Consider the following 72,089-nt stretch of genomic DNA (forward strand, 5'->3'; position numbering starts at 1 on the left):
CACAGGAGAAGACACACATACAATCACGTCAGAACACAAAACACTGGGTCTGTGCTTTGTAGGGGGTGAGAACACATTCCTACAATAACACCCTTGGAAATAAAAAAAAAAGAAAAATCCACAGGGGTTGAGAGTTGAAGACACAGACAGCAAAACACACAGGGTGAGAGACAGAGAGAGTGCAAAATGTGTGTGTGTTTCAAGGCTTTTAACACTAGAAATAAGTATATATAGGAAAGCAGATGATATCCAAAGTGTGTTGTTCTCATTTCTGTGATGACTTCTTCCCTTTGTAGCCATCAGTGGCCCAGATCTGCAAAAAAAAAACAGCCATGACCCCAGAGGAAGCTTTCTGTCTTATAACCTCAAAGCCAAAGCTTTTAGGTGTGTCTTTATGTTTAAATAGGTCACGTTTTTTGATTGAGGGAAACATCTCTTGAAAACCAGTTGAAAGAACTAAACAAAAGACAGAAACTGCTAGAGGTGGGATTACTCTGAGCATAGAGGCTGAGGACTGCCTGTGAGTGTGTGCGCGCATGTGTCTGCGCACACGCACGTGTGAATGAGCATGCGTGCTTCAGTAAAGATCAAGTTCTCTCCGAAAGGAATGTGTCAACTTTCTACTGGAGCTACGTGCACAACAGTTTGAGCAGGCCACCCCTTTTGTCATTATGATCAGCTCATAAATTGAATTAACAGCAAAGTGGTGAAGGATGACTGTGCCTAATTGGATTACGGTTGTTAATACCTTTTTGCCTTTCATGTCACATAAGGAGACAGAATGAGACAGAAAAGTAGAGGAGAAAAAGAGAAAGAATGTGAAAATCCACAGCCACGATGTAGGATAGAGCTGGGATTGTTCAGTTAAAACACACCTGCTCCACAGCTTTGAAGACAAGATGAAAGCATCTGCTCTAATAACAGCACTTTGAAACAACACAAATGTCAATGCCTTGCTCCTCTGGCCTTCGAGGTGTGTGGAGTAACAAAAAAAAAGAAAATCCGCTCTCACACAACCCCACCCCTCTTTTGTTTGTCATATCTCACATTACTGCCACACTTGTGCAGAAGTGAGCCTCAAATGTGTGTATGTTTTTTTCTGCTGTGCGATGAAGCACGTACTGTATCTCCAATTTGCTCCTGCGTGCAGTTAGATGGCAAAATGCATTTCAGGTTTGCCTAACAGGCAGGGACAGGAGAGGAGAGGGCCAGTGAGAAATCCCAAGCAGGCCCCTTCTTCTCATTTAACACAGAGACTCTGGATGCTTTGTTTAGCTTTAAATGCATTTTTAACAATTAAATGGATTCATAAATCATGTGCAGCCATGTTTAATGAAATGCCAGTCTGATAGAATTAATTAGATGGCTGCATATTAAGAATACCGTGAATATCTGTCGCTCTCACAATAAAAAAAGGCTCTCAATCAGGTCCCTGCTTATTGTCAATCTGTGCTGAAATGATGCATGTATAAGGACCTAAATGATTCAGTCCCTGCAACACTGCTCTCTAGAAATCCCCAGTCCCCAAACTCGTGCCATTTACCACCAACACAATGAAGCAATGCATAAGAATTTCATCTTTTATTCACCAGGGTACTCATAATAAATTACACAGACATTATCTAAGAGCCTGTATAGCTGTGGGTTAGATAACATGTAAATTTCTATCTGAGATGATTTGTTGTAGCTTAAACTGTGCTGATCTGTCTTTTAAATGCCAAGAATAAGTCTATTAATATGAGAGTAGGGTTGAACAGCAACAGTTGGGAAGCTGCTACATCTTGTGGATTTATGACAGAACTGCAAGACCTTCTCATTAGGAACAAGGCTTATGTCCTGATGTTGGTGATACCTCTTTGAAGTCTCATTTTGAGGCAGACCAGGTCATTAGGTTCACATTTTTTCACTTCTAATGTCCATAGAGATTAACAGACATGTTGGTTGTCACTCTTGTCTTATTTGGCTCTAAATGGAAAGTAAGAAATAGGGAATTAAATCCACTGTCCTCTACTCTAGCATTTTTTCACAGGACAACAACTGTGTATTTTGAGTGAGAAGGAGTTATTGCAACCAAATGCTAACCCTATGTTTCAGTGGTATTAGTCCTTAACACTTCTGTTGGCTCTTCTGGATGAGGAGAGTACAAAGCTTGCATGAGACTGTCTGAGAAACTCAGTTTAAGACACTTCTCCAAGTACATGTCCATAAAAATGATGTTGTTTTTTTTTGTCAAATATGCACATCAATTTTGTGTGATTTTGGTTAATTGTACGCATATTCATATTTATGTATTTAATCACTGTAAGAACCAACCTATCTTTGTACCTAACAGGGGTCAGCTGTTCTACTTTTGGCTGTGATCATTTCCTCTACTAAGGTTTCACAATGAAAATATCTGAAACTGGAGGCTGGGACTATGGGGCAATCAAAGCTATTAAATACCTCACTATCAGCCTAATGCTGGGTTTAATTTCAAAATGGAGGGAAGCAAATGGACTGTGAAATATGTGCTAATGGTAACAAGCTTTCTCTAAGTTTACAGAAGGAGACAGAAAGAGAGGAAGAGAGAGACCGTATAATGCCCCATTCTGTTATCTCTGAGTCTACACATATAATTTCAGTGTTGTGGACCCAGAATTCAGTGACAAGCACAATTAAACCGCTGACTGCAAAGGGACAGGCTGGTGTAATGCTGTGTTACAAAGTTCACAGAGAAACCAAGTTCACTGAAAGTATACAGTTTAAAAATACAGCCCACACCAGGCAAACAAATCTCAGTGCTATCAAAGAACTATATGAAATCACCTTTTCACTTCAGATTATGTTAAATGTGCTATTTAGAGAAAACATCCATTTTAACATAATTTTCTTTAGAGGAAATTTGGCTTGATAAACATTAAACAATAGTGCAGCACCTCTTCACTCGGGCCACCCACCCATCTCGGTATACATGCAGTGGTGCCTGACTTATATGTGAGGTGTACACAGTTTATACCATGTTACCAGTCTCTTGTGTAAAGCTCTAAAGCAGATTAGTAAGCTAAATAGCTCAGTGGTTGGACTTATATGTTTTGGTACGCCATGCACAACTTCATTACTTCAAAGCTTCTTTGATTAATGAAGAGAGAAACTGCACGTAAAGTTTCAAAAGGAAACCAACTTCAACGCCCAGATGAGAAATGGAGCCATGATGTGTGAGTCGTTTTCCTCAAAGCAAATGATGTGTTATTGTTTTATAAAGACAAAGCCGCCAGGGAACAGTTGAAAGCACAATCACAGAGCAACCCCATGTTAAGCATTTAAGATAGCTACACTGTTGTTAGGCCCAAATGGTTTCCTGTTGTAGTGTGGCCAACTAATCAGCTTACATAATTTAAAATACAATTTTTTTTCATAAATTAGTATGACTCAGCTAAAGCTCTAATCTCAAAAATTGAAAGTTTTGCATACCTCATTGGGCAATAAATCTAAACGAGGGCAGGAGGGTCAGAAAAATTGCTGTTCTGAGATGGATCTGGACCATTTTAAGACAAGAGCTAGAAAAACAGTTTTCTGTGTCGGTCTTTTTTAGATGGCATTCTAACATGTAACTGCAGGGAAACGAACAAAAGCATAATCAATAAATTTAATGTTACTCTGCCAGGGCTAACTAGGGCTAAGTGTTATTTGTGACATCTGTGCTGTTTCAACTATGACACATTGAAATGTTAAAAGGACCCAGTGAACAGAAAGATCATGGGAAATCATGCTTTATGTTGCATTTCCAATGGGGATCCATAACACTAAATGTCAACATAAACTATCCTGGTTGAGTTCACAGCACAGTGAACTACTTACAGAAGACCGCAGAGACAAGAGAGCTCAAATATGCCTGTTTGTCACGTTCGTTTGGTGAAGCGGTTTTCTGGGAACTTTAGTGCGTGATGGCGTTAACCATCCTGAGCATTTCAGGAAAATTACGCAGAACGAGGTGAGAACGGTAGGGAGTTGCTCTTGTCTCTTATGTGTGTATCTCACAAACAAGCAGAGACAACAAAATAGAGGGTTGAATAAAAGCTTTGTTTTAATGTCAAAACACAGAGAATATACAACTTTTTAAAATGTACTGTATGCATCATGAAGCATATTAATCCAAGGCCTATCATAAATAAATAGGAGTCACTTGAGAATAATCTGGCTTTCATGCAAGCAAGTGCTTCATCTGACCATAATACCATTGTCCAACTCCAGCCTTTCACCTTTCTCAAAGGAGGATAAAATATCCCTGTATATTCAAGGCTAACAAGCGGAAAATAACCACCCAGGAAATATTAAAAAAAAAGACAAATCAAAATGCTACACTATATGCAATGTGGTATTCAGAATAATAATCACACGGTCTAATCAATATTCCATTCATTATCAGTGCTGAGACAGCATTAACGAGCGGAGCATCAAAGCAGGATCACTGGATGCTGTATCCTTGCCCCTCCATATATGTTTCAGAATGTCAAAGGACATTTACAAATTCTCCTTGATCGAGAAGCTCCTGCCCGAGCTCAGATCCTTTGTAGTCAAGTCTCTCGTAAGGTGCAGAACTTAATGACATGCTTTTGTCATTGCTTTTTACACCCACACAGTTCTTTGTATAATGCTACTTCCTCTCAGGAGAGCTGGAACAGGCCATAGCCGACCTGTGAGGCGTACATGGCCAGATGTGCAGCAGGGAGGACGGGGCTGCGGCTGTATGAGCAGCAGAGTGCTGCCGAGCCAGCCTGCAGGTTAACACTGAGGGGGAAATTCAAGGACGAGAAGCCTGGGTGCAATACAGTCTTGTGTCCTACAACAGCTGCTATTTTGAGTTTCTCCACCTCGGCCTCTTGAAGCCTCTTGGCCTTAGCTCGTCGGTTTTGGAACCAGATCTTGACCTGAGTCTCGGACAGTGACAGGGAGGAAGAGAACTCGGCCCGCTCAGCGATGGACAGGTACTGCTTCTGACGAAACTTCCTCTCCAGGGCCAGGAGCTGCGTGGTGGTGAAGGGAGTGCGAGGTTTGCGGTTGGTTTTGTGTTTCCTCAAGGAGCAGACTGCTGGGCTGAGCTGCCCTGGAGGACATGAGGAAGATGAGGCAGAGTTGGATGTACAGTTAAATAGTAATGTATCTAAAAGGGGGTAATATTTAGAAAACTAAATAAAAGCAGAATTAACTGACAACAATAAGCAATTAGTCTATCAATAAAATGCCTAACACTCCCTCTTTGCTGCTTCTCAAATTGCTTGCTGCTGTTTTGTAGTTCATATCAACTAAACCTGGTTGGTTTATGATTAATTATAACAATATTGTTTAAAGTATTACTTTTTATCTCAAGAAAAAAAATCCTAGCAAAAACTTCCTAAAACGTTGAACTTCAATAAGCCTACTTTAAATAGTTTATTGTTGGCCTGTTATATATTTATGTTACTGGAATCATAATTGAATATGTACATTGATTAATAGGCAACGTTTATTAGAATCCTGTTTATTTCCTGAAATTTCACAGCTGTAAACCTAGAACCAGATGTGAACAGAGAATTTGCTCCAGCTTTTCACATCCAAACCGTGACAGATTAGATCCAGTGTGATAGCCTATAAGGCCCCAAAGGTATACAACGATTATATAAACCAGTATTTAAATTTGCTCTGATAAATTATTTAAGAAAAACCCCGGGGGCACTTACGGGGTGGTGTGGACATCGGCATGGGTCGGGATATCCAAGACGCACTGTCCCCTTGCTCCGATGGTTCTGATTTGACAGATACAAACTTTTGAGAAAGGTCGTCCGGTCTTTTCGCCTCGTTATTAATCAAAGCGTCGTCTCCCTTTTCTCTGTCCATCGCAGTCAGCGGTCTCCTGTCCGACATGAGCGCCTCCACGCTGAAGGACAGGGAGGACACCTGCGCCGCGCGCTTCTTCGGCCGCGGTGGTTGTACATCCTCATCTGTAGAAAACTCATCTCTCCAGTCTCCGGGGGAATCCATGCTTTCTTTTTTTTTTTTTTGTCGGAATCGATATCTAATTCCAGTCCAGGAGGCACATCACTTTCTGTCTCGAAGTACAAACATACGGAGTCCGCACGGAGCGAAACTGGCTGTAACTTGTCCCAAGTTGTTGTAAAGTCGACAAAGTTGGGAGCTGCGGAAAAACTTTGGGAGGCAGTCGGGACTTTGAGCCAATGATGTGTCCCGATGCCCGGGGTTGGGGGAGGACTTGTGATTGGACGGTGTGTTTGGGGCGCTCTGGAGGGGATTCCTGTGGTGCCACACCCCCCAACCAGACGGCAGATCAGCTACACATCAGCCTCATTTAGCAGTAATTACACAGGGGGACGATTGTTTCTTGAAAATAGCTCACTATGTTTTATCACAATTACTGACAGTGACAAAGTGTATTTTATATTCTCTGCACAACGCAAACCCAACGTTTGACACTAAAATCACAGGAAAATAGGTTTGATGCCCTGGATGAAACCAAGGCCAGGTATTTTATGGGGGGAAACGTCTACTGTGTTCAAATCAAGCTGTTTTAGTCTGGTGGACGGGCTTGGCTGTGTGTCAGAGCAGCAGCAGCAGCAGCAGTGAAAAGCATCAGTGTGACATCAGAGGAGCTGTGTTTGCTCTTAACAAAAGGCTGACAGCGCTCCTAACTCAAGCCCTGACTCGCAGCAGCAATTGTGGTAGTAATCACAATGGTAATCAATAAGCATCATGGTGCTTTTTAACTCTCAGACATCACTGTATGGCAAGCACACACTTAAATGTGCCAGTCAGTTGAGAGATGGATTAGGGTTTTCGGGCAGGCCTTAAAATGACTGTCATTACATTGTTATTATTAACACCTTGTAATTAGGTCTGTGGAATCCGGTTCTTTTAACCAGGATTTAACGGTAATGACAGAAGATTGCTACCTTCCTGAGGTGTGTGGCGCCCGCTGCGATTAGTCCCAGTCTCTGCTCTGTCGGTGGAGACAGGGGCGTCTCGTGCCTGTTTGAAGCTCATACCTGTAGGGCTCTGCAGTATTAGGAAACATCAAGTGGAGCAGGGAGCAGCTCTACCCAAACACTGCCTCTAACGACTCACTGATGGGAGTCATCACCGGGAGCAGTGCGGCGCTGTGAACGCCAGACAAAAAGTGCATGGATGTTACGTGAATAGTAGAAGGTTTTAATGTCATTCTGAGTGAGATTTGGTGTTCACTCAGCCAAAGAGAGACATGCACTGATGCAAAATGAATGTGCTCATTGCATGTGATGTCCTAAACTCCCCTGTCTGTCTCCCTGTTTCTATGTTTCTCTCATGTACTGATGCCCACACGCACAAAGGCCACCTGTGAAGCGACTGGAGAGTGCTGTCCAGAGCTCTGTGATCAGCCCTCAGAGAGACTGTGCACTCTCTGTAATCAGCAGGATTACAGTGGCAACAGGGGCTCCACTCCCCAGCCCTCCACATCATTAGTCTCCATATGAACCAAAGTGTTCGCACACCATGAGCTCACTTTCATGTAAACACATGCAAATCAATTAAGGGGCCTCTCTGTCATTTCACCGTGCTCCCTACAGATAGCTTTATGGAGAGCAATGGACACATGCAGCGCTGCAACCTGAGCGTGTATATGTTTGACATTTAAAAGTTAGTTCACGAGATCAAGGCTCACTGGCAACATTTACGTAGCTGTGAGCTGGACAACTGCAGCAACAGAGCATTTCTGAATAATCTAGTTTGCTGGAAAATCTCTGAGTTTATACATAAATGGGTGGAAATGGATGAAATTGTAAATAATTGTGGTTTTTTTTTTCAGATTTCCATAGCCTTAATTATGATATATGGCCATATCATCACAGTGTACAACATCGTCTCTATTTTTTGGTCTGTTTAACTTTATGATTTTGTATTTGTTCACTAATAAAAAAGAAAAAAATGCATTGATTTCTTATTCTGAAGTATAGAGCATACTGTATCATTGCATGTTACCACTAAATGGTGAGACAGGCTGTCGAGAAATATGACCAAAAAAAATAATTGGAAAATTAATGTTTTGCTTAAATGAATACATGTAATTCAGAGCCATTCATGCAATGGGCTCTTTGCAGCTCCACTACTTCCTGAACTTAATGCTGCTCCTTTGTTTCCTGTCTTACATTATTGGACAAACTGATTAATCCAGGTGTGTCTGAGTAGTCACAATGGTCAGACACACCTGGATTAATCAGTTTGTCCAATAATGTAAGACAGGAAATAAAGGAGCAGCATTAAGTTCAGAAAGTAGTGGAGCTGTGCAAAGAGCCCATAAGAGAATTGACATGTTTGTATATTAAAGGACAATTCCAGGCAAATTCAACTCAGGGGTGTATTTTCCTAATATTTTAGGTCTAAAAGAAGGAATCTGAAGATTTTCAGTTTAATCGCTCCTGTTTTGCGGTGGCTGTGTCTGTCCCCGCATCGCCACGGCAGCAATGAATGGGAGCAGATTGAAGTTCCGCTGTTTAGGCTGTTTACAGCCCTCAAAGCCGCATTTTTTTTCCACAGACAGCGTCAGATGGCTACTCAAACATGCACAGAGAAGTTCATTTACTGCAAGCAAGCCGACATGTTTGTAAAACTAGATCTAATTCAAAGTCTCCCGGAGTCTCGTGCGAGACCCAGTTGCCGTGCTCGGTGTGTTCATGTGCAGTCGGAGCTACCGTTTGTGTCATAAACACAGGAATATCAACTCTTGACTTGCTTGCAGCTTTGAGGGATGTAAACAGCCTAAGCAGCTGAACTTACATCCACTCCCATTCACTGCTGCCGTGGCGATGCGGGGACAGACAGAACTATCGCAAAACAGAAGCAATTAAACTGAAAATCTTCAGATTCCTTCTTTTAGACCTAAAATGATAGGAAGAGTTGAATTTGCCCGGAATTGTCCTTTAACTATCATTGTTGCAAATAACCGGAGCTGGCCTCAATTTTAAATTATGAGAGGGCAGAGCCAACAGTGCATAACAAGCTCTCTATACTCTGTTGGTGCTGCCGGGTCAACCTGACCAGCCAACCAAAGGTACCTAAGTCAGTGTGTCCAGATGGGGCAGAGCAGCAGAGGACCTGAGCTAATGTCCTCAGCTCCAAACACTAATTAGCTCTGCTTTTTCTTTCAGCTTGACTTCACCTGCATTAGTTCTGCTGTAACAGTGGAGTTGTATAATACACATTCATAAATGTGCTTAAAATGTTGCTACCGTCCAAGTCAAAACAAAGTCCATAAATACTTCATGGTCTAACTCCGGGAGAAGACTTGTTTTAAATCATTCAATCAAGATCCATCACGTGTCATGGTTCTTAAATAGGGAGTGGTCGCATGAGCATGAGCATGAGCATGAGGCAAAAACAATGAATTTTAAAACGGGAAGCTTGCTTCCACTTCAGCCATGCCATTGTCTCCAGGACATGCAGCATCATGATGACAACCCAACGAGGCACACAACTACACACAACAACCCACAGACTTTTTCACTGTAGCCATCACAGGCCAATCAAGAGCGAATCAATATTTCATCTGGAGACAGTGAAAATAAACTACCAATAAAAAAAAAGACAGGCACAACCGCGGACAACTTCAAAATAACTGATGTTTAATGTCGTTGTAAGTATAGGGTAGGGTGGATTACAGTGAAAAGTAAAATGAGCTCTTAAGATGTTTTTCCCAAATCTAAGGAGAGGAGTTTATTTGGGGTGCATTTTGGCTTGCATGCCTTCAAATGAGTCCTGTGTTATAAAGCTGACACCCACCACTCCCAGAACTGTTTGTTTACTGAAGCACAGTGGTTACAGAGCACTCTCTTAAAGTGCAGTCCTGCTCTACATATTAACACATGTGACCGTACTTTGCATCAAACCTCACGACAGTATAAACCATCATTAAATCAACTACAGATGACACTGTTGATATGACTTTAGGTTTAATTAATATTACAATTTGTAATCTGTTGGTGATTTATGACAGGAACTAATTAGGCTTTTCTAAAAATAATTTTGCCATAACAAGAAATGAAAATTGAAAGACGGCGCTGTGGCACTATCACCGTGAAACAGAGGTAATATATGCACAGTTTGACAAAGTCTAATTGTGCTATTTGTTTGGAATTTGACGCAATTCAGCATAACATGGTTATTAAATGCAAGTATAATGGATGCATACATCTTGCCATTAGTGAGGATAAAGGGGAACCTGCTTCAATCTAAAAGGGTAATTATATTCTGGGATGCTGGAGGTAGTCAGATGTGTTTTCTCATTATTGCTACTTCAAGCCGTTCAGTCAGTGCAATCATTGCTTGATGGGTAGTTGAATCTTTGAGCAGGTGCATTGTTTTTTCCACACAGCAAGTCGTAGCAAGTCTCTTCATTATATTAAAAAACATAACAACAAATAAGACTAAACCCCTGACTCATGAAAGCATTGGAGGTTCATTAGACCCCATCTCACCACAGCAAATTAGTTATGCTAATGTACAATGTAGCCTACATGTGATACAGTGGTAGACTGTTTGGTATAAGCTGGTAGTTCAACTTTGACTCACAATTACAGCAAATGGAAACCACGAAAACACTTCTCTGCAAAATTTTCCCTGAAAAGCAGCTGAAAAGTCACACCTCAGTCACACTTCAGAAAACAGGGTCTGCAGTTTCAGGAACAAAGTTATTCATGACCCTCCGACTAACTTGCATTTAGGAGAATCGTGTATTACTCAACACAACAGTCCTGCAACTGCAGCAACATAACGCTGCCCAATCTTACTAAATTACAGTGGTGTAGAAATCTGTATTAAATCACAACTGCCCAACCTCAGTATTTGGGTGGAACAAACGTTTAAGATCGATTTTTACAAATCTTAAAATTAGCCTTAAGTGAGTTATCTATGTTTAGAAACAGTAGCTGAGGATGGGAGCAGGCATTTATTTATCTATTTGTTTATTTTGGGCATGTCAGTTAGATCAATCATCATCACACATCATCTTAGTTTAAATACACATGGCCGAGAGGGAAAGTGGGAGAAGCAAAAGCTTATCTAGTCCCGGCATACTGGTTCATAAGAGGCACAGTATTTTATTTTTATTTTATCGTTGTTGTTGTTCGTTTTGTTTGTTTGTTTGTTTGTTTGAGTGTGTGCGTGGACAATGGAGTGGGGTGGGATTGAACCACGAAGGTGTCTGTGGGGAAATAATAATAAAAAAGAATTTAAACACATAAAAGACACAGTATTATTAATTATTAACATATAATTACAACCAACAATGGGTTAGCTATGTTCATCAAGTATATGTGGTCTCCTCTGTCTGTCCACGCAGTTCCTAAAATTGTTAAAAATATAAGCTGAGCACTTAGTGCATCTCTTTACATGTTTCTAAAGAATGAACTGCAATATAGCCGAAACTTATCACATATCGCCCACACCAACCGAGACTGAGACATTTGAGGCAGAGCAGTGGACTGACTGACTGAACGTCACTGTACACCCACAACCCTCTGGTAGCATGACTAAAGATAGTTTAAAGAAAATCACTAAAGAGTTAGCTATATTACCATGTATTACATTTTCAAGTCTATAGGTCAGTCCAATTGGTGAACATATCATATTCTTTGCAGATGCCGCCAGTACTAAAGAGACACATTAGTCTAAGATCTCAGAGTAAGTTTGCTCTTGGCTTGCAAAGGGATGGTGCCTGTTTACGCAATTAAGGCTGATGAAACTCTGTGACAGCGTTTGTTTTCCTGCAGATTTTAACACCCAGAACTCTTCCTGGCTGTGAATATAATTCAGTACTTCTGGGGAGTCTGTATCTACCGTATATAAAATATATGAGGTATCAAAATCACATCGTGGTTTAACTAATGTCATGGTGCCAATTAAAAAGAAAGGGAAAGAATGAAAGTATGGTGTTAAATGCTCTCAAGCGTGATACTTAATATGTGGTTGCTTCACCTCACAAACACTTACATCAGAGTAGGGGAAGTGAGCAAATTACAAAATCTTATGTTAAACGTTTACAAAGAAGGGTTTATATGTAAGGCATCTCCATTAACCATGCCAACCTAACAGCTAAAGGGGTTTTGAGTGGATGGATTTCAGTGTTTTAAGTCATGCTGCGTGCTAGCAATGATTGGACTGTCAATGAGTCAACTATTTTGGTCAAGATTGAAACATCTCACCTATTTACATTGTCACAACATATTGCGCAAACACTTCCAGAGAATTTTTTTTTTTTTCAAAGGAGGTTAAATCGAAAGCAACTGGACTTAGTTATTTGTCTAGGAAGACGTTGACGTTGGACCAGTCCCAACCTGGTCAGATGCGTACATGAACTGATGAAGCCTCTTGGATGAGAGGTGAAACGTCTTCCTAGACAAATAACTAAGTCCAGTTGCTTTCGATTTAACCTCCTTTGAAATACTATGACCTGGGCAAATGAGAATATGCATCGGCTCACTTCCAGAGAATGAATCCTAATGATGTTGAGCATGTTATCATCCTGTTATTAGTCTGGCTACTAAATACTGTTAGCATGTAGCTCAATGCACCAGCATATTAATGTATATAGTCTGAAGTAGGGATATACATGATTTACTGTTTAACCGTTAACTGATAACAAGAACTTTGACCAATTAATGTAACAACGGCGCTGCAAAAATAAAAAAAGGGGTAGCGCTGCGCTCTGCAGCCGGTTCACCTGCAGCTCTCCTGCAGCTCCACAGACGAGCTGTCAGAGCAGTGCTCTTCTGTTCCTCTCTCTTCAGCCTGGTGTTTGGCTGCACTTTGTAGCCATAAAAACAGTTCAACATTGGACAATCTAGCCGCCATCTGAGCACGACCGGCTGAGCAAGAGCCCAGTGGACGTGGGGCTGCACAGCTGTTGCAGCACATGTGTGTGTGTTTTATAAGGGCAAAGAAACAAAAATCATTGTCGATAGCCCGAGCACAAGCCTAGTCACAGACACCCAATAGAGTTAACGGTTATTCGGTTAATAATCGGTTAGTTAGTTAGTTAGTTAGTTAGTTTCATTTATTGTCCACGGTGTGGAAATTTGTTTTTGGTCTCATAAAAACAACAACAACACTTACACACAGACATCTTCAGGGCAAAAAGCAGAACAGCAGTGGCAGTTACATTACAACACATCAACGAGGCATGGTGTTCAGTGCCCCAATTGCATTAGGTATAAAGGAATTTTTAAAAATATTACGATTTGCCCTTGGCACTTTGTAACGTCTACCAGAGGGAAGAAGTTCAAGCTCCCTATTGAGTGGATGAGAGGGATCGTTTGCTATTTTGACAGCTTTTTTCCTAAGCACTTCCTCGTACATACAACTTAATTGTTTCTGTCTTGTCCCTATGATTTTTGAGGCAAGGTTTACTACTCTCTGCAGCTTGCTTCTTCCTTTAATGTTTAGATTACCATACCACATTGCCATGTTAAAAGTTAGAATGCCCTCTATCAGGTTCTTATAAACTGTTTCCATAATGAGCGTCGGTTATCGGTCAGAAGGAGTGGCTAGCGAGGCTATAGCCAAAAGATGATAGTCAAAGTGTGTAATGTGCTAGCAGCAGCAAACTGAGTTTTTCATCCTGGTACTCTTTTTACTTAGCTTTCTGGAGCATTTTGGTGTCTTTTGATTTATAGTTTTGGTGTTATTATCACCAGCTTTACAGTTTTTGACTGTTATCACTGTGAAAACATGCGCTACGGTCCAGCACTAAGGCTAGCCAATAAACATAATGGAGCATTTAGAAGCAGAAAATTCACTCAGGAATTTGTAAAAACCAAAGCAGTGCATAAATGTGAGTGAAAACTGGACTTTTGTTATTCCATAACAACTTTACAAGGAGATACCAGTAATACATGAGTGTTGTTGAAACACTCCATAGTAGCCAAAAAATACAAGACCATTTTCCTGTTAACTATAACTATAGCTGAGCTTCAGAGTAGCAATACAGCTTTCAACTGTGCTGACATTACCAAGTTCTGTTTCACACTGATCCTCATCAGTCAGGATGTGGTCGAGTACTGTAGGTGTTAATACATAATGTGAGAAGCACCATCTGGGTTGCCAAAATGTAAATAAACCCAACATACAATCTACAGTAAGCTCAGAAAGCTGCTTAGAGTCCAAACAGAGGCTTTGCATTTTAGAGTTGCAACAACAAAGATGACTTTATGTAAACACAAACTGACAGCTAAGCCCGTACCACACACAACATATTTATTGCTTTACATAACGTTTCACAGCTCAGTGCCTTTTATCAATCTCTCTCCGACACAACTCCAGTTTCTGCTCACTACCTTATTTTCCAAACAGATCCTGAACAACAAAACCAGCTGGTTTCAAACTGCACAACATCCTGGGGCCTCTGTCCATGTAAACAATGCAGCAAACCGCCGGTCGACAGGCCCAGCAGAGGTACAGTTGCTACAGTCTGCCAGTCTCCTTGCAGACCGCAGCTCTGATTAAAAGGCCTGTTTAACTGCTAATCACCACCCCAACAGTCATTTATCCTCAATGCTGCAGAGACACTTGCAATGAACTGCCTGTTTACATGTTCAAAACCACCAGCTCAGCTCGCTGCAGAACAAATCAGCCTGTGAAACTTGAAGACGTTTTTCTGCGCTCACAAAAGATGAATGTAGCATGATATAATTGCATTCCTCCATGCATCCAAACTGCATTTCGCTAAGGCAACTGATAGCATTACAATTCTAATGCACCTGCAAAGTTTTTGCAACAGTATACAGCAAGCAAGTATGAGTGCAAAAGATAAGCTGCTCTTTTAGATGAAAAATGTTTGATTACATCTAGTGTCATGGTTTGAGATTAAGATTAAGTTTAGCAGACCGCAAATAGACCAGGATAACACTTAATCATCTGATAAATACATATACAGTACATATACATAGAAATTCAAAAGCTACAACAAATATATTCTAAAACGCTAAAATACTTGCAGCTGTAGTAAATATCGGTGGTACACCATCTAATGACATCAAGCGCTCTACGTTATAGCACATATTGTACCTACAGAGGCAACACTTCTGTGAACTTTAGTGAGAACTCTGATAAGGCTGCCATGTTGTGTTCAGGGTAGAAAAGGGTAAAACAACTGGCCTCTAAACACAGAGGCAATGAGGCTCATCAATCAAAACATTAAGAAACTGCAGAACAATTTAAAGTAAATTGTCCATGGTTTAACAACAATTATTTTACAGTTAAAATAATCACAGCCATATGCTGCCCGCTGGTTGATTTTCTAATATAAATCCCGATAAAAAGAGGAAACTTGAAACCTCTGGTGGCAGATTCATCACTGAAACCTCTGGTGAACAAGTTAGGGTCAGTGCTATTATTTATATATATATATATATATATATATATATATATATATATATATATATATATATATATATATATATATATAATTTGTTATTTACCACTTTTAATTTTTTTATTTTATCAATGAAACATTTTGTAATATACTGAATGATGACAACAAACAACGGTCCCGTTGAGACACAATGACCTCTTTTTAAAGGGAAGCATTTAAAAATGTCTTTGTCCAGGTGATTGTACAATGACAATAAAGCTCTTGAATCGTAACTGTTTATCAATGACGTTTGATGATTGTAATGATTGTTTACACTGCCCAAATAGTGACTGCAGCTTGACACCTTCAAAATTATCATCACTTTGGTAAAAGAAGCTCACACAGTGGCAGCTGTGTGTTTTTAACACACATTGCACTCAACTTCCTGATCTTAGGGAAATATTCTCCCATTCCGTGGTAACACGATGCTTCATTAATACCACAGACAGACATTTATTCATTGTATACTGTTATCATAAATTGGCCTCTGATATTTCAGTGAGAGGGAGACACTGATACCAGAGTAGGTGGTGCCCTCTGGTGGATAATCACAGGACCTTTCTCTGTGTCAATCTATTGGTAATTCCTGTGCCTTGGTGTACTTGGGAAGGCCTTAGTATATTCACAGATAAACCATTTAATCTCATGCCACACAAGTTTACAACTTTTGAGGAAGTTGTAATGTTATTATATGGTTAATGTGTGCACACTAATGTGTTTTTCCATTGTTGTTGTGAGATGAATGAAAAACATTACACACATTACCGTAGTGTGTAAGGGTTACTGGTCCCACTGGACTCCCTCTCACCAGTTTAATACCTCAAAATTTCAAATAAATTAGTGCAAAGATTTGAGTATGGACTGTTTTAATACAATAACATTGTAAATTGAACCTTGTGTAAAATACTATTCTTCCAGTTGTTTACAGTCTCTGAACATTGCCACTAAGAACAAACACAGATAAACCATCAAACTGTGTCTTACTGTAACATTGGTTTATCAACACTGCATGCTTAAAGAACTTAATGTCCACTAATCCAAACACTGATAAAATATTTGGGATTGAATACTGCTAACTGACCAGCTATTCCGGGTAGTGCAGCATCATTGGGCCTGGCTGAGAGCGATGAGCCTCTGTCTGATAAAATGGTTCTCCTCCAGCATCTTGGCGATGGTCCTAAGAACTGTCAGCTTCACCTGTCCACAAAAGGTGTTACAACCCCCGGGAAAAAATGAGAGGGAGGAATAAAAAAGCTTTTTCGTCTAGTTTATGACTTGATAGCAGTTTGCACACTGTGTGTCTGTGTGGTGGATGAGGAGGTGCAGATTTAGTGGTTTTATCAATAGGCCTCATTCAAAGCCAACAATTTGACATGTCATAATAGTAGGAGGAGCACAGGTGTTACTGATAATATTAACAGTGGCTCTGCTCTATTCAAATATCCCAGTAAGTCAAGGCAGTGTGCTCAGCCATTAAGACTTATTATTCACACCTGTGTTCTTCCCACTGTGACTTGTCTTTGATAAAAAAAATAATCAATATTTCCAGACTTTTCATTTGACAGAACACACGTTCATTTTGACTTGTACTGGGCAGTATTAAAGTATCAGTATTCACCGTTTCTAAACAAGATGAATATTTGCATAATGAAATGTTATCCAAACAAGTATGTTAAAATAAACAACTAAATATAACACAAATACCATCCAGAAAAAAACAAGTGTACTCAGTTTTTGACTGAGACTGGTATGTAAACCTCAAGGCAGCTGTGGCACTAATGGTTAACGTGTATCCAAGATGCTGTAAGATGGTGCAATATGCAGTACAGATTAAGAAGAAGAGTGTGACTAACAGCCAACCCTTTGGCTTTTTGTCATCCAAACACTTCAAAATAATCTCCATTGGCATTACGAACGCATGCACATAGTGATGAGTTGTTATTTCTGGGGGGTTTGATGTGCAGCGGGTTGAAAGGAACGGACATGTTGTTACCATGTTGGATTTTCTTCTTTTATTTTCCAAACCCAAAATGAACAATCAACAAAATATTTTCAGGTATATAGCTCAATTGTTTAGTATTTTCTCGTGTTGCTCAATATGCTACACTTCAGTATAACATGAACAGGGCCTACCTTTTTCTTCTGGTCTGCTGCTTTGCTAGTGGGTGTCTGGGACAAAAAGAAAGCATCGATGTCTGTGCCAGCACCTGAGGACAGGAAATATTAATGTAAATTTTAGTGTAATCTACGATAGAGGTTGGTTTTGGCCAAGTAAAGTAATTCAGTGCAAAGCTGTGCACAGCAGGAAAACAGGGGAGCGTACCTATGTTGTTTTTGAAAAAGGGTCCCCTGTTCTTCCCAAAAAAGGGTCCTATGTTACCCGGTCACAATCACAATACATACAGTACTGTTGTCGGTCAATGGACTCAATCTACTTATCTGGACTCTCTCTATCTATCGGGCCTGTCTAGCCTCTAAAAACTGGTCTTTTTACTAAACTTAACCATCTTCTTTCTTCATTGCCTAAACCCAACCAGGGACAATTCCACTTCTCACTCAAAGTCACAACTTAACATTTCACTCAAAAATAGGCAAAAATCTGCTCACAACTCCACTTCCAGGTATGGGACCAAAAATTGCATGTTCCCAGGGTCCTTTTGGGGAAATGAAAAAAGGTCACATACAAAACGGGGAACATAGGGATGACCCCGAAAAGGGTGAGGACTCAGGACAGTGTTTTTCCTCAGTAGACTGTATTTTTTTTTTTTTTTTAAATCTTTGTGAGTTTTTGGTGACTAGAGGTAAAATTTGATGGTTGTTCACATGTAAACAACAACAAAAACATTATTCAACCACTGGTAGTCGGATTATATAGCCAAAATAACACTGGACGTTTTTGAAGGGTTCAATCATCTGGCATCACCTGGTTTCTGGCGCACTAGCTTCTAGGCTAACTCTGGTTAGCCGCTACAGCTAATTACCCTGGGAGTCTCCTCCTGCCCCGGCCACAGGGGCCACAGGTGTCCTGGGTTTAGGCCGACTTGCTGCGGGCTCCAACATCCGTCCTCCCGGTGTTTTGCCGTCGCCTTTCGTCGCTTTCTTTTTAGACAGTTTGTGACCGCTGAATTGTGGTAGTTTGACTTTTAAAGGGGACTGGAGGTTTTCGCCTCTTGGCCGCTTGTTGGCGCGCTTTTCTTTCTTCCGGCTGCACCGAGAGGCGGACTCGTCCCGGTCCACGGTCTGGCTCGGACTCGGTTGTGGTTCATCTCTTTGACTGGAGCCAAACCGAGGAACATACGCGGTCTTGACTGGAGACATCCCCCCTCTCAAACTACGCACCACTATATATTCCTAAATCAAAATAGCCAAATTTAGCTAACTGTAGTTTTCTCTCCGGGAGTTTGGCTGTAGCGCTTTCAGCCAGCAGGTGGCAGTGTTACCCGGATGTCACCCGCTACATCTGTAAATTAAATTATTATTTACTTACCGGTAGCCTATGTAAATATAACCCAGTAATGTGTTGAGATAAGCTTCAGGTTGGTGTATGGCCCGTCAACCTACAACACAAATTCTAGGACCCATAGAGCCTTTAAATTGAGTAAAAGTAGGCTATATTACTGCACAGCTTTTCAAAGTCTAATATACAGAAAATTATCCAATGAGTGCTATAATAGGCTATTAGATTATTGCACTGTGGATTTCTGTAATAGAGGGGGAGCTAATTGTAATAATCTGGTGTACAGTATAAGAAAAATGCATGCATCACATTTTTGAGGATCATTATACACTATGAATGTAATATCTTAATTTGTAATGTACCTTGTAGTTCAGGCAAATATAGTGGACTGAAAACATCTTAGTAGGCCTATTGATTATTACCAATAAAATGAAATGAAAATGCTTAAGTACAGCTTTCTTGGGGTAAACCATTACCTCTAAAACCAACTTATCTTTTGGAAGGCCTATACTAGTGTCATATATTTTTCTTTGCATCAGGGCTGTAAAATCTGACAATATATAATACAACCTAATGACATTTTGTTGCGTTCGTGTATTGTTTTCACAGATAAAATACAGGGCTTTAGTAGACCAGAAGGTTTGCCGAGACAAAAGACAGGAGGTTTGGGTGAACTAAAATAGCACCCAGTAAGGCCTGAAATAAGCCTCAGTCTATAAATACCTCTGACCTGATTCAACCTAACCAACCAGATGTGCCTAAAAAAAACGCCATCTCACAACAATGGCATCAGGTATAAAGAGGCAGGTCAATTAACACAAGCCTCACAGGAAATACTTAAATAAAGAGTAAATGAAGAGCCTTCATTGTTTGTGAATCAACATTAAGGGGCATATTTCTTCCTCACAGCTGTTTTATTCGTTCAACATCTCACATTACAAATACTTCAAATGTATGCATACAGTTACAAACAGTTGGCAGCAAATGAATATATGACATTAGATCTTTGCTTTACTTCAATACTACAAACCAACTATAAAAACTGACGTCTTGTATTGTAGCGTAAATTAATCAGGAAGAAAATATAAAAATTGGAACTTACGTATAAATGTCAAATGACTTAATAAAAATCAAAATATCAGGTAAAAAAAAAAAAGTTAATAAATATAACCTTCCCAGCATACAATTAAAAACTATTGAAATTTTTGCAATCAAGTAATACTAACAGACATAATATTCTTTTCATCTGAAAATGTGGAGCACAATACAGCAATTAGAAAAACTAGACACATCAACGAGTTTAACACATCACCCAAAAAATATAACAAAAATCTGATCAAAATGATAGTTATACATTTCAATTGAAAATATAGCAAATGCTAAATACATTATCGACCTAGTATATACAATGTTTTCAATCACAGTAGCATGGTAGTAGCAAAATAAGTAAATAAGCAAAAAACTAAAGTTTAAAAATAAATTCAGGTATAAATTATTTTTTTTCTTGCAGACATCAGTATGAACAATAGGAAACAAATAATGTGTAAATGACTGCATGATTTATATGGATTAAATGACTTACACTGCGGAGATTTGTTTCTGGAAAGAATAAGTATTGCACATAATGGCTCAAAGTTAACTTGCAACATTAAATCACATTCAGGTTATGTCCCAAAGCATGCCACATCACAAAGGGGGGTCAAGTGATCAAGTCTCCTCATCTATGTCCTACTGAGTGTCCTCTACATTACAAAACGCATCCAAAGTGTTGTCACTGTGTAGATTGCATAAACATCATGTCTGTGTAAGGAAGGCAGACTCCATCATGTTAAAGAGAGGCTACAAGAGAGGTGATCTCAAAGAGATAAGGAAAAGAAAGTTGAAAAGGAAAAAGGAGATCTAGTGCATCACATTAGGTCCTGCATTAACACTAGCCATTTTATTTCTGTATTATATTATGCATGCCAAGAATAAGTAGAACTTACAGGCAGTCCCAGAAAGATGATCTAAATATTCAAACAGCTGATATCCACTCCGGTGTTAGAAGGGAACATTTCACATTGACCAAAGCCAAAACATTTACCCTAATCATAATCTTATTGACTACACCTAGGAGTGAAATATCAGAATATATTTTCAAGACTATCAAAATCAGTTTAGAAAGGTCTTGTCATGCCTGTAATTATGTTTATTAGGACAGAGGAGAATCCATATATGACTGGCTAATGATAGCCTTATTATTATTATTATTTTTTTTTATCTACAGAATCACACCAATGCACCAGACAATTTTCAGATTTACCAGCACTTAAATATATAAAAGCTAATTGAAAATTATATTAATATCATTCATTTTCTTTTTAAATTAAGTTTACCATAAATGCAGATCTCTTAGTAACAAAGGTACAAAATTATTTTTCACCAAGTGAAAAAAATGAGGTATTGCAAAAGGAGTTCTCCCATCTGTGAAAAATGTGCCTAAAATGACTATTGAAAAAAATATTTAGAAAAGTAGTGCATAATAAATGTATATATGTTCATGACAAAATAATCAGCTATAAAACACTGTACAAAAATCAGCAGGCCATGTATAAAATAATATCTTTATCTCTGTGACAGCAAATTCTAGCTACTACCATATCCAACCACAACACTTGTGATAGAAGCTCCAGTCATGGTAGAGCGTGCAGTGGTACACCATGAGGACAGCTCAGGGAGACTGGACTGTGCATTCCCATTAGTTTGTACTACATTAGCATGTTAGCTTCCAGTGCTAATATCCCTGACAATATAAAGTGAGCAAATACTACTGCCAATACCTGAGCCCTGAGGGCTGTGTCTTTATTAGCTGAAACCCACAAACTGAAACTCCAAACAACTCCAGCCTTTCATCTGTCATATGACAAGAGGACACAACATTATCCTGAAAACCCTCAGATCAATGTCTGCTTTTGATGATGCGTTTTAGGCCAATCTTTGGTTTGCCCTTTCTGGTTACAAAGTATCCACTTTTAAACCAAGACCTAAACACTCATGCCAGCAATCCTAACACATGTGCCAGACTGAGGGGAGATTTTGTTTTTTGACATGGCCAGATGCTTCACACTGAGCTGCTTGTAAAACTCAGTCGTCCACCCATCTGAGACTGTGTTCCTCCTCTTTCCAACCCAACCATTTGTACTCAACCTTTGGTAAATGGTACAGTTGTTCTCTAATCCTGCAAGCAAAAAGTAAGAAAATGCACCCTTCTTAAACTCATCTTCCATAGTTAGTATACTGATTTAGGTATGATGAACCTCACTTAAATTTTATGTTAATCTTGACAACAAATGTAAGCAGCTTTGCCAGCTAACACGAAAAGAAAGTACAGTCAAGTCAGAAAACGTCTAAATCCAAATCTAATGCATCCATATGCTCATGCACACTCAAAGTCAAAACATAAATGGGATTTCACTCTCTTCTTAGCATTTACTTCTTTTAGAAGGCCCAATTAAAAAATAAAATAAAAAATAAATTATGTTTTTTTAACTTAAAAGAAAAGTGCATTTATTTTTCATATCATAGCCCGTACCCCTTCCCTAACTACCCCTTTCTCAGTCTCCCTCCCTTGCCCTCTCGCCTCAGTTCCAGCGGAAGGAGATGTGTCGTGGTCGGTCCCCTCCCTCTTTCACCAGCGGCTTGTGGAACTCACGACCGGCCCGGGAGTGGATGGCTGCCCAGCAGTACTCGCAGTAGTACTGCAGACAGGTCACATTGGCGCAGAAGAAAGGAGCGAACTTCCCCCCACAGCGAGTGCCCTGACACTCATCACACAGCTGGTCATCCAAGACATATGGCTTCACTTCCACCTGAGATGGAGAGGATGGACGACAGGAAAACTGTTAAAATGGAGGTCGAGAAATATATGGATGCATGCACAGCGGCACGCTGGCTAGGTGGAAATGAATATTTAACAACGTCCATCCTTCATTTTTAGGACCTGAACAGGAAGCTGCTCACCCGTTTATCAATCTCCCCATGCTGCAGCTGAACAAATCGGGCACTAATGGCTGCAATGTAGCTCTGCTGATTGGAGAAGGCCACTCGTCCCGCCCCTTTTGGATACTTGAGTTCAGGGTCTGTGTCAATCCCTGCGTAACACACTCCCCCATACAGACGATCCATGATCATAGCGAGCTCCACTGGAACGGCAATAAAGAGTATAAGTTGGTGGAATCTCGACAATTCCAGTCATAGTAGTGTAGATCTGCTAGAGGTCACCGCACACAAAACATACGCACCTGCACGTAGGGGACGAGGGACACCTCCTACAAAGATAGTCTTCCTTGGGTCCAATGGTTGAGAGCCATCCATTACAAAGTCACTGTCATTTAGGTTCCAGGGTCGAATCTGGACCTAAAAATAAACAAACAAAAACTGTTATATTCTCAAACTCAAGCTACTCTACCACAATGATCATTGGTGGGTTGTTGCTACAGAGCCAGATTATTTGTTAACAAAACAAACTGTACTGAACTTGGACAGAAAGATCAGACACTGGTGCCAGTCAATAATATTCACATTCAGTGAATTCAGTCAGTTTTGCACTTGTGCAGCAAGATGGATAACAAGCAGCATGACAGAATATCACACTCACTGGCTTGTCTTTGATGGTGGGGCTGGAGACACACAGGTAAAGCTTGCCATCCTCCTGAATGCAGGCGTCAATCAGAGCCTGAACAGAGCTCTCGTCTTGAAACAGCAGGAATGCATATCCTGAAAAGGTTCGACAAGCAGAACAATGAGTACACGCAACAAGGAAATAGCATATCACAATGTCAAGACGCTTGCACAGTGTTAAACTTGTTTGACTCACCTTTTGGTGGAAAGTAGGACTTGCTCTCTGCCTTGTGAGGCCAGTCAACAAACAAATGACCAAATCGACGGAAACTGGCAGTGATTTCATCTGAAAAGGATGTTGTTAGCCAATCATTCAATAAAAAAAAAAATCAGTCAGTAAAAAGTGCGTGCGAGTGTCATCATCAAAACAACTATTGCTACAACAGGAGTCAATGATGTTGATTGATAAGCTATTACTTCTCAACATTTTTTTGGCTAAAAAAAAAGTTTAACAATGTTTGTTTGTTAAAGCTTGTGATCTACAGTGATGTAGATGAGAAAACAATGAGCTTAGTGAAGCATCCACTGTACCACTTATAGGACTTTACCTTCATCTATGTCTGGGGGCAGCCCTCCAACAAACACCTTGCGGGAATAACGTTCTACACGTTCACCATTGAGGTGTGGGAAACAGTGGGCTGATCCCAGGCCAGGAAGTCCCTGGTCGCCTGACTCGTCCTCTCCAAAAGAGCGCTCGTCCTCCATGGGGAACAGAGAGGAATGGCCTAGTGGAGAGAATGATCTGGATTACGCATACTGGCTCACCACTAATGACCTTTTAACTGTTTTGAAAGTGTTTTAATAAAATGAGCAGGGAATCTGATTGGATGTGAATAAATACCCACAATGTTAGGAAACACACATACAAAAGCAGCCATGATTACCATTTTGTTGACACATTAAAAGCATCAGTATATCACTACTAGATTTTTATAGGCAACCTTTGAAGGCTTTACAGGAAACAGGCTCAAAACCTGACAAGAGTCAAGGCAGAAATAAACGACAATGACAAAGATCAAGCAGACAAACACAGAAGCAAAACAACAAAGAGGACATCATTTCAGGGGTCATAACTGGCTTCTATACAACAAGGAGCAAATTAAGACACATTCAGAAACTTTACCTCGTCTTCTGCCATAACTTCTCGCTGCGTGTAAAACAACACAAAACACTTTTGAAATGGCTTTTTGGAAAAAGGCACATCATAATAAAAGTGAAAAACACTGCAAGGGGTGGAAATGAATTTGTTGGATTATCAGACAAAATGGCCGCCGCCTTATTAAAGTAACAGCCATTCTGAATTTCTACAAGCCAAAATGGTTGTCATCAAAATTTCATATTGAAACCTTAATCTTGAGTGGGTATAATAGAGTAGTTTAGAGGGCACAACTAACAAAAAAAAGCATAACTAGAAATATAAACTGTCCCTGAACTTCCCTGACCACATTATATATATATATATTTTTAATTTAACTTCCTTCATTGAGACTTGCTGGTTGCACACATTCAGTAGCAAGGCAGTTTAGAAAGCTATAAAACAAGAAATGTGACTTTAGCCATTTTATGTTTTTATCACTTGTTATACAATGCATCATAGTGCAGTTATATGATATCCAGAGGTTTGACTTATTTATCTCACGTCAGCTCACAAGCTAGTTCCTGTCAACTACTTTTAATTAACAATGAAGTACTGAGTTGCATTTAAAAGGCTGGAATTACTTCTTATCTGCATTTGGCACACATAAATTTCAAGCCCTGACCTCTGCTACAGCACTGCATATTTGTATGCATGTTATTTACATACCATTCATAGGTAGCGGCCCGTCTCCACCCTGGTGAGAGAAGGTGTAACGTCCTGTGTGACAAAAACAGGAGAGGCTTCAGAACATGTCATGAATGTGGATTATATGAATTCCCTTCCCTTACATATGCATAACCTTAAAACCAAATGACATGATGCTGCAGTGGCGTGGGTTAATGTATTCTCTTCCGTGTCTGTCAGAAAAAGGATTGGCACACATTTGAGGAAAGTCATTTAGTAGATAAGTCAAACTGTACTGCACATGTAGTTTGGGTTATTCTTCCATGTAAACAAATGGTTGTCCATGTTAATGTCATACGCAAGACAAACACTGCAATAGGTAAAAGAATATGGCCTTAAACTATGCTAATTATTACTAGATCTATTCTTTTTTTGTTGTTGGTGCCATTAGTATCAAATTATTTTATCTTGCAAGTTAACAAGTTTTAAAGTAGACATAACACTTAGTTGTGTATGATCATAAGTTTAACATCCATCAAGATGTATTGAAAGGCAAAACCATGTACTTGTTTAACATGAACTTTCATGAAATTGGCATTTGAAACTTTATTTTTCAGTCCATTAACCCTAGATGTACTGTACGGGTTTGTAATTCTTGGGACCCAATAAGTCTAGCTGTCGGCACCGGCATCAATTGCAAGCACAATGAAATGGTACCCAATTCTCCTTGCTGTCAAATATTTGAAAAAAATGGCTTATCTACAGCCAGCTGTGAGGAAAATCTACCCCTTCCTAATCATTGTTAGTGTGGGAACAAACCTTTCAAGGAATCCTGCTCAGCCCTCATAATGTCAATCAGTGAGTTCTCCAGAGAGTGCATGCTGAAACCATCAAAGGACCGTGTTCTCTCCTGCTGAAAGAGAGGAAGACAACAATTAGCCTCCTCACTTCTCACTTCCCACATCACATCTAAAGAAGCACAAGCTGGAAGAGCCCCGATTCAGTTTGCTATGATGCTAATTGCTATTTTTTTATATTTTTAATGCAGAGAATATCCCCACAGAGACTTTCAGAGGAAAGCACTGTAAACAGAAAATAGATCCCTGAGTGTGTTACACAAAAGTCACCTGCATATCTCTGCAATCAAATCACACCTCTCTCGTTTCTGGTAGTTTCTGAAAGCATGAGATGGAAATATGTGCTGCTTGAGGAGCTGGAAAAAAATTGATTCTTACTCTTGGCCAATTATTTTTAATTTATTTGCTAAAGGTGAAAATATAATATTCTAAACCATTCCAAAAACATAGAAATGCCAGGAGAGAAATACATAACACGAAAGGGTGCTTCACTTTGTATCTAACTGGGCTGAGAACATGCAAGGCTGCAGTGGAGCACAAGACTTCTCAAATCGGGACAAGAGGAAGGCCATGTGATCAGAGCAGATGATAAGAGTGCTCTCCTTCATCCAAATGATCTAGATAAGATCTCAGACATAGGCACACACAGTAAGTTTCAATTCATGCGCTTAGTTGGCTTAGCTGTCACGTATCCTATTTTTCTCAATAGTTTATTTGTTTAATTTAAAACAGAGGGTCATGTTTAACAGGATTAACATCATTGGTCCCCAGAGGGGAGACAGACATATTTACATTTCAGCCCATTGCTGTTTTCAAGACAATTACAACTGAGCTGAGCTTCTCCTTTGTGGCCAACACGCCTTGCAATTCCCTAAACATTAGGCTGAGAATTACCTATGTGATGTGCTCACCTGGAAAGGATAGATGCTGTCATTGCGGCTCATGCTGTCCTCCACCCATCCTTTGTGATTGAAGCCAGAGCTATTTCTGGGGAACTTCTGAGAGGGAATCTGGGGAACACATATTTGAGTTTCATACAAGTCTCCTGATGAAATATATTCAAATATATATGTGATCAATTCATGCAAAAAATCTACCTGATTGTTGGGGAAAGACTTCTTGAGTGGAGAGATGGAGTTAAGGCCTGTCATGCCTCCTCCTACACCCCGCCGGTACTCTCGAACCCCCTGAGTGCCTCCCCAGCCACCATACCCACCGGGGCTCCAGGATGTGGAGGTTGGAGTGGAGGGACTCTGGTAGCTTCCCCAGGGTGACGGGGGTTTGTTCTGAGCAGGAGTAAGGTGTGGCAGCTGGGTGAACGGTCCAGTGCGATGGGGATGCGGAGGAAAGGAAGGTTGGGGTGGATGAGGGCTAGCTGGGGAGCGCCGATGCTGCTGTGGGACCCCCTGACCATGGGGGTGGTAGTGCTGGGGATGAGGTGTGGGTGCATGGTGCTGGGAGACTGGTCCAATCTGGGGGGAGAAACTGCCTCCCGCCCCAAAGCCTGGGCCGGCGTGGTGGGAGAAGTTCTGGAACAGCAGAGGAGGTCCGTTGGCGCTGGAGCCAGCTGGGCCGAAGAACCCGCCAACGTCTTCCCCGACCACAGGAGACTGGGTGGATGGGACAGCAGGGGACCAGTTGTTGAAGCTGGTCAGCGAAGATGAGGAGGAGGTGGACTGTGCACAGCTCGTACCCATGCCCAGGCTGTCCTGGTAGTCAAACCCACTCAGCACTGGTGACTCCATCCTCAGTTTCTCCTTTCCGCCACTGCTTTCCAAAGAGCCCTTCTCCAGTGACCCATCTTCAGGAATAGTGCCCTCCAGCTCTCCTAGGCCTCCCCCAGCCTCCTGCTGGCCCGGAGACAGGGCCTGAGGCTGGGCCTGGACCTGAGACTTCTCCTGCATGTCCTGTAGGTCCAAGGCCTTGGACTTGTCTGAATCCAGAATCTCATCTTGCATGTTAGTGTGTTGAGCTACAGCAGGGAACAGCCAAGCACTGCCCCCATTGGTGGAGCAGGTGTTGTTTACGAAGGAAGGGGGGCTGGGGGGGGTTGACGGGTGGTGAGGGTGCTGGGGTTGGAGGTGAGGAGGGATCCTTACAGGGAAAGCAGATTTGTTACCACTGCTGTTCTTCACCAGAACTCCAAACCCGTAGTCCCCCATTTAGGACGCACAGTAAATCTTCAATTGACTTTTGGCTTTCACCGTCTTCTTTATCCTACGATGTGGGTTATGGGGAGGGGGGGGGGGGGGTGACAAAAAATAAATTTAAAAAAAATGCATGAGAATGTTGCACCTTTAAAAAAAAAAAGAAGGAAAAAAAAGGACAAGCGTCGCTAAACGCAGTGAACGTGCTTGGGCTGCACCCTGCCTAGTCTTGTGATGCAATCAATGAGATTAAATCATTGACTCGCTTTGGCCATGGTTAGGCCTGGATGAAATATAACACTCGGATAGCAGGCAGGCGACCACGGCATACACCCAGCGAGCCTAACCAGCCCAGGCAGCTAGCAGCAGCCTGAGCTGGTAAAGCTGACGTCTCCAAAGGTCGTTACGCAGCTAGCAGCAAAGCTAACAGCTGCTCCGCCACCTTCCATGTGCCCTATTAATCATGCACGTCCAGACAGTCAATTTTAAACCACCTTTATGCAATACAGTGCATCTGTGATCACGTAAGCGCCGTGGCGTCGTTCAGCGTTGTCACTTACCGAGTAATCCTCCGTTTTTCAGCAATGACCTCCTAGCACACAACCATTTAAATACAGGAAAATGTTGATGACGTCTCCTGTCTGCTCTGAATCTGGGGTAGTTCCCTTCCCCGAGCCGCTAGGCTAGGATAATAGCTGATAACCGCAGCGACGCTGTAGCAGCGTATTTGCAAAACCAGCTGGGAGGCAATAAACTGCTCCAACGGCTACAACGTCCGTCCGTCTATCGTTAACGCTCACCGAGCCCGTTGTCTACCGTTACGACGCGACCGGCAGACATTTCCCCGTACATGACAAGTTGGAAATGGTGTATGGCTCTTTAAACGACCTCGTCTGTTTCGTGTCCTGTATGTTCAATGTCACACAGCCGACCATTGCCTGCTGTCATCAATTTTACATCTCGACATACCGTGACGAAACCTCGACTGGCCGCTCGCATTTATAGACCACCGTGTGTGTATTTGCTGATGTGTCGTGCATAGCTACCTTCAGTTCGGCGTCATGACCTTATCGCTTTGATGTTGCCATATTTTAGCGCTTTTCCTCTTTCTGCATTTCCTTGGCAGCCGGTGTAAATGGTCTCCTCTCTTCTAGCTGACAGCTGGGCCAGTCGGGAGACACTTCCGTCTACAAGCCCCGCCCTGGCCGTCAGCCACCAGCCACTGGGCGTCAGGAGTTCCCTCGGAAGCCCCGCCCCTTCAGGCTAAAATCTAACGCTTGATTGGATGGCTACTGCACTGGTCATGCCCACAGCACTCCTTCTCAATGAATGGCACATGCACTCAAGACGTTCTTCCCCCAAATAAGGATGCCTTCAAATCAATGGGAGGAGTTGTACGGAAAAGAAAAATACATTACAGTAATGATCCAAGGAAATTTTTAAACCCGTACCCAAGACAATAAAAGGTATTACAGTGTTGGAGTGCTGTGTGCTCAGGGAATGCAAATGGGGAAAAGCCAAAGTCTAGTAGCCTACAGACAACCACCATGTTTCCCAAATGCAGATGAGGTAATTTGGTTAAACAAATGCTCAGGCCTTGAAAGGCAATGTAGTAGTTCAACAAGATAGACAGATAGACAGACAAATAGATAGATAGATAGATAGATAGATAGATAGATAGATAGATAGATAGATAGATAGATAGATAGATAGATAGATAGATAGATAGATAGATATGCATAGCCTACACACATACATACATACATACATACATACATACATACATACATACACATATATGTATGGCAGAGATCACATACATACATACATACATACATACATACATACATACATACACATATACATTTTGTTGGATCATTAAAACCTAAGTCCATAGCAAATTATGGCATAGCAATCTCAATAAAATAAGATGCTGCTATTTTCAGAGCTTAATCGACCTTGAGAGCTTGATTAATTTTACTTCAGTCAGACCTGTCATGTGCACTGATCATACCAGCGTATCATACTTTCACATAGAATACGGATAATTTTATTGATATGGCAAAGTGGTCTCCCTCATCTGATGTTTAGCTGCAGGCCAGAGCCTCACATATTTGTGCATTTCTCTTCACTGAGGCTGACTCTTTAAAACCTTAATGATCATTCACCAGGAGAGGAAAGAGTATCCTTTTCAAAAGAAGGACTCCTTTCGGGCCTACAGTATTCATTACCGAAGTGAGACTAGAATTGCTTGTTTTAAACCTACTCAGGCAACCACAACGGACCATTAAACCATTGCAGCAATCACCACCCAGCTAACTGTGTTCCCCAGGAAAAGACACACTGGGTACTCTGGCCAAATATGCATGAATATGAATACACCGACAGAGAACCGCTGTTGTGACAGTTAACATTTTGCCCCAGATAGCACCAGCAAATATTGCCTTTGAGATTAAGCAAACTCGAATGAAACCTCGTCATGATTGTGCAATAACGACACGACTGTAAACCTTAAATCAATTTGAGCACAGCCCATCATTGTAGTCAACTTAAAATAAAATACATGTACTGTACGTAGTCAAAAAAACAAAAACAGAAGTAGCCTACCTGAAAAAACTACTCAATTTCAGTTACTTTTTGCCCAAGAGTAGGCTATTATTTACTGCTTTCTTGTTGAGTTTGTCTTGTTAACACAGCATTCCACTCCCCCAAGGCAGACCCACCCTTTATTTGTATCCTGTAGTAGCAGCAGTACACATCACCCCGCCCTACTCCCATGTGCTGCAGGGCCTGTCAGGGTGGTTGAACAACACAGCACTGTTTGTCTTGAGCTTCTGGTTTCATGTTAAAAATAACAGACGGCTGGTCCAGGTGTTACTGGTCTGATACTCTCAGGTCAGTATCTACCAAGTGAATGAGGCAGCTACCGTTCCAGGCATGCATGCGCATTTGAATGTGTGCTCCACCATCTTATGTAGGCTGCTTTCTACTACAGGCCTTTTGAGGCTGGCAGAAAGTTGTTGTGTCAGCATTTTCTTCCCTGGGAGCAACGCACTCTCTATTCCCCAGAAACTGAGCTGTGCTTTAGAGGTTCCACTCATCTTATTCTGCTACAAATGTTGATGGGATCATTCAGTACTGAGTAATTTTCTTTTCTTTTTTTTGCACCAGCTTTAGGTAAACAGAAGACATCCATCTCTCTGAGGCCAACACAAGACAGGAGTAGGGTGCACCCATTAACCTTCGGATGCTTCTTAAATGATTCATCCTTGGAACGTAGGCAGTCAGTCATTAATTCATTAGTTCACACTGGAGCTCAGGACAGACGGCTATCTCAGGTTTCTCTGCTCACAGGCACAGTCTCTGCGGCTCAGCCTCTTCTCAGATGTGATCTCTGCCGCCTCCATATTGATAGAGCTACGTTGCCATACCAACCATACAAGCTGAGAGATTTCAGCCAGCTGCTCATTGTTTGGCCGAGAGGTCATCCATCTCTGACTTGATGTATTGTTACAACAAGATGAGTGTGACACAGCATAATTTCTCCCACACGCTTTAACGTCAGAAAATGTATCACCTCATGCACTGTGGCCTTGTTTATCAGCCCCCTGACTGTGTGCAGCCATAGGTTTGGTATGTAGCCCACACAGCTCTAACTATTTGTGGGCAGAGAAAATGTATTTCCAGATTCAAAGTCAAGTGAGTCCTTTATGTCTAAACATGCAAGTTGTGTTGTGGCTATCACACTCAGGTGTTGAGCTATATACGTAGTCTATATTAGAGAATTCAGTTTTAAAGAGATCCCTCAGCAAAAATGATGACATAACCTAACTTTATCTAGTTCAGGCTCCATATTGTTCTATTTCCCACAATGCAATTTGATAGCACCTTTCACTGGACCCTCCCTACTTCCTAACTACTTACTTCTTTCATAACTCACCTCCGGGTGTAACACAGACTCAACCCTTAACACAAATTGAGATGACCCTAATGGCATCACGGGGACACTTATATGACCATATTCGTCTTCAGTGGTGGAGCACTCCTTTAATGCAGAACAAATTGCATGTACTTGTTTGAAGGACATGTGTGCCTCCTGAGATCTAAGATACAAAGCAGGCAAAAGTAAATTACACATCAAACATTTAACGTGAGACATCAAAAACTTACCTCACTATTGATTTAATCTTTAAAAGAATTTGCAGCTTTAGTGAAGCAACTGATCTCAGCTCTATGAAAAATCACATACTTGCACCTGTTCCCACCAGCTGCTTTTACATCCATAAGAAGATCGATGTCACCACCCAGTGGAAATTTAATATTACTACACCCTTAAAGATCATTTGTTTACCACTGTGGCACTGTGGCACACTTTGCAGAGTTGATGTTATTACATATATTACGTGTATGTGTTATGACATGGCATGCAGCTTTCCTTCATCTCTGTCACGCTGTGGACAAAGAGGTCAGGATCTGTGTGTCCAACTCCCATATACGGTCACTGCAAATGCACCTTGGTGTGCTTAACATGACTCTAGAATAACGTAAGTCATCAGAACAACAGTAGTCTACCTTCCAAATCAGAGCGCTGTCTAAATGTTTGGTGAGGCAATGTATACTGTTGGGACAACTCATAAAAACTGACACCCTGAACCCACCCCATGCATTGCATACAATCCAGAGCCACTGACGTAAATGTTTAGGCCTTTCAATAGGGAGGATATTTCCAGTCCTTGAAACTTTAAACACAGCCCGTATTTCACTGTCAGGAGGAGGCGGCGAGTCAAACGAGAACGGGGTGTCTTTTAACCTGTGTGTATACCTGAGACGACCAGGCCCTCTCTGCTAACCTGCTTAGACCTGGGTGAGTGTTTCACTTCCACGAGTTTTGTCTTCTTGTACACTTGTATCTGTTCACAATTTGAAACTACTGAAATGAAAATTAGATTGAAAGACACAAGATGTATGAAATACAGACAAAAATATTTTAATGATAACAAGATACATATGATTTCACAAGTCCAAAGATATTCATAGGATCATATAACCAATGTGTTACAGGTGAATTACGAACTTCTAGGCCATGTTCTGTATTTTCAACAGTGAAAGCAGAGTCCTTGTGCTTAACAGAGGAAAACACGTAGTGTGGCTATAGAGCACTAACAATACAGGAAACATGGTTAGTTTTGTTTTCCTCTGAACAGACAAAGAAAAGCCATTCAAGCGACTACATTATTACAAAAAGCCATATCAAACCTAATGACAGAGAGCTGAACAGATTGTCACTTAACACACATACAGTACATTCTCAATAGGATTAGCTTATGTCTCGTGTTGGGATGTCACAGGAATCCCAATTTCCACAACAGAATAAAAAAAAAAGCCTGAAAGCCTCACTGATGATTCGAACCCTTGGAGCTAATAATAGTCTCTAAATGATTGGGAGCAAAAACATTTCCTTATGTCCTTAAGTATGTTAGGAAAAATCAAAGTGAAAATCCCTAAACTGAGCCACAAAATCTGAGCATGTTTTATTTTCTTTTTGCACCAAGGACTCCCCAGCATGTGGTGTAATGTGCTCACAAACTGCACCTCCACAGCTAAAGCACGTGACTGGCCTGAAATGGTCAAAAAGTCTGCGTCTGTGACCAAAGGGAGGAAAAGAAGAAGAGTTCTGGGAGAAGTGAAGACTCACTCAGAGTCACTCATCACATTAGAAAAAAAAAAGTTGAGTATGTCTCTCTCCTTCTTGCTCCACTCCCCTCTGCCTCGCTGTGTTGCTGGCTCTTGGCTATGGCCCAGAGGAATTCTCTGGTGGCCTCGGTAAATATAACATTTAGAATAACAGCGCCAGAGCCCCCGTGTGTGGACTTAACCCAGTTCCTGGGTCCTCGCTGCGTTGCCTGCGGCTCTGACGGGTAGAATAACAGGCCTTCATGTCTCTCCTGACCTAGGTAAGGGACCAAAGAGGAATAAGGGCTAATTTAGAGGGGCCAGAGATCTGGAGGGTTTCTGTCAAGCCTCTTTCCCAGCCACTGGGACACTGGGAAAAAAGGTAGCACCGCTCTTCTGAAGAAGGGGCTAAATCTGGTCCTAAGGAGCATGTGGGGATACAGGGCTCGGTGCTGTTGTTGATAAGCAAAACCAGGCTGATTAGAGGGTGACTGCTCTGGCAACCTGGTTTTATTTCTCAACCTGCAGCAGACCAACACAAAGTGACAATCCTCCAAAGTGCAATATCTAAGACTTTTGTGGCTCAACATCATTGTAAAATAGCTCAACATTAAATCTCCCCTTGACACAGTATCATCCATTCACTTAAATCACAGAGAAGCGGTCACTGTGGACAATAACAAGTTTAGGCACCTTGATGTGTGTGATTTTTTTGTTTCTATACATTTAAAAGGACTTCGGTCATCAAAACTTGACTGGATATCCTCTCTTTGCTGCAGTTCACCGATAGCCAACAGTTTAACGGTAAACCAGCTCCAAATAATATATCGAACCAAAGAATATATAAAGTCTGACAGTTCAGTAATTACTTGTGAACAAGAATGATGTCTCCTGAAGACATTAGTCCGTAATGTCACTGAGACACAGTTTCTGAAGCTCTACTAACAATGAATGTGATACTTTTTGCATCCAAATGAGACACATGTCAGAGTAGCACTAATACATATGAAACAGAAAAGAGTCCATAAAACGGTGTCTGCTATGTTAATCTCCCATTCATTGCTGCCCAGACAGGCGTGCTTGATGACATCAGAAATCAGTCTTGGCTCTCTTACTTCTAGCTTTATGATTGATACATACAAAGGGTGAAACTGTCCATATTCATAGTATTACTTTTGCATCCTCTTTAGAGTGGACTTTCACTTTAAGAATGCACAAGTTTGTTGGCTTCGTGGCCATCATGCACTACATTTCATATGTGCCAGAACTGGACTTGAAACCTGTACAATTTGTATTTAATTGTCAAGTATCTATAATTATAATACACATTCCCACTTTGAAACAACAAATGGTGTATGTTACATATCTACAGACCAATGTGTGATGGGTGCAATACTGTGAAGAGAACAACAGACAGCACACCATATACTACGTCATCTATAATATATCAGTATTGCATATTGTAACTATATTTATACATGTTTATATAAATATAGATAAGTATATTTCTATGTACATTTTGATATTTCAACATTGCATAAAGAATAAAATAAATAATACAAATATAATCAAATCTTACAGTAAGTATGATTTGAGAAATGCTATATTAGAGCCAAAATAGTCCTAACAGTTGAAATAATCATGATAATAACAATTATATTCGATTTTTAAAAAATTGTGGCCTACAGTCTGGCATAACATTACAAGCTACACCACAATTACCCTGCAAGTTTACCATGTGGGACTGCTGGAATGACTGGAGAGGGCGGAATAAGGACAGGAAAGGTCAGGGCTTGTTTCCTTCTGTTCAGTCTGTCTGGGAAGTTGTGTCTGTATGTGTGTGTGTGTGTGCGTGCGGGTGTGTGTGTGCATGTACTGCGTGTGTGTGTGTGTGTGTGTGTGTGTGGAGGTGTGCATAAGTCTGCAAGTGTGGTTTTTATATGGTGTAAGGGGGAGGGGGTCAAAATCAGGAGAGTCTCCTGCACTTTCACCTCCGGATGTCGGTGGCCTCGGGGTCTTCCTGCTCAGCCACCACTCCGGCTTCTGGACTCTGGCGGCGCAGACCCTGACTGCGATTACGTGGGTGAGCATTGAAGCCTGCCTTACCGGCTTTGTCCTTGTCACCTTGCCGTGGGGGACGAGGTTGGTCCAGCTCAGGGAGGGAGGGCAGAGGACGACGGTGGTGTTCGGCAGCCGTCCCGGCAGGAGATGGAGCGAGGGAGGAGCAGACACTAAGACTGTCGCACAGAGCACCCCAGTTCTGCTCACACTGTAGCCGGACGCTCCGTGTCAGTGCCTCTTTCACCTCCTCTCCACAGCTCAGGAGAATATTCACCAGCTCCACATATGGACTGGGCAGAGAGAGGCACATTACTCACATGACGCCTATGATTTAATGTTTAGAAGCACACTCCATCAAGGTCTAGCAAATGACAGCAATAAATAGAATTGTACTATGACTAAACATGGAAGGACAGACCAAACTGGCTGAAGAGACCACTGAGGGTAAACAACCAGAGATGAAAGAGAACGAACGACAAACTTGGAGAGAATATATTCACACAAACTATCCAAAGTTGGACCAGCCACTCACCCTTTAGGGAAGAGATCTTGGAAATGGATCATCTCCACCATGACGGCCACGTTCTCTTTAGCTGCAGAGCACAGGTTGTGGTTGATGTAGCACTCCCTCTGGAGCTGGAACACCATCTCCTTAATGGACACACACTTCCTGCTGATACAGCTGAACTTGTGCCGTAGACCATGGGCCATACATTTCAGAGCATCCTTGATGAACGACTTCCCCTACACACACACACACACACACACACACACACAGAGAGAGAGAGAGAGAGAGAGAGAGAGACATACCTGTTGAGTGAACGCTCAAGACAAAGACCCTTGTTGGTGCTGTTGAAACTTCAGGGCTCATGCTTTATAGCCAAAGAAACACTTGTTACTTACACATGATAGTTTTGGTACATGTCATGCACCTGTTTCAGCAGTGTTGGAGTGTGTATGTGGCTGTGACTTTGTATGAATGTGTAACTACACACTCCGGACATTGAATGGGGACATTAAAATCTGTATGTATGTAATGGCATAAAGATCGTATTATTCTGCTGCTAAAATAATCTCGATTTGTCTGCCAGAAATGTAAATTCCTAGTATGTGACCCTATAGACATATTAAGACCCCGGTCAGGCCTGGCTTGGCAGCGCTTCAGCCCTCACTATGTATGAAAAGGGAGCTAACTGGGCTCATAGCCAGCTGGCTCATGACCCCTTGGTCCTAACTGTACATGCAACAGTCCACTGAGGGGGAAGTGAACTTCCCAAGAGAGGAAAACAGATTATGAGATGAGTGTGTGTTTGATTGTGCTTCTCAAAAAAAAAGAAAAAAAAAGGGTGAAACACATTGCTTTACTTTTAGCAATAAATCAGTGTTGAAATGACCACATTGTGTGCAGTGGAACTCCTTCCTTTCTTCATGATTTAAGGTATGTAGATAAAAAAGGACAAGTTAACATATCTGTTCATGGATGACGAGTGTGGAGCAGTGAACCAATGAACCAGTGAAAAGGAGAAGGAATGTTGCCTCCGGTTATACCATTTTTGCACACAGACAGACTAGTTTAGTACCTGAGAGTCAAATTTGCCAGCGTTGTGCAGGAACGTCATGCAGATTTCCTGTAGCCCTCGTATCTCGCAGGAGTTATTCTCAAAGCACTCAAACACACCACAGCCGACATCCCCTGCACTCACCAGGCAGTGTTGGATCTCAGCTGGAAAGAGAGAACAGGTTAGGGGAGGGACCTTATCATCTGTTCACAGCAGAGACAGCAGCAGATTGTTACAGGCGTGTTGGCAATGAAGACCATACAGCTTGAAGGCACAACTACACTCTCGCACTGATTGCTGCACGAATCACAAAGCTGATGTGGCGTATAACTATTTCCACAGACACAGGCGGTCGTTCGTGTGCTGGCGGCCTTGATTCTGTTTCGGGTACCCTTCGCATTAGAGAGAGAAGGGATGCGGGGCAGGGGGGAAGAAGTCTAATTTCCCAAGCTGAGGGGTTCCTGCGGAGGAACACTTGGTGACAGAGATATTACTGTGTCATTCTGCACCACAATCCATCTGCACTGCCTAGCATTGAGATGGGATGGTGCATTGCAGATACAGCCTTGACTACTTGGGGAGGAAACACAAACGCAGTCATTTCTATTGTCTGTTGATGAAATGTGCATCAACAAGTCTCTCATGAGCACATTAGTAGACACACTGAAATAACATTATTAAAGGTGCATCATTAGTTACAAGAGAGGACACAACAATAGCAACGCAGGCAACAAACTTATTATATGAAAATGTTATATGTCATATATCAGCTCCTACACACTACCCACTGACTCTCTAAGGGCCTGTTTCTGTTTACTATAGCCATAAAATACAGGAATAAAACAGATTGTTAAAGAACAAAATGACCAAGAGTCAGTGGAGGTCTTTCTTTTAACCCCAAATTACTATGTGGGAGCATGCATCATGAGACATCTGACCACCAAGCAGGAGAACTGTCACATCAGCTGCTGCTCGCCCCATGTGTCATTGTTGCCCAGTGTTTTATTTCTAAGTTAATATGGCAACTTGCAGGTTATGTTTGGAGCCAACAGGCAGTTTACTGTTTCAGTTTGGCTATGAAAACCCCAACTGTTGACCTGAGTAAAACATAATTACACGCGCGATTTGTCTTGGAGCTGATAACTGATGGGCGTGAGAAGGTTGTTTTTTTTTTTGTTTTTTTTTAACAGGACTTGGAGGTGAGGTGCGTACCAGCAAGAGACAAAAAAGAGAAAATATTTTGTCTGGACCAAAGCAAATAACGGATAAAATGTGTCTTATTAGAAATCACGCTTGTCAACAAAGAGCCTCTGTTTTGAGGGGGGGGGGGGGCAGCAGAGGGGGGAAGGGGCAGAGAGCTGCTGCTGCTGCTGCTGCTGCTGCTGCTGCGGGGGTTTGTAGGCACCGAGTTGAACTTTAGTGCGCAGGAAAAGTGAGCCGCTGTCAGCAGTGCTTGTTTTGGCATCACGGGAATGTGCTTGGATCGTACGAGCTTGGCCGCAACGTGCATTGAATTACACAGTGGTGTTACCAGGGTCTGCGCTGTTTAAAAAAAACCTGCATTGGAGTTTGTCCCTCTATTTTTTTCAGCGTGGGTGCGAGATAACAATTAAGCCCTTTGCTATTGTGACACAAGTTCACACGGTGGGTCGCAAGTCATGCTGTGTGTGAGGGAGGGGGGGGGGGAAAGCAGCCAATGTAAACGGCAAGTTAGAGGAGGGGGTGGAAATGCAGCAGCCCCAGTGTGCTATTAGTGCTTTATATTGGTTCACAATCACACGTGTTTTGGAGTGTTTAAGAACAATTTCTCCCCAAAGGATTGGCTCAATAAATAAACTCCAGCGCCGACCAACCACACCATACTTAGCTACTACAGTCATTACTGCTCCACTAACCTGCTTGACCACATCACCCCTGCGTTCATTTGCCCACACAGCACAAGCAAAAAGACTGATTATGTTGTCTCTTTCCCCCTAGAAAACCACTGAAATTGTTACCTATTACGCGCGCACACACGCAGTCTACACCAGCGCACACGCACACCTAGATGCGCTGCCGTATACATTACCTATTACCTTGTGCCATTCTATTAATAGTTTACTAACATATTGAATTTCTGTCTGAGAGTATTTACAGGATATCGTCTTCCTGACTAATCGAAAAGGGTCACTCATGGAGCGTAGCACCGGGGTTTACAGTAAGTAAAAAAAAAAAAAAAACAGCGGCTTGCTCAAACCACCCGGACGTTGTCTCTCCTGCATGGTTTAATTCGCAGCCACAGAAACACGTGCCCGGACAAACCCCACGTAGATGTGTGAGCAGTTGCGCCAACCAAGAACCCCCACACTCTTATCTCAGCTGACACTTCATTTCTTACCTGTATTCTGCAGGGAGAGACGTCCTTTCTGGCTCGCAGGCTTCTCCGGAGGGGTGTCATGAATGTCAGTATTATCCGATCCCACCACTCGCTCCAGCACTGACAAGACCAGCAGAGCCATGGCCAGTTTGACCAACATTGCGTCTCCGAGCAGTGCGCCTCGATTCCCCCAGCAAAGATCCGGCAGTGCGTGTGTGAGTGAGTGAGTGAGTGAGTGTGTGAGTGTCACTGCGTGTGTATCTGTGTGTCAGTGTGTGGATGTGTGAGTGTGTGTATGAGGGTTCACCTTGGATCAGTGATCGGCGCAGCTGCGGCTTGGTGTCTTATGGGGCAGCTGTGAGACTGAATGCATGAGCTGGAAGGGATGCTGCCTATATTTCTCAGAGCCCCGGGTGTCAATTTGGATGAAGGAGTTAAGCAGGTGTTGTCGGTCGGGGCTTCACAACCAATCAGAGACGCAGACATCCACGTCCAAGGTTTTAGGGGAGTGTCCTGTGAAAGTCCCCTTTTTGCCATAAAACTGGCGCTAGAAAGCAATATTCATGAGTAAGTTGACTGTGGCAGGTTTTGGATGATCAAGCAGTGTTTCAAATTATGAATTCTGCAAAAGCCAATCAGCTATAACATCCCATACAACCCACAGACATCCAGTAACCCACTCAGGCATTATAATCACATTCCAACAGGTCAGATTTGCATATGTTGCCAGATAACTTTTAGATCCTGCTTGTTGTTGCACTTGCAGCAGGAAAAAGTCAACACAAAGTGTGTTTTTGCCATAAAACTAGAGCACTTATTTAGGCTACAGTGCTATGTATGAGAGCAGTGGGAGGAACAAGAAATACCAAGCTTGCCAACAGACTGGAGAAAATTGAAGCATATGATGTGCATATGATGAAGTACTCTACATGGAAAAGGCTTAGCTTGTGGATCTACAACCCACTAAGTCATTAATGCAAGATGGTAATTTAATTAACTAAAGCTTCCAAGATGTCAGAAGTTGTTGCTTTCACAGAAAGTAGGTGAAAAGTTGTAAATAGAGTTGTAATAGAGTGTCAATGAACACAAGTCATACAGGACAATCTTCACATTAGTTTTCTAATAATGATGATACATACAGAGCTTTTTATATTATTGTGTTAATATGATGCTGATCTTGAGATCATGCCATAATTACTCTGTCTGCCACTGAAATCTATAAATAGAAATGCATTTAACGTTTTTATGGGGAAGTGAATATGAAGAGGTCTGTTACACATTGCCCAGTTTAGTCTGTGACAATGAGGTCTGCTAACCACTACTACAGGGAGTGATCTAAGAATAGAGGACCAACATTGGCAGAGCTGCACATTTGGAGACGTTAGAGGAATCTTTTTCAAGAGCAACACTTGAGGATGCCATGTGGAATAACTGCAAGCAGACTGAGTCTGCAGAAGGAACATAAAGTCTCTGTCTTCGAAATGTTTCCAGTGACCTAATAGTGTTACTACGTTCAGATAAAGGCCTCTATAGGAGCTCGTGCTGCGAGGCGAGCCGGCACGTCGCTGTGTCCATCCTCACACCAGAGGGCTGCTGGTGGACAGGGGATGGTTCTGATGGCAGGAAATAGACTGTCAGGGTGCAGTGTGGGCAACTGCACTTGGGTCTCAGTCCTCTAGGGGGCCCACTGATACTAATTGTTTCTTCATTTTCTTAATTACAACATAGCAGTAGAGCAGCCTCATCATAATAAGCCCAGAATCCAGCTGTCTAAACGTCTATAGGCCTACTCACTGCGGGCTTTTTAACAAACTACAGGCATTTCCCCTCTCTTCACCTAACCTGCTTGTTTGAGGATTGTGGGAGCACCTGGAGGAAACCCAGGGTGACATAGACATGACATGCAAACTCCCAGAACCACAACCAGCAGCTTTCTTATCACTGGTGGTTTACTGTTAAAATTCTCAGGTTGGGTGGCAGAATAATGAGGAACAAGGAGGTGGTTTAGTGTCTGTGTGTGAGGGGTGAGGACCCAACTGAAACCCAGACCCTGAGACAAATACATTACGCCACTGCTCAGGCGCCCCATAAACGAACATAGGGAAACGATTGGTGGTCATGTGTGCGTGTGTGTATGCGTGTGTATGTGTGTGTGTGTGTGTGTGTGTGTGTGTGTGTGTGTGTGTGTGTGCGTCAGAGAGAGTGTGAAAGACAGACAGAGGAAGAGACAGACAAACAGGCATTTGATTGTGGCCAGCCGAATTTCATAGATCTGTGACTTTGAAATCTGTTTATCATAACATTTCATTTATTTTCATAAAATCCTTTTCATGGGAAGCTCTGGCTCTGCCTGCTGGAAAAACTTTTCAAACCCAAGCTATATTTAGACCATCAATGAAATTAGCCCAGAGCAGGAATTGGACTCCCACTCTAACCTAACCAAAATGACGATCACTTATAGCTCTAAATATAGATAATTATTATCTTGAGACTGCCTGTATCTATCGTTTTAATTGAGGTTTTCACTCAGTGGAATGAATTTTGGAGAAGTCACCACAGCTGAGAAATTGTATTTTGGCCAGGAGATGGTGCAGCGTAGAAAACCTCAACATTTCAATATTCCCATTATACTCTCATGGTGGATGTGGTCGACTTTTTCTGTCATGAATTTATGATGATCCTGTCCTACTTTTGTGCCTATGACATTACACAACACAAAGTTTTGATTTGATATTAGTCTTGTGTGATCTAAATTTAATATGCCATCACTACAGACCTTGTTATCCCCAATACTAACAATAAAAAAAGTTGTTCCAGTCTGTGTGCCACAGACTGGCTCATGCAATGAGGAGCACAGAGCGCAAATTGCAATGCAGCAGAATTCTCAGCGTCCTCTGGCTTTACAGCAGGCTCACACAGGAGGCTGTAGTGCACCAGGGCACGCGTCTGGAGATGGGCTTGGTGTGTTTCCAGTTGTACCTATACCACAAACTGGAATCTCCTGCTCAATTCACGTCTGTTAAACACTACCCATGCTGTGAACACACCCTCGATTTGGCCCAATCAATGTGCTGCAGTAGACCACAGGCTTGTAATAGTATGTGTGTCACTGCTGCCTATTGGTGCTGCATTCAAGTCATATGGGAAAAAAACTACAGGGGGGGCTTCACCAAGAGACCAACAATTGTGGCAACTTAGAGACTTAAACATCCTTAGAATTTCTTTGTTATTATTGTGTTGTTGTTTTTTTTATCATTCAGCATTTGTATACACTTAACAGACATGTATGTACAAGTCTACAGCAAATCAGAGAATGTGATTGAAAACTAAGAAATATATTCTGACTCAAAACTACTACAAAACTACTATTATTCATCTCAAATAAAAATCACACAAGATACACCTATTAGTCATTGTCTGCAGCCTTCAACTACACTTCACAGTCTTCCTGAAGAAGGCTTAGAGACATGTTTTGGCATAACCTACCTTAGCTAACGCCATGACAACAAAGCAATCTCTGTGTACCGAGGGAGATCGAGCTTGTAAATGGACCTTGAGTAAAATTTTTATTTTTCATTATTTACAGTAGTTATTCATTTTGTCAGATGACCGTCTCCATGTTTGAAGATGTGTATTTCATTTTGTTTACAACATTTCAGATTCAGCTGAGGTTGGGATTTTTACAGCTGTAAACTCAAAACTGCCCGGTTGACACGACAACCAGGTGAATAGTTATAAGATCATTTCACTATAGTGGAAAACTGAAGTGAACAGTAACTGAAAGGTGGAGAAAAGCGGTAATCTGAAGTGCTGTGCATATTTACTACTTCACTTGAATGCCACACAGAACACCAGACATTGGCACCGACAACAAGAACATTCAGCGGTCGCACTGACCAAATGAATGAGCATCATGATTTAAAAGTTAATTCACGAGGTTCAAAATAATCTTTTGAATTCAGATTTTCCAGAGCGGCTGGCGATGGCCGAGCAGACAGCAGCCAATTACTGCACAATTATGAAACATACAGGATCTATAAAGTGAAATTTGACCAAACAATCTCACCTCAAACCTCCCCTTACTGGAGCTTTTGATCAAATGGCGTCTGATTTCATCTAATTGACTGCCACGGATGTGTAGCTATTTCATTCAATTGAACAGCTTCTCATCCATGTTCAGACTCCACACTTGTCATTCACAACTTGTGTGTGCGAACACAGTGCAGAGCTCTGAGGACTGTCGCAGTCTGGTTACTACGTTTTTTTTGCATGACAACCTAAATTATATTTTCTTTAATGTTTACATTCAGTTTGTGTTGTTTCAGCCGTATCAAAAATCTATTTCATGTTTACATTGCACGTTGGCATTGTCTCCTTTTCGCTGACACTGTCCAGAAAACAGACAAGTAGGCTTTGACAGCAGTAACATTCATTCACTTTGACTGCTATACTATAAACATACAGAAAGCAGACATGTGTTCTGAGTTGGGACCCCTGGGGCCCTGGCAAGTGATCAACCAATGAAACCACAACAGAGAGGCCAGGCTGGGGTGTGTGTGTGTGTGTGTGTGTGTGTGTGTGTGTGTGTGTGTGTGCGTGCGTGTGCGTGTGTGTGCGTGTGTGTGTGTGACTGGGGGTGTGAAGGGGGGTTGCTTCACTGGGAGAGAGGCTCCTGTAACAGCAATTAATGTTACCAGTTTACAGACTTCTTAAAGTACTTTACTGTGTGCAATTCAACTTCAGGTTCAGACTCTGTACCGGACAGTAACTCTTGAGTGACCCACAGAAGCCAAGAAACTTCAAAAATGTCCTCTCTACTCTCACACACAGAGGCGTTGCAACCGGGCGTGCAACCCAGGCAACTGCCTCGGGCCCCGAGTCAGTATCAACCACAGTCTATGGTATCAACATGATGTTACCTATGGCAGTAGTGCATAGTATGCAGAATTGTTCAATTGTCAAATCACAGCTGGGACGACTGGGAGTATTTCAGGAGTATGGAGCGATGAGGTGAAGATCTAAACCATTTTACGATATGTCTGCTGTTTCCTTCTCCTTCTTTTTTCTTTCTTTCTGCCTCCTTCTTCGTTGGTTTATTTTTGCACGCGAAACTCCCGAAACGTGCTCTCTGGCTGGCTGGATTTTCCATTCAGGCTGCCGTACAAACATGGCGGCGCAAGATGGCGACACTCTCTAAAGCAAGACCCTTGATATAATATGTATATATAAAAGAATAATTATAAGGCTACGTAAACCAAACGTAGCGATTATACACTTCATTGGTATTCAGATTTTGTTAATAAACCTCACAAATTATTACACACTGGACCTTTAAAACCAAAAATAAAAAAACTGATGATGTGCTTACAGCAAATCCATTGTCCTTTTGTCTTATTTTGTCACTTTTAGTTGTAGGCCTATATGGCATTTAGTATCCCACTAGGCTATATCACTGAATATAAAGTTTAAATCGACCCCTGGCTGCACTTTTAGCTGAATTTGCAACCATTTCAGATTAAAACAACAACAACAAAGATTGTGTTAAAACATGCCTGGCCAGTGGCTGGGATGACGAAGTTTGTAGCAGGTGTGTAACTAATCAATAATCAGTATTATTAGTAATAGAGGGCCCCAAAATAAGATTTTTCTTAGGGCCCCATGGAGACTTGGGCCGACCCTGCTCACGCACACACACACACACACACACACACACACTGACCTCTTGTTGTCAAATGAAGGCAGGTGAAAGTGGTCGCTGTCTGATAACAAAATTAAATGGCTCAGCGTCAACATATTTGAAAAGTGGAGATGTGACCAGAGCCTGAACAGCCATGTGAGAATTACAGTGACCTTCATGCCGCTCTAAAACAAGACACAAATCTGCACAATTGACCACGAATTCAATCAGTGCATGTCAGAAAAGCACATAAAAAGAGATGAGTAGCAAGATAAAACTTAATTGTTCACCAGGAGGGAAATTTGGGAGAAACTCTTAAGTTCAACCAAGAGATCATTCTCTCATATTTCCTATATCACCCAATCAAGTAAAAAGAAAAGCAAAGAGTCTGAAAAGAATAGTTTGACATTTTGAGAAAACTGGCAATAAGCTCCAGCTTCATATTTATCATCCAACAGCGTGTTTCCAAAACTGTCAAACACTATATTTAAACTAAAATGCATGCAAATAAAATCTATGTGTCAGATTTACACTAAGCTTTTCTGTGTTCTATGTCATAAGTGCGGCCACGTCGTTGCTAAACATATTCGTTATACTAATACAGTTATTTGGCATTAGTGGATCAGACTCAGAGTTTTTGAGTATTGCCACAAAAAATATAACGTGAACTGCCTTTGAGAAAAAAAAGAGTAGTAAATCAAAGCTGAGCATTTGGTCTCACAGTGTAAACATAACTCATAAAAGCCCTTGGAGGGGAAACAGCAGGAGAGGGGAGCAGTGTTGGGCTGTCAGAAGATGAGGCCGTGAAATATCAAATACCAAAGTCTTCGAGGAACCTGAAGATGATAGCTCAGCTTCTAAATTTGGCCTGGTTCATGTGTGTGTGCATGTGTGCGCGTGTGCATGTTGACGGTGTCAGGTGAAAATCTTGTATCTCCTGAATGCTGACTTGTTGGGAAAAAGAATTCTTGTTTCAGCAGGATGACTGAGCACTTCTGGCCCCGTCCGCGAGAGTTTTATATGTCTAGGAATTGAAAAACAGTCTCATCTCATTAAGGAGGATGTAAACTTCACTGCGCTTGTTGTGTGCGTGCTGAAACATAAGAATGTGCGATTTTGTAACACTGAGCTGCAAAGCATTCCTCCCTCTTCCCCCTTAATGCACTCTTTGGTGTGTTAACTCACCTGACTCGTGAAAAGAGAGGTTTTACTAGCCCAGCTCAGCAGGCCAGCTCTGGGCTCTGATTCCAACCAGTGTGAAAGTGCCACATCTCAGACCTTCACTTAACTTGCCTCAAACAATGTGCTATTATAGAGTTCGCTCTGTATGGGTTATATTGCTACAGCGCTGGCAGATTACAAAGTGCTCCGTCTCATTACTGTCCATATAAGCCCACAGGCCTCGCCAGCACAAAGGAGTGATTGAGTGATAAGGAGAAAGAGATGGGTCGTAGCTGCCCATGAGAGCCCTTACCTTGGCTGCTCCAGCCTCGATGAGGGCAGAGGTGATGTCATCATGGCTAGAGACACAGGGGTCGACCCCTCTGATAGGTGGGCATGCTGGGACAAAAGAGAGCAGCTGGGACACAAAGGCCCCATTTAATGAGAGTGAGACATGAGGCCAGAGCAGACTCCGTGGGTGGCACATAGTGTCATAGCTGCTGAAAAGACCGGTGAACAATTAATCATCCGATTCAAGAGCTGGGCAAAGGGCTTATTATGTAAGGTCAGTTTAGGAAACATCACTGAGACAAAAGGAGACCTTCTGGTTTACACTTCTATTTGATCACACTGATCCCCCAGATTTGCCTTGATCCCATAATATTGGATCCAGGGATGCTATATTTATCACGATGGTCAAGTCCAACAATTGTGCAACATAATATGACACACTTACCCCTCATTAGAGATGAAGGGTCCTTTGTGGCAGCCTGACAATCATTAAAACTTCTCCCCTGGCTTGGCTTGTTTACTCTCTGGTAATTACCAGGTGATTGTGTAGCCTGTGACCCACATTCAGAGTCAGGTCAGCCAAGACATGGGGGATAATTGACAATATTCAGAGAAGTGCACGTAGAGAAAGAGTGTTAAGAGTGGATAGTCATTTGTTCCTGCCTCATTAGACTGTGTTAGAAGACAAGCTGGCTCACAGTATTCTCGCAGTGAAACAATACCTCTTTCCACTGTAAGACCAAACTGTGGGCTCTGGTGTGTAAAATTGTTTGAGGGGGCATATGGCAGCCTCGTTTATCCATTTTTGCTTTCATTTATTCAGTCACTGGTAATATGGAAAATAAATGAATAAACTGACTGTGTAATGTATATGTCTTTGAGGTGAGCTCATTTTGACCGAATATAGCTTCTGCAGCATTTTTGGGCCGCTTAGCTCTTCAGCTCCACCCGTTTCACCTGTCCAAGTGAGTACACCACTTCTCCTGGCAGCGCTCCTACCATGACAGAAACCAGTGACTGACTGCCTCCCTTACACACACACACACACACACACACACACACACACACACACACAACTTGAATCCTTCACTATATATTACACCAGGTCCAGATGTCCAGTTACGATTTCTGTCATTATCCTAGAGGTTCGCCCCCCCCCCCCCCCCCCCCCCACTGTCTTTGGCTGAAGTTCCACCTTAATGAGTTTATGAATATGGTTTTGCATTAATGCTGAAAATCTGCTTATTCTGCTCAGCGTGTTTATTATGTGATTATCTCCACAAAGCAACATTGGCCTAAATGCAGCCAATAAAAACTAATGTTAGGCCAACCTGTGAAAAACTAATAGGTTGCATGCCTCCAGCATCACTGAGGCTGGCAAACAAAATTGAATTTGGCAGTGGTCTCAAATTTCTGTCGCACATAGCACTATGAAGTCTAGGCTACTGGGTGTTAATCCAGGGTCTGTTTGTTTTACAGTCCACACAGGAAGGTAGACCTTGTAAGTTAGGAATAGACAAAACTCCTAAATTTGTCAAAACAAGAGAAAACAAACTCGATAGAGTCAAAAACACAAGCTTCAAAAGACTTAAATGCAATCACTCACATGACACGTTTGACCAGGTGAGGGCCTGTATTGGATGGTCAGACAAGTTTGGGTGATCGTAGCCAAGTGTAAGTCTTGTTTTTGGTTGCATGCCCGCCCTTTTGCCAAACATGTCAGGTTGGATTGATTTTGATTTGATTTTACTTTGGGCTTAGCCTCTTCAACTCTTCCATAGTACTATTTTAGCCTATATGCAATCTAAGAATAGTGTGGTTCAGAAAAAAACCCATTTTCATTCAGTTGCACATAACTCCAAACTTCACAGATGATCAACTTTGACTGTTTCGAGTACGAAATTGAGTTAAACTTGTGTTAACAACACACATAATTTCAGACCTTTAACCAAAGCCTCTTTTAATTTGTAAACCAGCCGCTAAAAATGGCTAAAAACACTCATTCATCGCTAGGTTTTTCGTGCCAAAACCTCAAAATAACAATATTTAATTTCCATTTCACCAACTTGTCAACTTGGTTTCTTGTGGTTTTCAGTGGTTACTGGTATATATAAGCCGTCATATTCTGAAGGAGAAAAATCCAAACTTTTATTTGTGTCTGTGATTAGCCAGCAGTCCTCAGATACATCTTGGATCCTGTAGGACTTTGCTGGTGAGCAATAATAACCCTGTTAGGTAGCTCATTAGAAAAGTGTTACTTGACATGGCCCGATTGGAGAGCATTGTTTCTATACTGGCGCCTGTGTTTACAGAAAACAACGTTGGACTGTTATGCTGATCATATAACAGCCTTATACAAGACTAACTGTTTGTAAAGAATGAAACATTTTATGGCGTTGCTGAGGAGTACCATATGCATTTTGCATTTTTTTTTTGTTTGGGAAAAAATAGCAAAGGGAGGAACTTTTTTCTGATTGTGGTATAAATAAAGTACATGATATATTTAGAATTGTTGAGGTTAATTAGCCTGCTCATGAATTAGTGGTTGGGTCCAGATCAAACCAGCATGTCACAGATGCCTGTGAACCTCAGTGCCATGAGGTTACAATTGTAGGATGTTTTGGGATATTTGTTGTTAACGATGTGTGTTCTACAGTTAGCGGTAATTGATTGCTGTGATGGTGTGTGTTGGAACATGTTGTATTTTTCCGTAAGGCCAGCGGCTGAGAGGGGGCTGGGCTGCTGCAGCAGATGAAAAGCCCTCTAGGACCGTCCAACCTTCCCAGGAATTCCCAGAATTCCAGTTCCTAATTATGACATCCGCGGAGCAGAGGCCCAACAACCCCCTCCACCCCCTCCACCATCCCAACACCCATTACAAACATACACTTGCATGAACACATGCACGCGCACAAACACATGCACACATTTCAATTACCTCTCTACTAGCATGATCCCAGACGAGAGATCCAAAGTGGTGGAGAAATGGAGGGAGAGGATGGAGAACCTAAGAGCACAAAGAAGAAGATGAGAAAGGGGAAAAGGAGGTAGATTAGGTGGGTTTAGGTTTAGGCAGTTGAGGTGTTTGCCAGAGAATGACTTAAAGTTGGTTGTTGCTATTTGCTAAATGCTATCTGTCTCTGCAGGCATTTCAAAGGTATGGTGAGCTAGACCCTGTCCCGGGAGATCCCTGAGGTCAGTAAAGTAGAAGAGCATCCACGTGTGAGACACTGATACGTTAATTTAGCAGGTTTTCTTCTGAAGGACTGGACCGTACAGAATTACAATTCATGAGGGTTGGGATTTAAATGTGCACAACTGCATTCATACACCCTGGGGTTAGTTGAATGTAACTCAGTAGATCTACCTGCTAATTAGTTAGTGATCAGTAAAGAGCACAATGCACACAGAATAGTTAAAAAAAGGCATTGTTCTTACTTTGATTAAACATTTAATAACTCTTTTGGCCACTAGGGGCAGTGGAAACAAGCTTTAAGCACAACACTGAGATATCATCTCTTACAGTAACTGGACAGGCTCAGTTAACACACGGTTGTCTAATTACACACCTAGCAGATGTGTTGATGAAAATCAATGTAGAGTCACTTACTTGTCATCTTAAGAAGTAAGTTCAGTATTCACTCTGTTTTTTGTTTTTTATTTTCAGGGCTTTTTTATGCTTTGACAGGACAGTCAGAGAGAGAAATGAGGAGGGGGGGTGACATATAGCAAAGGGCCGCTGGGGGAATCGAACCAGGGCCGCTGCAGCGAGGACCATGGCCGCCATACATGGGGCGCCCGCTCAACCTAGGGAGCTATACGAATATGTTTTTATGTCTGTTTTTGGTCTCTACCATATACCATATCTGCAGGAAATGTCTGTTTAGTGTCACTGTGATAACTCATTCCTTAGTAATCAAGCTCTAAATTTTAGAGCTTGATTACTAAAAACTGCTGCCTCTTCAGCCAAAGCAATGATATGAGAGCAGCCAGAGTGAACCGAGATAAATCCAATAAATCCTACATGTATGATTTCTCCTGCCTGGTACATTCCCCGTACCATGGCCCAGGCCTGGACAACACACAGCTTGATTATCAGATGTTACTTCCACATTTGGGACAATTCAGGTGAACACAGATAATCTTCCAGCTTTCAACACCAGAAGATCAGCCAGAATCTGCCCAGTTGTGGAAGTGTGTGTGCTAACCTTTGGTTGAGGACTAAGGCATACTTAAAGCAGATATCATCGGCACGGCCGTTTCGGCTAATGCTGTGTTCAAGGCAGGCTTTTGAAACCGTAAATTACAGCTTCAAGTCACAACTACGACTTGGTAGCGTTCCAGGTAACCCGTAGCTCGTGTTTTTACCGTCCTGTTGTCTGTGAAAGTTCCCTATAACGGCCACTCGTAACTTCCGACCCGTGAACTCGTACCAGATCGAACTGGTACGAGTTCACAGGAAGGAAAAACACAAAGTACGAGTTTCCTTGAACGCACCATGAGTTAGCAGCCCCCGCCCTTGTCAGGCATCAATTGGTCCTCGTGCTACGTCACCACATTCACGCGCATCCCTTGGCTGCACACACAGCCCTTCATGCCGTTCTCTCCCCTCATTGGATAACACTTGTATCCCACAAGGAAAATTTTCTCCTCGGGTTACAGCAGAGCAGAGTGACGGAGAGACTCGTGTTTAGGCTGAAATACTTCATGTAAGTGATTGCTGACGGAAAATAGGACTATTTAGGACTTATATTAACAAAAACATTCCACTGATATCTGCTTTAAGCTTAATACTTAATAGATAGGCCTACTTAAGTTTCATTTAACCTTACACCTTAAAATGTACTTTGTAGTTATCAAGCCTTTTTGCTCCTATTTCCCATCCACATTAAGCTGTTTAGAGCAGATTAACTATGTTGTCTGCCTGACTTAATATGAAGCCTCTTCATTTCATGTAAATGCTTTGGTGTGAGTTGTGGGAGGTAGCCTACAGACTGAGGACGGGTGTTTCTGTTTGCTCTGTACATTTTGTTCCTTGGGGAAATCGCACTGATTAAGTGCTACTATTTTGACATTATGTCAACTCACAGGGAGTGAAGATGAATTTATGTACTTGGCAGTTCTGTAAACAGCATTGCTGACCAACATGTTCCCAACCTCATCCCAATGCCGACTGAAAAAAAGAGGAGGGGGTCAAAAGACTGCCTATTTTAGTGCTGCTGTCAGACTGTAAAACTGCAATGAATCGTTTTAATTAAAACCTGTGGGGTGCCCCCTCTTTTTTTCTTTTTAAATTTATCCTCTAAATCTTTGGTGTAGCATTGGTGAGTGTACATGAATTGTCTGTGACACACAAATATACCATGTATACCAAATGTATATGTATGGTTCTTTATTTTTAGGATCAAGCCCCCTGCCAGACTACTCTGAGTCGCCATGGGGATAAAAGGGCCCTTTATTAGAGATGGCACACAGGGGTCCTTCATAAGGCCCACATGGGCACTTTATAACAGCTGACATAAGCATTTGTGAGTGTGGTTACCAATGCTTGTGGTTGCACCACTGACGCTGCGTGGCTGAAGGAGTCCAGTCCTTTGGGGTTGGAAGGCACACTCTTACTCACTCTCTTTCTCCTCTCCACTGACCTTCAACCAAGAGAAAGAAAGAAACAGACGGGATAAACATTGACTGAGTAAGACAAAGGGTAGCGGTGGTGTGGGGGGCAAAATCTTGCATAAACACCATGAAGTTCAGGTGAAAGCTCCGACGTGGTTTTGGCCAAAAAAAAGAAGCTACTAATCATTGTTATCCAATATTATATTAGTCTGCATTAAAGATGTTGGCTGACTTTATTAGTTGTTACATAAAAGCAACTTTCAAATGGGTTAGGATTCAGGCTATCCCCTTCTGACAGCGTATCTTTGTCACTGCATTTGACCAATACAAAAATGATTCATATCACTTTTCTCTTGCCTGTCACCTGTTTAGATTGACAACAAACAACTTTACTGTTACAGAATAATCGTAAATCAGGTTTAAATGTAGCTAAAGGTCTCTAGCTATCCTAGCAACACTGCTAGACTGTACTTATGGTGCGTTCCAGGCAACCCGTAACTCGTGTTTTTCCGACCTGTTCCTATGGTTACCCGTTAGAACGTACAGTCAAACTCGTAACTTCCCACCTGTGAACTCGTGCTAGATCGATCTACTCCCAGTTCCCAGTTCGTAACTCGTAACTTGCCTGGAACGCTACAAACTCGTAACTGGTGACTTGAAGTCGTGACTTACGGGTTAAAAAGCCTGCCTGGAACGCACCATTACAGACGCAGCACAGAATTAGCACGCTATATTAGCACACTATTTGCTTGAGATATGGCAGAGGCTGACATCATCAATAATATATTGATGTAGAAGTCAAAACTTTTATCTGATGATTTTGCTAGATAAAAAAATCTTCATCTTGAAGGGACATAAATGTCTGAAATAAAGTTAAAGGAAATCCTTATTGGATTTGATGGACGGAGATTTTAGGATTCATCCCACGGAATGTTTGTTTTTGTAATTTTTAACTTTTTTGTGAATTTTTTGTCACAATTTTCCATATGTGGACTAGAAATAAATAACCTCAATAATACATTTAAGATATAGCGTATGGCTGTTTGTCGAAAAATCAAAAGACTCTTCAAATCATAAACAATCAAGACCACTGCTGCACCAGGGGCAAGTGTACTCAGGCAAAAGAAACTCAATATCCATTCCATATTTCATTTCCAACTTAAAAAGGGAGTTTATTCAACCAAACGAGCAAGCAACAAATGAATAAAAGGAATTCCTCTGTGCCTCTCCCACTCTAGTAAAAAAACAAAAACATAAGCCCACCCAGATGCATTCTGGTTCCTAACCAGCAACCTTTGGTGCCCACAGTGTGCCCCTATGAAATAACACACAAATAATTAACAAGAAAACAACTGAATTAACAAATAAACAAACAGAAATTGAGCAAAACTGATCATAATGAAATGAATCAGTCCAGAAGAATCAAACCACTAAATAAATAGCTTCTTCATAGCCTAATATAAGATATACTATAAGATATCAGGTAAAATAACAAATTAGTAATACGGTCAAGAAGTAATGTAAAGAATGTACCTGCACCTCTATCATTCATCAGCCCAAATCTACATCCTCTATCAAATTTTGTACCAATACATCCAGTATTTGTGGAGATAATTCATTCTGGACTAAAGCGGTTGACTGACCGACCAGTGGACTGACACAGCCATGTGGCCCTGCCACTAGCATGGCTAAAAATGTGTTGGTTAATTGTGGCTTGAGTTTAAAAAACAACAACATGTGGTTAGGTTTAGGGGAAGATTATGGTCATGGTTAAATAAAACAAAGTTCGCAGCTGGTAGTAAATGGGATGCAAACAGCCATCACTGCTGTCAAAGATCCCCAAACATCCACCCAGACCCCTTCTCTAGGACGTTTTATGGCACTTTAGCAACATCACTCTGCTTCCACCTTTGCCTCTGACAAACAACAGTCATAATTCACATGGCCACACGAGGTCCTTCTCAGAAAATCATAAACATGGGTCATTTAAGCCATTTGAACAAACAATCAGCGTTGTGATTTTTTCAGGTAAAGAACTGTGTCCAAATTTAGCCAATGTCTTCCAGGTCAGGAATGTTAGATAACCTGACACCAGTTTTCAGGCCATGCCGTAGTGTTTGTGTTTGTAACTCTATGTGTGAACATTCCTTGCATGACCAAGCATCAGAGCTGAGTGCACAGAGGGGGGTCAGTGGAGTGCTTGGAGATCAACTCAGTGAACTCTGGTAGGCCAGTTCATCCTTCATCATTACCTTGTGCTGAAAGATCACAGTAGAAAAGAGGGCACAGACTGCCTTCAGTCGTTGGTGTGCACACAGAACACACTTTTATCCAGCTCCCAATCCCGATCTATCCCTTAAACCCTTACTTATCCATTGCCTCTGAGCATCTTTTATTGAGTCATGTAATAAATCTGTTCTTGATGTGGTTGGTTGGATTTCAAGACAAGTGTTTTTTTTTCTTATGTCTGAACCAGGGTTTCTCAACCTCACTGACCTGTTGTTAAGGTCCTCAAATTCTGTATAAGTCTCAATTGAAGAGCAGAGAGGAAGCTCAAAATAAATGCCATAGACATTTTGATATAATTAAGCGTGTATTGTTATTATAGTTATTATAAGGGCTTTAGTTTCACCTTATGAGTCTGTGTGTGTGTGTGTTGACACCTACTTTAGTGGGAACTGCTGCAGATGTGGTTTTGAGGACTCTGGCAGATGTTTATATGTCTGTGGACAGATTTTGTCAACACAATAGCATCACAACTGTTTAAGGCATAGTCACGAAACAGGTGCAGATCAAAATGAAGGCCAAGTTTGAATATGGGTGAGCTCTAAGGCATGAGCACTGCGCACTCACAAAATAATGCAGTAATGACTCAACAGAACATCAACATGTTGACGGGCGTCACGGCTGGTGTGATCCCATCATAAAATGGTCGCTAGCTTTCCATCTAAATATATTGGACGTTTATGTATCAGTTTGACAAATCTTCTGTGACCTTGTTTGCATATTAAGCAACCACAAATAGCATCTCGACCCCAAGGTTGAGAACTCTGCTGTAAACATTTGAGGCTCTGCTGCTCTTGTGCAATAAGTTGAAATAAACTGGACCTGTAAGTACTTGTTGCAATGTTGATGTCTTCCTCCAGTGTGAACCTCTTGTTTGGCACTGAACTCTGTATCAGGGGAGACCGCATGGCAGAGCAAGAAATTTTTAAGGTCCAGGGAGCCTCAGCGCAGCGAGGTGCAGCTTAGTCTTTTAATGACATTGCGATGGTGGGCGCCACTCATCTTCATGGTTGCGGATTCCAACCCCCAATCTGATGATTACACTGTCTTGGCCATTCCAGCGTGCGTAGTCATACCTGTGGGTTGGATGGGAGCTGCAGACAGCTAGTGAATTGAAGTCGAGTGTTTATGGTGTGAGAAGCAGCTCTGGGGTCTAAATGTTGGTCTTAGTGGAGTCTGTCACGGTAGGTTTGGTGAGAGGGGTAGACAATGGCTCCTCCGTTGCTTCTGTGGTTCTAAGCCTCTGTGGTCAGAGCTGATGCCGACTGCGGTGTCACATGATTCGCGTTAGCTTAAACTTATATGTCTGCGGGCTAATGCTTCTGGTTAACTGCTAGCCAGCCTATATGTGTTGTGGGTTAGATTTAGCTGCTAACCCAAAGCCAGGCTTCTTTGTGAGAGCTAAGTTGGATGAAGTTGCTGTGTGGGCTCTTTGCTGGTTGAATGTGCGCTGTTGGTTTGGGTTAGAGGGAGTTGGCCTGAGGAGCTGAGGATGTAGCAGACATGCACAGTGGTGGGAAGTATGTGGTAATTATTGTGTTCAGGACTGCCATCTGTCAACTCTCCCCTTCTAGATATTTACTGAACCCGCATTCCTCCTGGGTTAGGATGCACTTTGTACTGTGTGTGTGTGTGTGTGTGTGTGTGTGTGTGTGTGTGTGTGTGTGTGTGTGTTTGCGTGCTTGCATGTGTGTGTGTTAAACGCATGCATGCATGCACTGCACAAAGTGGTGCATATGGTGTGTGTACCAGATTCAATGCCCTGGGCCATCTTCCATCATAATACCTCATTGTCCAATTCTTGGTCTGTGTCTTGCTGTCTTATTTTCTCATGGTTTATATCCCCTCTACAGATTCAGTTTGTCTTTTTGAGTTATTTACATTTTTCTGAGACGCAGTTATTCATTGAATATACAAATATAACTCGGTCTGTTTATGTGTTGTGTGTATGTTAGATTCCAAATATTCTCCTTGTAATTATGTGCAAGACATTAGGTGCATTAGTTGTGCCTGTCTGTGGACAGAGGGGGTGAATGCTTTTCATTAGAAAAACAAAATCCTTTTTGCATTTTTTGGTTGTATAGTATACACAGTTCTATCAAGGAAAACAAATAAGAAAATCTGCTGGGGTGAGTATGTCTTCACTGTTTGTTTTAAGTGTACCTGTCATGGTATGAGCTGGCTTCACCTCCACTGATATAATCTGAGCACAGCTTTTGGCTTTGCTAATGGAAATCTATCAAGAGCTTACACATGGGCGTTTGAAATTTCAGTTTGTGCTGAATAGTGGGTAGAAATCGATTCAATTTTGAGTTTGAGCTGATTTGGCTGCACAGAGTGATGAATAAATGAAAACAGATAAATGAAGACTTGTGCTTGCCTCCCTCTCTGTCACTTTCTGGCTCCATATCTCTGTCTGATAAATGGACACGGGTCCTGGTCTCATAGGGGAGTAGGTTTAGTGGCATCGCCTGTGGAGCCAGAGCAGATTTGGGGGATTATTATAATCCATTCAGCTAGATATAATATATTCTTTTTACCAAGAGCTGAGGGACCCTGTAAAACAGCCACAATGCAAATGAAACTAATGTACAAGCAGAACATACAAGGTCGTATGAAACAGACAGGACATGAGGCCAGTTTGACCACACCACTCTCTGCATGATCGGCCTCTCTAGATAGTAGAAACGCACATTCAAACGCACAGCTGTTTTGGTGTGATGACGTTTCTTACAGCTCGACATAGGTCTACCTGCTGTCCCCATCACACACAGCGACTCATGTCTGAGAGCTGCTCTTGGCAAACAGCCAGACAGGTCGGTCAGTAAACACAGCACAGGTCCCCTGCAGCGTGATTGATGTCTGAAGTATATACAGCAGGCAAGGCCCGAGCAGTGGTCTTGGCTGTCATGGTGGGACCCTCGAAGGAGTCTGTGTTGTTATAGGAAGGGTCCCAAGCCACGGCATTAGCTCTTATTCCCCACAGCCACTCATGACAAACCAGCAGGCCTCAGATGTGGCTTTTCCACACACACAAGAGCGGAGTGGTTCAGCCTAATATTTTATAGACCTGTAAAAACAGCACCATAAACAGAGGCTTCACTGAATAACACATGGGGGTCTTGTCCTGTAAACCAACAACTCAAAGAGGCAATGATTTCTGTGCATGTGTGTGCACGTGTGTGCAGCCGTTATGACGCTGAGCGTTTAACCCCCATCTGTAAAATTAGGTGCGTGATTCTGTGTGTGTGAACTTGGCAGTTAATAAGACCTGGCAGTAGGTGTTGCTCATCCGTGGTGTTCAGTGTGGATGTAGTCTCCTTAGCACTGTGTCAGCCACAACTTTACTGACATTTCAGCTTTTCCTTGAAGGTCTGTGTTTCTCATGGCAATAAACTCTATTTGTTGGCTGCATCTGTCTCTGGCTTAGCTTGCAAACTCACACTTTCCTAAATCAAAAATTCCAGTGAAATATAGTTCGCTGAAATACTGTATGGCGGAGCCTTCTCAGAATATTTATTTCCTAGAAAACTGGGTGCTAAATCTCAGGAATGCATCTAAAACCAAAATGTGGGCCAAATGGTTTCTACGAAAGCCAAACTTGGAAACACAGTGACATAGACATGGCTATCAATAGACAGCATTATAGTGGGAGATGAGATGGTGGTTATGCCCAAGGGCAGCAGGGAGGGGGGGCGTCTTATAATGATCATGTTGCACATGATTTTTAGTGTTGAGGGCATTGATCCCCTAAGCAAGCAATCTTCTTTAATGGACTAGATGGCGGGCACTGAGGCCATCATTGTTTTCTGAGTTACATGCACGCACACACTACAGCGCACAGCCAAGCATAAGTGCCACCACACATGAATGGAGATAAATGCAGTGAGTGCCTGAGGTTTCCAACGTGGCTGTGTTATATGAGTAAATGATTAATCCGCATAGTTGGACCCTGTCTCCTGTCCGCAGCGGCATACTCCAAGGCCACACAGCTGGTACCAATTTGCGTGCCCCCGCCACATCGTGATCCAACTGCATGTGTAGGAATCATGGCTTATCGCGGCAATAATTCACTCCTTCCTCTCATGCTGAGGCTATTCTTGGCTTTTCTGCCTCTTTATTTTTAGTCACGGCTGCTTCTCTGGGTCATTGAAGTGGTTTTTATGTGGTGTGTCAGCTTAAAGCAGCGGACCCTGGGTCACAAACTGTCGTGAATCACCTTTGGGATGCATGTTTCATTGCAGTCATAATCTCTCTGACCAACACAAAAACTGCTTTGTTCTTCTTAAAAGCCGCAGATGTTGCCCGTCACCTGGACGGGGTGGGTCTGAGAATGGATCTGTGTTTTCTCGCTCTTTCGTGTGACTGTTTGGGTGTACGTTTACTTGTAAGAGTATGTGCGTGTTTGAGTCAAGCCCTCAGTGCATCAGGTTTAAGTATCTTGCACAAAAGAATCTGGGTCCCATTAAGGCTTTGGCAGATGAAAACACAAATAAAAATAGACTGGACAGTCTGATAAATCTTCAGTTGAGCGTGTCTTCTTTAAAGACATCAAAGTGGTATCTTACAGGACATGTGTTGTATTTCCAGGCTGTGGCAGTCGCTGAGGTGACCTCACACGAGGACGCATGGCCCCCGGGCTCCTCATTTGATGACCTCATTCACCGTTCGGCAGGAAATGAACTTGTCTCCCCATCCTCTGTGTCTTGGCTCGTCCCCGGGTTCCTGGGTAGACTGAGAGCCACAGGGAACATGGAGTGCATCCCAGATTAACATAATGGAGTTAATTGATCAACTAAAGTTCAGTTGGGGGACAGTCCTTGAATGCACTCACTCCTTTTCAGTTACTCACTGCAGGTCCAAGATTACCTCACCCCATTCGTGGCTTCATACCTGAATCTGAGCTCTCGAATCACATTGATAGTAATGACATCTCCTTTTGTCTCTTTCTGTCGCCTTTCCTTTGTTCAGCTCTCTTATTTCAGCGGGGTTCAATCCGGACACAGAGAGCAGACTGTTAGCTCCAGTTCTGGAGATGAAACATATACAGAGATTCAAAAATAGTTTGATATTTCGATTTTCCTATCATGCCTACAGGTTTAGATGAGAGGATTGACACTTCTTTGTTTATAAATAGGAAAAGACAAATCAAGCCATACAAAGCTATAGCCATCAGATTGTTAGTTTAGCTCGACGCACACCTAGCATAATAAACTTTTACATATGATTAACTTTTTGCACAAATTTAATCAACAAAATGTTCTTTAGATGTGCCATTTGGTGGATTTTGTTTGGTTTTTTTTACCGCATGTTTTTTTTACCGCATGCAGAAACAGCCAGACTTGCTGCTTCCCCTGTTTCCAGCCTGTCATTTGATAGCTGTAGCTTCATACCCAGTGTGTGAGAATGGTATCAGTGGTCTCAGCAAATTCTTAAAGCGAAAGAAAATGGTTAAAACTAACTATGTTGTTTCAAGAACAAATTGGATGACAGTTGATAACGTTTACAACTGCCCTAACGACTGCACACCACACTCCATAAATCCAGTTCAGTCCTTACAGAGAGGCTGCCAAGGTTCACACAATCGGTTTCAACATTGAAAACAATAAAGCAGCTAAGAAGAAACATTGTGTTAAAATAAGAAGCAGTAGCAGACACATGCAATAGATCACCTAAGTGATAGATCAGCCCTCACACCACTCACATAGACTGTAGTGATGAAAAATTGTGAGAAATGTGTTTCAGTTAGAAAGCAGGTGCATGAAAAGATGTTGTCCAAGTCCAGCACATATGACATATGGAGATGACAATATGTAGGACATGTATCATGACTTCTATCCCGTGACTGTACAGAGATTATATTGGGATTACAGAAGAAAAGCCTGGCCTCTGTTCTATAGAGCTGTTCTCAGACCTGAATTACATCTTAATTTCACCAAACTGTCTGACAGCACTAATACAGGAGCAGTCTGTAAAACGAAAGACCTGGTCAAAAGCCTTCTGTGTTCGAGCTTGGAATGGATTCCGACCATTCTGGGAGCTGAAGCCGTGTTTAAAAACCTCAAGTGACAACAGACAGTCAGAGAAACCAAAGTCTTGCCGAATCTTCATGTCTGCTGTCAAAACACTTTTGTTTGAATGGCATATATGGATGCTGTGCCAAGTGTAGTCTTCATGTAGCAAGCTCTCCCGCTCTTCTGCACACACACACACATAGACAGACACACACACACACACACACACACACACACACACACACACACCACCATGACACCATATATCATACATCACTACAAACTTCAGCACCAGAGGAGGGAAGTGAATCGCTTTAAAGAGACTCCCACTGTGAGGGTGCTGTATGCTTGGTGGTGAAAATAAGGTTACCACTCACAACCCATTAGCTATAAGGCTGATGTTGATGCCTGAGCTGACTCCAGACCTGCCATTAGGCTAGTTTTATGGTCTGACCAAGTGCCTACAGGGGGTATTTAGCCAGCTGGTGAGCCAAGACAGCATTCGACCTTCATTTTGTCTTCAGCACTGATGCCACAAATACAAGGTGGAATAGAGGTTGAAGATAGAGAGGAAAAGTAAGAGGGATTGATGGAAAAGCTAAAATAATGACCAGTTTTCATGGCACAGACAATTAACTTTGACAAAGACTGAGGGAGAGAAAGTGAGATACATGGTTTTAGAAAGTGTGAGGGATGAACTGAGGTAACCTCTAATGCCCTCCTGCTTACTGGCTTATGCAGATCAGTGTTCCCTCATTAAAATATCTCCACAGGATGAACCTCGTCCTCAGCTTGGGGAGCAACTGCAATCTCTTTAAAGGCTTGATACCAGCTTCAAATTAGCTTAGTAATGTGTGTGCATGCATGCGTTCATTTTTGCAGCTGCAGGGTTACATGTGTGAAAATGTGCCTGCATGCGAGAGAGACAAGCCGAAAGAGAGGGTTACTCAAGGTAGCTCCTGTTGTGGCAGATAAGCTGCCACCGGCTATTTGGGGATTTGCCAAAATGCCATTTTTTTTATTATCAGAGTTACTGTTAATTACTCCTACAGAGAAAAATATTGGAGTATGAGATACCATTGTATTAGGTATGTGCAGGTGGTTGGTGCAGGTGACATGCTGAGAGTCGCAATCTGTTTTCAGTTTCATTGATTATTTTCTGAGTGTTCAACCATTATAGGATTAAAGTTAGGAAATAAAGAAATAGTTTATTTGAAAGGACAAGTAGTATAAGCTATGGAAGCCACATGGTAATAGTTAAACTAAATTAAACTATATAAAGTATTCTTAATTCATCCAGTGGAGTTTGGCCTCTAGCTCGTCATACCATGCGGAAAAGAGCAGCTGTAGAAAATTCTGAATTGAAAATCCATTTAATAACACATTTTAAACATTTACACTTTCAGACGTGATGTACTGTATATTTGTTTTAGATTGACATGTTGTTAGAGCGCTGCAGGGATGGCTTATTTTGTTGAACTCAACAGAAATCAAGGGGTATTTTCATGGGCTTTTTTGATAACCGCAGAAATGAGCTTGGATGATACACATTTCCTTCAGTCGGGTCAACTTCATGAATGTACACCACTTTTATGATTAATGAAGACTACACGCAATTGCCTGAATTAAAAAGCTAATGCCACATGAACTACACTCTCATGTCAGCATCACCACCATTAAACTTTGGTCTTGTATTTTTTATTTAGGCTAGTGTTTATTACTTCTATAAAAACCTTTCCTCTTACAAAGTTTACAAAGTTTGACCTGATGACACCCCCAGCAATCCCTGTAGACTCATTTAGCTACTATTTACCACTGTTGGTGGAATAAAAATGTAAAAATGTCTTCAGCTTGTATAAACCACAGACCGTATTTCAGCTATTTAACCAAAGACTAATCTGAAAAAACCTACAGACTTAAGTGCTAACAGGCTAACTCGTTCCTGCAGCATTTTATTACCTGATAAAGTTACTGATTATTGCTATGACTAGTCATTACTGGGGTTATAAATGGTATTAGTTGATTAATCAATGAGCCTGAGAGGTGCTGGTGCTGGTAAACAGATTACATAAGCTTTTGACAGAGGCATACTACTGTAGCTATTCCCCTCTAAGATAACCTAACCACCTCCTGGCTCCACAGTGAGTATGTGAGAGTGGTTTTAATCTTTTTAAGTCTAAGTATAAAACAGTAAATATTTTTTCCCTTTGCTGCTGTCATTCCCTCTCAACTAGCCTACACTATCAACTAAAGGCAAAAAGCCCCAAAATATACAAGTAAAATATAAAAGTAAATATATATTCCAAAATGTCTTGTCCTATTATTCCTTTACTGTAATCTATCATTTAACTCCTAAAGCCATCTAGTTACAATCAATTCTTTATGAAGTGCACCTTTTTAGAAAGCATTACCATGGAGGTTTTATGAGTGCACAAGTGTCTGTACATGGCTGCGTGTGCCCATGTGTATGTGTGTTTGTACCAGCCTGGATCTCAACGTGGGCCACCACGTCAGTCAGCAAATCATCCATAAACAAGCTAAAACCGACAGAAGCCAAATTAAAACCTAATTTTGGTCTTAAATCATTGCACCTGTGTGTGACAGGTCTGGGACTCTCGGGGCATTGTGTGTGTGTGTGTGTGTGTGTGCGAGAGAGTGTGTGTACTGTATGTGTGAGTGTGTGTTTGAAAGTTCGCATGCAGCCAACACCTCAGTTCTTCTTACGTCTGGCCAAGCACAACACTGGCATGGTAGCAAAATGGCCATAGCGGGCGCCTGGCAGGGGCATCCAACGAGAGCAACGCCAAGCTGAAGCAGCAAGAATCAAGTCTATGCTGAAGAAGGTCACACCCTCACCTCTGCCCTACAATCCACTCTGCCACAACACAGGCCTGATTGACACATTAGCATCTGAGTGCGGCCACTATTAACACACCTCTGGAGCAACTGGTGATGTGTAATGACACTGGGTTCATGTTCATATTATCCAATATAGTCTAATCTTACATAAAGAGGGGAAGCAGCGGTCCCAGACTGCTGGCTTTGGTCTCATGGGCTCTGGCAACACCAATATATCAAACCATATTGCAGGCATTTAACATTATTCAAACAGAAGTACTGAAATCCTTCCTGTATGCTATAGTGACATTTATACATGTCTTCTGGCTGCACCATAACTATTTAACTGTTTTCTGGGACGAGAAGCACTGGTAGATATTATTGGTCAAATCCAGTTTTTCCACCATTCATCACAGGGGTAGGGGTAATTGTGGAGGGTACAGCCTATGGAACATTCCAACGAGGGAGGAATGACGGGGGCGGATAGAGTCAGCATCTCTCTCCTGTGCTGGACAGAGCCGTCGAACTGTCCTCCATTAAGGCATGTGTTCTGATGAGTGATTCAGTGTGTCTATATTGGGCAGGAACTCGAAACAGTGACATGAAAACGCAGTTGGCAGCAGCTTCACAAATCCCACATCAGGCCCAGGGAAACCATAATCACCACTTTCATTTTTCAGCCTTGTTTATTTCAGAGGCTGGGGTTACAATTAAGACCATTTGCCTTGCAATTACTGTGTTAAAAATAATAAAACAATTTCGGCCTACCTAAAATACCTGCATTTTGTGTAATGATTCAGGGCGTGCAAATTGAAATTGCAATGTTTGGACATTGTCAGGGAGCTGTGTGAAGCTGCCAGAGTGATAGAACTATGTTTGTCTGGATGTTTGTCTGCCTCTGGATTGCTAGCACTTTGTCAGAACGCAGCCAAACCCTGGTCACAATTTCTGCCTGACCTTCACAGGATAATTTTAGCTGCGTGGATGTATAATGTCATGATTTACTGCAAGGATTAGTTTTTCAACAGCCACAGCGTAACTGAGGAACGTCTCCTGAGGGCCAGTAAGTAAATTCCCCTGTCAGTAACCCACCCCCGTTCCGAGCAGCCTCGCCACCCCACACAACCCCACACACACACACACAACCACCCCCTCTTCCACCCACACGCTCCCCACCACAACACTTAGCCTAATTTTCCCAATAAAGTCTCAGTTCAGCCAATCTCTGCCCTCAGGCCAGCATCTAGCCACCAATGTATACACAAACAGCCTGAGGGGCAGAGGATTGATTTAAAGGACAGGACCCGACGTACACTTCCTCTTTGCAACGCCACCGCTCCTCACCTTGGGATGGCTTATCATTATACTATGAAAGTGTCCCGAAAAATGACAGACACATCTGTCACATTGACCACTGTAGGAACTGGGGAGCAATTTATTATTTCGAGAGTGTGTGTTCCTGTGTTGTTTCAGCATTACACGCTATGACTACTAGCAAGCGGTTAACTAAATGTATCTTCTGATGTTCCAGGACTTCGTTTTCCGGAAACCTCGTGTCCATCATAACTAGTCCTGCATTTTGCATTGCTGTGTGTCAGTAAATTCACTGACATTTATTCACATAGAAGGGGCTACAATTCACTTATCAACCAATTAATACCAAGATTTTGTGCTAATTCTTGTTCCACATACACCGACCTATGAAGTAATGTGCCAATAGAGGAGGAGGAGGAGGAGGAGGAGAAGACACCATTTGCTTGTGTCAAGTCAATGCTTCTATACATTTTGAAATTTGCTTTGCACATATTAATAAGGTATAAAATACACTCACCACAAAATGAGTAATTAATGTTTTTGGCCATCTGGGGGCAGCAGAGTAAACTTTTAACACAACATTGAATATTATTATGTTATTAAGTTTACATCCTGACTGTAACACTAATTACTGCTTATTTACTCATCCAGCAGACGCCATGTGGAGTCGTGTGTGCCCACCTGGTGAATCCAAGTTTAAGGTCAATTCTCCAAGTCTGTTTTAATCATCACCAAGAAGAAAACGAAATATCTCTGGCTCTGGCAGCTAACCACTTCACTGTGTTCTGCAGCTAGTTTCTAGCTTTGTCTGTCTTTGGTTTGGTCCTGGGCAGGTAGTGTACAGTGTGCTTTATCAGAGCTATTGTGCTGAAAGCATCTGCTGGCCGCAGCTGCTAACAAGATCATGACAGCGGAGTGAGAGTGAACCAAAACAGTTAAGTCTTGGACCATAAAACCAAAACAAGGAGCTGCAAGATGCTAAACAGCTCTCCAGAGCTGAGGAGTTGGGTAATCATTTTCTGTGTCTTTGCCAGTATGAGCAGCCTACTTTATATCACACACAGTCATTTTCACCCACTGTAAATGTAAAAATACTGATTTATGCAACTTTAATGATGGATTTTGATGAAACCAAAACAGTGAAATAAAACTTAACAGTGTACCTTGCAGATGTCTATTCCACCTTTTGTTATTTTCTTTTATTTCCATAAGCTCATCGTTTTTATCACCATACTTGACCCCTGGATAATTCCCTCAGTCTTCTCACGATACTGCATCCTTTGAACTTTCCCACACAACTGCCTTCCATTCCAGTCCTGTTATCTTTTAAAGCCTAAATCCATCCACTCCTGTAAGACTCGTGAGACGTTCGGGCCTGGTGAGCACCACACCGTATGTGCGAGGGCGGCACGGATATGGATGTCTGTGCTTCGTGTTTTTAATCCAGTTGTTGTGGAATCGTATTCAGATTGTAACACATGTGCAGTTAAGATGAGAAAACGCGAACCCATAAAAGTTGTGCGTCATATCCCACGCAATGTGAGCTGTATAGGCACGAGGTCTGGCAGTGCCGTGCAGGGGACAGCTCGCAGTGCACGGAAAGCTCAAGTCTCACACCATGCTCTGTGCTGCAGGCCCATGTACACTAATTAGACCTGATATACAGTCTGATGTGTGCTGATTGAAAGCAGGCTCATCTAACTCAGGACAGGGTCCTGTTGCACTGCTGTGGAACGCCGGAGGGTGTCATTTTGTTTCCAGGCACTGGCCTAAGGTCAGTGTCATGGTCTCCAGACAAATTTCTTTGGTAGTGATTTAAAAAGGGTAAACTGAAGCGGATCTTCTGGAATTATGCAGCAACTTATTGACAGCATTAAAGGATGTGGTGGTTTGCACTCTCGCAGGGGCTGTGCAGCTCGCAACCAGCTGTCCATGTGGCGACAGCTTCAGCTTCACACAGAAATGAGTGGCATGCACCAGGCAGCACAGGCCACGGCACCATGCCAACCATGCCAGGCACTCCCTCGGTGTCTCTTGCAGCATGCGCCCTGTGTTGGATGTACCAGACCATAGTGCTTTGCCTGAGGAATGATAACAGAGAAACAATAACCCCTTAACTCCTGTTTTCTATCTGTATCTCTCGTTCTTATCCATGAATTTGATCTACAGTTTGTGTCTGATCTGAGCGAGGCATTCATGGAGGAGGATGGTCTGGTAAACCAGACTTTTTCCAGGCAACAATGTTTGCTATCATGTCTGCATCGCTCTCAAAAAATGGATCACTGGGGAGGTTTTGAGATGGCACGATAATGGACGTGTTTGACAATCAACTAAAATCTCATGCAAACACGGAGTCTATTGTCAAGAGAGGACAACAAAGAATTTATCTGCTAAGGACGCTGAACTCTTTCTGTGTTTCTTAAGTTTTTTTTATTAACTTTTATCATTGTTTTATAGAAAGTCTTTTAACCTTTTCATTTGTGTGCTGGTTTAATGGGCTATCAGTGAAAGACAAAAACAGTCTTGCCAGCATTATAAAGGTCTGCTCCAAGGTCATCGGAGTGCAACTCGATGACCTGAGCTCACTATGGAAGAGGCAGGTAGTGCAAAAAGCCGAATGCATTATCAGTCAGCCTGGCCACGCCCTGAGGAGTGAATTCATGCTGATGCCCTCAGGGAAGCGCTATTGCGCAGCCAGGACTAAAACTAATCGCTACTCTGACTCTTTTATCCCATCCTCCATCAGGCTTCTGAATAAGATTGTCATGAGTAAGGAGGTTAGTTTGGTTCTTTTCTCCTTTTTATTTTTACTTGCTTAAGTGGATGTGTGTGTGCGTGTAGGGGCACACCATATCTTTGGCTTATTTCCCCTGGTTTTTTAATGTTGAATGTCAATTTGAATGTGTTGCTGAGACTCTTTTCACGTCATGCTGGTTGTGGTATTGTATTGTCCTTTGTTTATTTATATATTTATTCACCATGGCTAGATGCAACTGCAAACTGAATTGCCCATTGGGATCAATAAAGTTTTCTCTCTCTCTCTCTCTCTCTCTCTCAAACAGGTAGCTAGAAGAGTTGGCCATCCATAATCAGGCTTCTAGTGAAAGCCTTACTATAGTCGTGACATTAGTTCATGTGCTCATGAGTCTTTGTTTAGGTGTGGATTCCATTAAGGGCGTTATATAAGGTTTGATGCAGCTTTTTTAAATTCCTTGTAGCAGGACTTGTGCGTTGGATCTGCGAGGAGAATGCTCCCAGTGACCTCCAGCAGCTTCACTTTAATTATGTATAAAAAAAGAAAATGCTGAGACAGTTCAGCCGCTCAGACCAATAGCACGTAAAGAACAGCCATCCTTGTGATTTTACAGCTGGTTTGCAATTGCAGAGTAATTACAGATTAAAAAAACACAACTTGTGTCAATGAAATAATGGCAGCCCATTGACAAATACGCCTTCAGCTGCCCAACACCTGGTGAAAGACCAATTGTTTGAAGTTCAACTGTATTGCCAGCTTGAAAAGACCACAGTGGGCACAGCAGGTTCCTTTTTTCCAACATTTGTCTTCATACTGAAACAAAGTTTCTCTTCGGGATCTTGTACAAAACTTAAACACATTGTGTTCCAATAACTTTGTCAGTGACCCAGAGGTGATTTGACTTTCCCTCAACTTACACACCATTAGTCAAAATGTCACATTTCTGTTTCGTTTGTAAGGACTGAATGCACAATCACTGAGTGTTCAGCAGAGTTGTTGACTGGACCGATGGCCACAACTTAATAAGAGGCCATCACCTGTGGTTTTTTAATTTCTGCTCACACGCACTGCTTGGCAAAAATACAATGGTAGTAAAACAGTGTGGTTACTACACAGGTGGGATGGACAGTCACCAGCATAAAGACAGAGCTTAAAGCAATTGTTCAACCTTTTGGGAAACACTGTAAACTCTGAATTAAGCTGGCAAGATACTTGCAACATGTTCAAGTGTGTGCACGATGGCTGCCTCGCATATCCTGCTGATTGTCCATGCTGTCACAAATGAACATTATGTATACGCAGATGCAAAGCAAACCTTAAAATATTTCTGTTACAGAATGATAAAAACAAACGCTATTGTGACAACAAGCTTGGTTTAAGCCGGGCTTTGCCCTCCAAATCAACATACAGTGACCTCATTAAGTGCCACCATGTTTACTGTTTTCATACTGCAATGTCCAGTAGTTTGGTGTGGCCTCTGGGCACTCAGGGTATGTGCCATGAGGTGAAGTATCCTGTAGTAACATGTGCCACAAAGCATCTGTCTATGTAATTGAAAAACAGGTAAATATCCAATATTCTGTGAAAAGATCAATACCATTCTTGTGCATGTTCAATGTGTAGCTGAAACCAGCAACTATTAGCTTGGTTTAGTCTAAAGGCTGGGAGGAAGCTAGCCTGGCTCTGTCCTAGTAACAATACAGTATGACTACCAACACTAGTTCATCTGATTCATATGAAAACTGTGTAAAGTTGTAGTGTAAGTGTAAGTTTTACAGGAGCATTATGAGTGGAAGTATTTCTTTCATTTAGGAGAGTGACTTGTTTTCATACTTTGGTTTTTGCACAATATGAACAAATGCGTGACAGCTGCTCAGCTTAGCATAGCATAGCTGTCGGTTGTAGATTCATACTCGTACTTATTGCAACAATTGTGTATCAGTAGACACCAAGTTTTCAAGCCTCCTATATAGTTGTGGTGGCTGTGCACTGTTTATATAAAATAAAAAAATGTATGTGCTTCTTTATTAGTGTAACATGAACAATAACATGGTATATGTATGATGACCTTTGAGGGGAATTGCCTTTGAATTAATAAAAAGCATTAAAAATGTGTCTGCAATAATTCTCTCCAGTGTGAGTGCACCACATGGTTTTACAGAAAAACTGAATATAGAATGAAACTGGAACACATCCCAGCTGTGTCTCGCAGACGCAGCCATCCTGAATGTTCCCCCCACAAATTATGTTCTCATCTCATTATCTCTGCTCCTCAGATGTTTTTTTCTTCTCGTTTCAAGTAGCTCACATTGAACAGAATGACATACCTATGAGCCAACCAAGAGACACAAGTCTGCTGTAAGAATATGCTGACTCAGCTATCCTTCATTAAACTGTCTGTGTGTGAAAAAGAGCAGGCTCTGTTACTGACAGGGGATAAATGCGGGAGAGATGCATGCTGGGGGATGTTGGTTCGTCCTGTGATTTAGCTACCAGTTGGAACTTCTCACAGCAGCACTGATTCACTTATACAAGTCATTTCAGTAGCGCCAGCCGGGGCCAACAGTAATGATGAGTTGCAGTATGCCAACCACGGTTGGTGGATGCTGCCTCACTAGCAGCCCTCCTCAGTCTTTCTGCACAGATACACCTTGCTGTTTGAGTGGCTGGGAAAAGAGGTGTGGCCCAGGAGGGAAGCAGCCAGTCGCTCTCATCCCTCAATCAAACCGACTCTCTTTCTACATACGTATGCATGGATGTACCCATACACCCACTATGCATATTATGTGGACAGACAGACATGGACACATGGCGTGTTATAATTTAACCACACAGGTGACAAACCCGAAGTTACAGATTGCGTTGTTTTACCTTTTTCTCTCCATCAAACTCCCTTCTCTTTGTCTATGTCCTCCACCACCTCCTCCTCCTCCTCCTCCTCCTCCTCCTCCTCCTCCTCCATCTCTTCTCTGTCTCCCACTTAAAGCTGCTTCTCCTCTCTGTTGACAGCTTTGCTCGGCTGAAAAAAAGAAGCAGAATTACTGAGTAAAAGGGAAAAAGAGAGCAAATAACAGCTCTTAGAATGTTTGGATTGTGAAACCAGAACATTAGTACAAACCATAATGGCTGGCCCAGAGAGCCCAGCGCCTCTCCAGAACTTCACTCTCACAGGCAATGATGTAACGCCAGCCATTTCACATGAAGCATTCGCTTGTTGCACTCCTCAAAGTCTATTTATACCTTCTTCGTCTACTCAAAATAAAGCAGCCTATGTTAGGCTGATGCCCTTTGAATAGCTTTAGATAGTTTGTTTAAGCTGAGGGAATTAGAGCACAATTTTATGGTGGTGATAGTCTACAATAATTCTGGAAAACTTTGAATTGCTTAGTGCCTGCAAAGTAGAAAAAGATGTGAGCTATTTATCACAAAATGATGAAAAGAAGAGCTCTTTAATGTCTGACGACCTTGGCTGTTTGTGGTGATGCCCTGTTCTCAGATATCCATAAATGACTAAACTAATGGACATAAAATACAAGTGACTCACTCAACTGGCAGGTACAACCTGCTGCGTTGTCCAGGATAGATACTTTTACTACTACAAAGCAGTGTGTGTGTGTGTGTGTGTGTGTGGGGCACATGTGTTTGTGGTGCCAACCAGGCCTCAGTGTATACTACGCAGCAGAATAAACAAGTCTGTCTGTGTCCACAGTCTGTAATTAAAGCCGTATAAAAGTGCACACGCATGCAGTAACAGCACACGTCATGGCCCTGAGCGGCCTTGTTTCCCTCAGCCCTCAGCATGGGCTTGACAACAGCTGACCTAAACCAGCTATGGCTGACTTCTCTGCACAGACATATATGAAACATAACAACGTAGCATAAAAAAAAAAAAAAAAAAAAAATTGCACAGGCGTGGTCCACATGGCTCGGTCCAACGTAGCTCAGTGTGCTGCATACAGTACATGCTGCCTAATAACATGCTGGTGCTTACAACCGCCCTTTGCAGTCCTGCTTCATCAAAGCTGGATTCACAGAGGATCGGCCCGCATCAGCCACTGCAGGGAGCTGTGATTGTACTCTGACTTATTTTCAAAGGGTAATCAGACCTCCCAGTGGCTCTACCACCACCTCGGCCATAAAAATAACCAAGACATGAGAAAAGACAGCATCATGCTGAATCCTGCCAGAGTTTGGCCT

The 72,089-nt window shown here is 42.1% G+C and overlaps 4 protein-coding genes across 8 annotated transcripts in view; all 4 read right to left on the minus strand.

Annotated features, from left to right (window-relative positions):
• The window catches only part of LOC146980092 (uncharacterized), a 19,452-nt gene extending 714 nt beyond the window's left edge, over positions 1-18,738 (minus strand). The window contains exons 1-4 of one of the 2 annotated variants that reach the window (XM_085788754.1): positions 18,391-18,738; positions 17,543-17,616; positions 16,491-16,606; positions 1-313 (exon numbers count right to left, since the gene is read on the minus strand). The exon at positions 1-313 is cut by the window's left edge and continues 714 nt beyond it. In XM_085788754.1, the coding sequence (XP_085644880.1) occupies positions 16,514-16,606; positions 17,543-17,616; positions 18,391-18,727 (504 nt within the window). In that variant the 5' untranslated portion in view covers positions 18,728-18,738 and the 3' untranslated portion in view covers positions 1-313; positions 16,491-16,513. Of the gene's footprint in view, positions 314-16,241; positions 16,607-17,542; positions 17,617-18,390 lie in introns of those variants that run through there. The other variant, XM_085788753.1, reaches the window with a different exon arrangement.
• Positions 4,048-6,314, minus strand: LOC146980093 (homeobox protein MSX-2-like). Its single transcript, XM_085788752.1, has 2 exons — positions 5,697-6,314; positions 4,048-5,083 (listed from the first exon to the last, which is right to left on the minus strand). Exons 1-2 carry the CDS (start codon positions 5,995-5,997, stop codon positions 4,644-4,646), a joined length of 741 nt encoding a protein of 246 aa, XP_085644878.1. The 5' UTR covers positions 5,998-6,314; the 3' UTR covers positions 4,048-4,643.
• A 1,023-nt stretch (positions 18,739-19,761) lies between the features above and the next one.
• On the minus strand, positions 19,762-29,443 carry LOC146980094 (cytoplasmic polyadenylation element-binding protein 4-like). 4 transcript variants are annotated; one of them, XM_085788295.1, is made up of 12 exons: positions 29,338-29,443; positions 27,242-28,361; positions 27,056-27,154; positions 26,107-26,197; positions 25,330-25,380; positions 24,649-24,672; positions 24,074-24,250; positions 23,722-23,811; positions 23,503-23,621; positions 23,147-23,261; positions 22,866-23,047; positions 19,762-22,714 (listed from the first exon to the last, which is right to left on the minus strand). In XM_085788295.1, exons 2-12 carry the CDS (start codon positions 28,304-28,306, stop codon positions 22,487-22,489), a joined length of 2,241 nt encoding a protein of 746 aa, XP_085644421.1. In that variant the 5' UTR covers positions 28,307-28,361; positions 29,338-29,443; the 3' UTR covers positions 19,762-22,486. The 4 variants fall into 4 exon arrangements, with proteins under 4 accessions (XP_085644421.1, XP_085644420.1, XP_085644423.1 ...); XM_085788294.1 differs by having other exon boundaries at positions 26,107-26,200; XM_085788297.1 differs by lacking the exon at positions 24,649-24,672.
• A 3,819-nt stretch (positions 29,444-33,262) lies between these two features.
• On the minus strand, positions 33,263-40,337 carry stc2a (stanniocalcin 2a). Its single transcript, XM_085788298.1, has 4 exons — positions 39,962-40,337; positions 37,606-37,748; positions 36,558-36,769; positions 33,263-36,315 (listed from the first exon to the last, which is right to left on the minus strand). The coding sequence occupies exons 1-4, from the start codon at positions 40,098-40,100 to the stop codon at positions 35,952-35,954; spliced, it is 858 nt and encodes a 285-aa protein (XP_085644424.1). The 5' UTR covers positions 40,101-40,337; the 3' UTR covers positions 33,263-35,951.
• Positions 40,338-72,089: the final 31,752 nt, after the last annotated feature.

This window comes from Trachurus japonicus, chromosome 10 (genome assembly GCF_045865225.1).
Source record: "Trachurus japonicus isolate A0001 chromosome 10, Traja_1.0".
Taxonomy (NCBI): Eukaryota; Metazoa; Chordata; class Actinopteri; order Carangiformes; family Carangidae; genus Trachurus; species Trachurus japonicus.

Coding starts and splice junctions, on each gene's coding strand:
- LOC146980094 (XM_085788294.1), bottom strand. CDS start 28,306: ATGGGGGACTACGGGTTTGGAGTTCTGGTGAAGAACAGCAGTGGTAAC. Junction 25,381..26,106: donor TGAGCAGGATTCCTTGAAAG/GTTTGTTCCCAC, acceptor TTTGTCACACAG/GACGTTACACCTTCTCTCAC. Junction 23,262..23,502: donor CCACCATCAAAGACAAGCCA/GTGAGTGTGATA, acceptor GTTTATTTTTAG/GTCCAGATTCGACCCTGGAA.
- stc2a (XM_085788298.1), bottom strand. CDS start 40,100: ATGTTGGTCAAACTGGCCATGGCTCTGCTGGTCTTGTCAGTGCTGGAG. Junction 37,749..39,961: donor TCTCTCCCTGCAGAATACAG/GTAAGAAATGAA, acceptor CTCTCTTTCCAG/CTGAGATCCAACACTGCCTG. Junction 36,770..37,605: donor CTGGCAAATTTGACTCTCAG/GTACTAAACTAG, acceptor GTGTGTGTGTAG/GGGAAGTCGTTCATCAAGGA.
- LOC146980093 (XM_085788752.1), bottom strand. CDS start 5,997: ATGGATTCCCCCGGAGACTGGAGAGATGAGTTTTCTACAGATGAGGAT. Junction 5,084..5,696: donor GCCGATGTCCACACCACCCC/GTAAGTGCCCCC, acceptor CATGTCCTCCAG/GGCAGCTCAGCCCAGCAGTC.